Source organism: Cibotium barometz, chromosome 18 (assembly GCF_041138505.1).
Source record: "Cibotium barometz isolate CiBa-2024 chromosome 18, ASM4113850v1, whole genome shotgun sequence".
Classification (NCBI taxonomy): Eukaryota; Viridiplantae; Streptophyta; class Polypodiopsida; order Cyatheales; family Cibotiaceae; genus Cibotium; species Cibotium barometz.
In genome coordinates, this window is record NC_141063.1 from 12,894,987 (window position 1) to 12,967,075 (window position 72,089).

The window sequence follows — 72,089 nt, forward strand, 5'->3', positions numbered from 1 at the left end:
GCAAATGGAAAATGATGCACCCAAAAGTAAATGTCGTGACTCGACAAGGAATAGGATTATGTCAACAATCATCATCTCAAGATCCAAATGCACATAGCTCATAGCTAGCATCATGCAAAGTTAAATAAGAATTAATGCTAGCATGACTTGAAACATCAGAGGAACGACCCTCCATATCCATGTGTGTATATGCATGACCTGAACTCTACATCATATGCTCATGTGCAAATACCTCTATGTGTGCATGATCCTCCAAGATAAGAATATGATCAATAGGATCATCATAAACATCATCATCATTGAGGGTTGACAATGTATCCACACATGAGAGATAATTGGAATCTATTACCTGATTCACTCTTTCAGTCTGGCCATCTGTTTTGGGATGGTAGGTTGTACTCAGATCCAAGAAAGTTCCTACTGCTTCGAAGAATGCAGTCTAGAATTTTGATGTGAATTTGGGATCTTTGTCACTTACTATCCTCTTGGGGCGTAAGCCATGCAATTTGAAGATCTCTTTAAGGAAAACTTTGGCAACATCCACTACAGTGTATGTTTCTTTCACTGGAATCAGATGGGCAAAGTTTGGTTAGTCTGTTAACAACTACCACAAAAATGGCATTGTAACCTGATTGCTCTTCTGAAGGTAATCCAGTGACAAAGTCCATACTGATACATTCCTACTTCATCTATGGAATGTGTAGAGGCTGCAATTTTCCTGGCATCTTGACTCTCGCTGCCTTTACCAGGCACTGGCTATCCTGGATGGTGGGGTTTGGGTTAGCATCATCACAAAACTATGTTGGAAAAACTGGGGAAAACCCGATCTAAAAAGAGCAGATCTTATCGTTTTAAAATGGTAGACAAAACATCTTCAAGGCCCATTGGGCTTTTAGAGAATGTGAGACTCAAACTCTTTACGTTTTGCTACCATCATGCATTTGTAGTAATGGACTTTTTGTGCCAACCAGACTCATGACATAATATTGGGGAGACCCTTCATGAGGGAATCCAAATTGGTGCATGATTGGGCATTAGACCACGTGTGTGTTTGCAAGGGATTCGTAAATTCTAAAGATAGATCTAAGAACATGGAGAGCACACCCCATGGAAGGGAAACTGTTCGGTAATGATTCGGTCACAATAGAGCGAACCACATCCGTGTACAAATATGACAGCCCACGGTGGAAATTTCCAAAGAGAAAGAGTAAACGGAAATGTATGCATCACTTCCTCCTCTGGATTTCAGTGAAAACTCGATGCATGTGCTAGCATAGATGTGATGCAACCCCGAGGAACCCAATATGTGGAATCTGGAACTATTCCCACTACCTCTGTTTGTATGGTCAATTAGTAAACCATTGATGAGAGGAATCAGAAGAGGAGGTCTCTAGCATAGAAGGGACTAGATCACAATGTCATACTAGCGCCCAACACCTTAGAAGATGGCGAAAGCAGAAATGATATATCGCTCGACAAAATGCCCTACTACGAAGAAAACCCACAATGGGGGCTAAGATATCTCGAAGCTACTAAGGTTTGTAGTGAGGAATTGAGTAAGATATCCCTTGAAGGGAAACATAGGGAGGAAGTCATCCTTCGAGAACCGGAAATGCCTAAGCTTACGAAAGTTGGGCATCGAAAACAAAACAAAGCTTTGGTAGAAGTTGAGCAAGAGGCCAGGAAAGTTATGGCTAAAACAAAAAGTGAGAATGAGGATAAAGCAGACCTGCTTTGAGTATGAGACCATTTCAAAACCTACAAAATTGACAAACGAAAGGTGGTCCGACTAACGATAAAAAGAGTTAAGGAAGATGGGTTGTCCACATCATACAATGGCCCAACTGAAGTCAAGGAAGTTGATATTGCAGAACTAGGGGAGGAAACCAAACCTATTTATATCGCTAATAAGGACGACTCAGGTTGAAGAAAATGAGCTTGTCGCTCTCCTTAAAGAGTTTAAGGATTGTTTCGCCTGGAACTACAAAGAGATGAAGGGTGTACCACTTGAGGTGGTGCAACATACGATCCCAATTATGGATGGATCAAGACCAACCAAGAAAAAATCATACCATATAAATCCTAAATATGCGGCAATTGTAAAGGAGGAAATTGATAAACTCATTACTGCAGACTTCATCTATGAGATAGAACATACGGATTGGTTGTCACTAATCGTAATAGTGCCAAAGAAGAATGGGAAACTTAGGGTATCTGTCGATCTTAAAAAGGTCAACACAGCTACTAGGAAGGACCACTATCCATTGCCTTATACAAAACACGTTTGACAGAGTAGCTGGTGAAGAAGCTTACAGTTTCTTGGACAAATTTTCAGGCTGCAATCAGGTGTCCATAGCACTTCGAAGACCAGCATAAGACAATATTCAATACAATGTGGGGGACGTTTACTTACACAAAGTCATGCCTTTCGGTCTTACCAATGCCCCATCAACATTCCAACAATTAATGTGCACAGTCTTCAAAGACTACTTATAGAAGTGGTTGGAGTTATTCATTGACGATCTATGTGCACACTGTCGATGGACATACCATTTGGCTTGCTTAAGAGGAAGGTGTTTGAGCGATGTCAATTGTATCGTATATCCTTAAACCCTTTAAAATGCCAATTTTGGGTTAAACACGATGTGATATTGAGACACATTATCTCTAAGAACGGTATATCCATAGATGACAGCAAGGTTAGGTTGATCTTGTAACTACCACCACCCACTAATTACAAAGGTGTGCAAAGATTTATGGGCCACATTGGGTATTACCGCCACTTCATAATATCTATGCTAAAATTGGCATGCCATTATATAAACTACTCATTGTCTTTGAATGGACTGAAGAATGCTAGGAAGCATATGATCGATTGAAGCAAGTGGCGCTGGCTAGCACGCCAATTCTAATACCACCTAATTGGGACCTTATATTTCATGTGCATATCGATGCATTAAACTTTGCTATTGGATGCATATTGGCACAGCATGGTGAGTTCAAATTGGACTACCTAGTCTGCTTTGCCTGGTAACCAATTGAATGATGTAGAGGTGAATTATATTACCACAGAGCGAGAAGGGTTGGTCATGGTTTATGCAGTCAAGAAGTATCGACATTACCTATTGGCCAATTGAATGATGTAGAGGTGAATTATATTACCACAGAGCGAGAAGGGTTGGCCATGGTTTATGCAGTCAAGAAGTATCGACATTACCTATTGGCCAACAAATTTGTGTTCTTTGTGGACCATCAAGCCTTATTATACTTGGTGAACAAGCCTTGCACCATCATATGTCAAGAATTCCAAATGGGGAACCGACAAACGGGTGTTGATGAGATGACCTCCTTGATGCTCGTTTATTCAAACTGGACATCGTGCCAGAATGGAGCGAGGAAATATCCAATTATCTAGCTTATGGTTTTCTACAATAACGACCCTTGAACAAAGATATAATGCAGTGGCTTGTTAAGCTTGCTGTGCCTTATCAATTAGAGAACTATACAAGCTAGGTAAGGACAATGTTCTAAGGAGATGCGTGAGAGGGAAGATGAGTTCCTCACAATATTGGATGAAGCACATTCAGGGGTAGCTGGAGGACATTTTACTAGAGAGATTATGGCTTGCAAGGTGCTTCAAGCAGGACTATGGTGGCCTATGTTGTTCGGGGATGCCATAGAGCTTGTTAAAAAGTGCGAAGAATGTCAGTGATTTGCTATCCTGTAACAAAGGGACAAGATGCCACTTACCCTTGTTATTGTAAGACAACCTTTCGAGAAATGGGGAATTGATTTTGTTGGACCTATTAGTCTAGCCGCGCATCCATCACAAGATCAATATGTGATCGTGGCTACAGACTATTTTACAAAATGGGCAGAAGCCAGAGCCTCTAAGCGAGCTGATGCACGAACAATAGCTAAGTTCTTATATGAGCAAATCATTTCGAGATTCGGTTGCCCATTAGAGTTGATCGCGGTTCACATTTCATTAATAAGGTGATTGATCACTTATTTGCTGGATTCCTTGTAGTCCACCGGAAGTCATCACCTTATTATCCACAGGCTAATGGTCAAACGGAGAGTACAAACAAGATTTTTTGTACTATCTTAACAAAAACATTGGAAGCAAGTCAAACGGATTGGGAACATAAGCTAACATCAGCCTTATGGGCATATTGAACATTATATAAGGTCGCGACCGGATATACTCCCTTCTATCTAGCTTATGGTGTTGAAGCAGTAATGCCTATGGAGTATCTAGTTCCAAGCTTGGGAATTGCAGTGCAAGAAGGTTTGATGGAGAATGCATTAGCTGAAAGGCTAATAGATTTAGAGAAGCTTGATGAAGCCAGACTAATTGCTTCACATGGATTTATGGTCAAAAAACTATGAAGAAAACATTGGTTCGACAATAACTTAAAACAAAAGGAACTAGAAATGGGGGACCCTGTCCTCATGTATGGTGTAGGGAGCACCAGAAAAAAGAAACTCAAGTACATAGGGTTAGGACCTTTCCGAGTGTCCAAGATCACACCTCAGGGGTCAGTTAGAATTGAGACAATTGAGGGTGTACAAATATAGGGTTACGTCAATGGAAGCAAACTTAAAGAGATGCTCTTGCAAGAGCATCTTTTAAAACAACGGAAGGAGCTCGCAAAAGAAAAAATCCAGCAAGCTCAAGAAGAGGCTAAGGCAAGGCAAACAGATACTCCAAAAGAGAATGTTGCATGTGAACATGGCTTCATTAACTCTCCTTGATGAGGATAAACTAAAAATTGAGCCTGCACGGCTTAGGACTCTATATAGCTAAATGTCATGTAATGAGCATTGCATTGATAGATACGAGATCAAGTCATAACCTTATCTCATATGAGACATGGGTAGCTCTAGATAAACCACACCTTGAGGCCACCAATGCATAAGTACGAAGTGTGCACTTGACAACTACGAAAGCTGAGGGATTTCTAAGTGTGAATGTTTCCAACAGAAATAATTCCTTGGTTGGAAAGGTGTTTGTCATGCCCGCAGGATCGATGGAGGAGGAAATGATCCTGGGATGATCTTGGATTTACGCGCCAGTAACTGTAATATCCAATGGGAGAAGAGGACATCACAACTGAACAAGGGCAACAATGTCATTTTCGTACCCTTATGGAGCTCGATAAACACAAGGAAGTAGCCATGATTGAGGATATGGAAGCACGGTAACAGTAGCTGACGTACCAAAAAAGGCATCAACCTCGCAATCCATACGCAAAAAACAGCCAAAATTATAAAGTACTGAGAAGTGGGTGCCTAAGGGTCAACTTGGAAACCAGCTATACAAAGATGAGAAGGGCGTCAATAAGGAATCAAGGAAAAAGGTTCAAAGAGCAGACAAGGAACATATATGGTCTTCACATGTAAGCTGGCAGTATTCAAAACAAAAAAGCACTCCACAAAGCCCTCGTAAGTAATGGGTTTGAAAGGACTTACTAATGGCACAAGGTTATTACCAGGGCAATACAACAGTATGGATGCCCAAATTCCACCCAGTGGCCAAATTCCACTTAGTGGCCAAATTCCACCCAATGGCCACTGTTGCAAATACCTCTATAAATACAAAGAAAAGGGCAGTAAAGGCATTCAAAACCAACTCCCGACTAAAACAAATGCTAGGAATGCACAAAAATTGGTGTGGAGGAAGAAACCAATCTAACAGGATGGGCTAAATATAACAAAACCAATACCTGTAAACCACCACCACGATCGGGGAGCTGGTGGACAAGGTTATTGAAAAGAAGAAAAAGAAGGTGCAACAAATGGACATTGATATAAACCCCAATCCACACGACTCAGTAGAAACACTCTTCAGTTAGGTGGAGGGAAGGATCAAGCACTCTCACACGGAGTTAAAACGCCTGCAAAACAAACCTACCCATAAGTGCAAAAGTTACACCTTGGTTTCCATGGCAATGAAAAGATAAAGGTATCCATTAATAAAAAATGGATACAAGGTAAAAATGGGTATCATTCACTTCATCCAATCTTTGAATGCATGGTTGAGTGTCTGAGCATGAAGAGAAATGTAGGGTATCAATCTTGCACACACTTGGCACAAAACAGTTCACGCCGTGAATTGGTACAAAAAGGTTCACGTCATGAAACATTCTAAGCAATTCACGCCGTGAACTAGTCCTAAAGGGTTTACTCCATGAACTAGTCCTCAAGGGTACACACTGTGAAACAGTCACATTTTCTTGACCAATCATAGGAAGACACGTGGCATTTTCATTAAGGCAGCCGCCCAGTCCTACGGTTGCACCATAAAATCGAATTCCTTTTCTTTTTTGTCATTTGCATTCGTTGTCCTTCATCGTGTGCACAACCATTGAGCTCGGCTCTCATCGATTTTAGTTTTCCTTCATCATGTGCAAAATCGACATATACGGGTTTGAGGTGGGAGCTTGTACCTTGCTTTTGCGTTTTCTTTTTGTGTTTTTATTTCTTTTCTTCTTAAGCATAAATTGCATAAGTGGAAATGGTTGATTGTCCCCTTGTCGCGTCAATCACATTCATTATCATAAATTCACAGACCCCACATTCGGTGGATAAATCACATCATGCATTCATGAATCAACTTCAGTATTCATAAACAAGGTAGAAAACCTGCATCTTCGTGAAACAACTTCACTATTCATAAACAAGGTAGAAAACCTGCATCTTCATGAACAAGGTAGAAAACCTGCATCTTCACTATTCATAAACAAGGTAGAAAACCTGCATCTTCATGAAACCACAGCCTGCACTTTCACGGCTCCAAGCCATTTTATGAGATTACCTTTCACGGCTCCAAGCCATTCCATGAGATTACCTTTCACGGCTCCAAGCCATTTCACAGCCTGCACTTTCATGGCTCCAAGCCATTTTATGAGATTACCTTTCACGGCTCCAAGCCATTTCACAGCCTGCACTTTCACGGCTCCAAGCCATTTCATAGCCTGCACTTTCACGGCTCTAAGCCATTTCACTGCTTGCACTTTCATGGCTCCAAGACATTTCACGGGATTACCTTTCATGACTCCAAGCCATTTCATGGGATTACCTTTTACGGTTCCAAGCCATTTCATGGGATTACCTTTCACACAGGATTACCTTTCACACGGATTACCATTTCATGGGATTACCTTTTACGGCTCTAAGCCATTTCACGGGATTACCTTTCACACAGGATTACCTTTCACACGGATTTAGACCATTTCACGAGCTAACCTTTCACGGCCTACACTTTCACGAGCTAACCTTTCACGGCCTACACTTTCACGCTTTTAAACTATTTCACAGAATAACCCTTCACGGCCTAAACACTTGCACTTTCACGGTGTCTAACCAGCTCACGGCCAGCGAGTTTTGGACCCTGCCGTGTCATAACACTTGCACCCTCTCAATTACTCACACCACTAATACACTTCCCATCAAAATTAACCTTGACACTTTCAAAAAAAAAAAGAGAAAACAACAAAGCATGGCACATGCCCTCACCAGACCTTCTTCTCAATGTACAGATATATCGACCTCAGCTACATTTGACCGGGAAGCCGCAAAGACCTCGGCGGCGATGACACAAGCCAGTGCAACGAGATCCCCAGTGAGCGAAAAGAGAATACCCACATGGGGCCCGAAGGAAGTTGAGCTACCCGGGTCAGTATGCCCAGGCATTTGTTGCATGACGAATGAAGATCAATACAAGGATGCAAAAAAAAAGACACTTAGGGCTCTTGAAAAGAGTTCCAAGTTGTAGATGAATGTGGGAGAGGGCTTGACAATAATCTCACATGGGAACTTTTGGGAGTTCTAGAGTTTTTGTATAAAAGGTGGCCCATTTGAGAGCTAGGAGGACTCTTTGGTCATTTGGTTGAGAGGCTCATAGAGAGAGCTTGCTCCATAGCTCCTTCTCATGTGCTCTCCCAAGGCTCTCCATCTCCATTCATGCTTCAATCTTGTACTCTCTATTCTCTACATTTTCAATGATATGAGGTTATGGTCTACACACTTGCTAATCTAGATTTCTTAATGATGTTTTGATGCTAAAATCTGATTTGTGCATGAAATGATGTGTAGTTGAGGCTTGTGTGATAGCTCTTTGCATGTTAGATTCTTTGCATAAGTTGCATTTTTATGCTTAAGTGTAGCCTAATCTTGATGCTTTGATTATGTTGGATTGATTGCTTGAGTGTTGAAGAAGGATTGAGTAGGACTAGAAGTCATTAGTGTGTGGTTAATTAATCTTCTCCCATTCGGGATAGCCTCTATGCGCTAACCGGGTTGCATTCACGGATTGACAAAGTGTGTGGGTTGGAGTGTAGCCTCCGCTATGCTATGATGTCCCAAACAATGGCGCCGCTGCCGCCGCCGGGGAACGCACACCTAAGTTAGTGAAGGGTGTTAACCAGCTAAGTGCACCATTGATTGCAAAATCGTGGATTAGGGTAGATTAGAGTAGAGTTTGCAAGGGCATTGAGTGTGTGATCTCAAGGGCGCCTTGTGTGTTTTTGGTTTTTTGATTAGAAGCAAAAAAAAAAATTATAACCCCATTGCGGTAGAGTAATCCCGCCATTAAGTAGGTTTAAGTGGTTTCTGTTTTTGTATTTTTTGACGTCGAGCGAAGGAGGAAGGAGATGGTGAAGGCAAACGGCTGTTGGAGCTGAAGCAAAGAAAAAATTAAAAATATATATATATATATATTTACCTTGAAGCGTGGCTGTTTGTGCCAGCAGCTCGAAGGACTGGGGGGCAGCGTTGGCCGGCTGAAAGGAGAGCAGAGGCGGCTTTAAACAGCCGACAGAAGGTACAGTGGGCGGCGTCGACAGAGCGCTGTGCAGTAGCTGTAGAAGAGCCACAGTGGAAGACGTCGAGCTGTGTGAGGCGGAAGACGTCAAGCTGAGGGTAAGCGACCAAAAGGAGGCGAGAGCCTGGGGAAGAGAAGCAGCAGGCGAGTGAAGGCCGGTGACATGGAGAAGGCGTTGAAGGTAACGGCCGACTGCAGCGAGCAAAGGCCAGAGAAGCTGTGAGGCGGCTGGCTGTAGGCGGCAGCAGTGGAGAAGAAGGTGAAGAAGGTGCATTGAAGACGACTGTGCGCGCCAGCGAAAAATCCGACGAGGCGGCGAGCGGTGGAGGATAAGGTTAGTAATTATTTCTTATTTTTTTTATTTTGGTTATTTTTCATGTTTTTGTATTTTTTTTTAAATTAAAAAAAATAATAATAAATATAAAAAAACAACAAAACAATAAAATATATATATATATATATATATAATTATTTTTTATTTTTATTTTCATTTTTTTTAAAAAAAGAAAGAAAAAAAAGAGAGAAAAGCGAAAAAAGAAAGAGAAAAAAAAAAGAAGAGAGAAAAGAAAGGAATTCAAAAAAAATATTTAAAAAAAAGAAAAATAATTTTTATTTTTGTATTTTGAGTCCATTGTTCATTTTTTAAATTTCTGTAAAATTTTGCATAATTAAAGTAGCTTGCATTTTTTATTTTTATTTTTTTAGAATTTTTGTAATTGCGTGCATAATTAGTAGATTCATATTTTTGTAATTGGTACGAAATTTATATATTTAAAAAAAACAAACAAACAAAAGAAAAAAAACAACAAAAGGAGAAGAAAACAAGAGAAAACAAAAGAAAAGAAATAGAAATTAAAAAAAAACATAAAAAAAATAATTTTTTTAATAAATTAAGTGTTTTTTAGGAGTCTATATTTTTGTATATTTTGTAATTCTTCATTTTTTTAATTTTTTACATAATTAGTGTAACTTGCATTTTTTTAATTTTTGTAACTTTGTGCATAATTAGTATTTTTTTTAGCGTGATTTATAATTTTTGTAATTAAAAAAAATAAAAACATAAAATTATTTTAAAATAATAATAATAATAATAATAATAAAATAGGATTGATAGTTACACCACACATACTCATTTTAGTTACCTTTAGTGATTAGGTAGGTTAAAATATATATATATATATATATATATATATATATATATATATATATATATATATATACATATACATACATATATATATATATATATATATATATATTAAAAAAACAAAAACAAAAACAAAACAAAACAAAACAAAACAAAAACACATAAAAAACCAAAAAAAAATTTGACCTTATGCACTTGCGGTCGAGACGTCTTATAGATTCTGCCATAGGGCCTAGGGCACCTTCTAGAGTACCTACGCAGGAAAGTGAGACCCAATCGGTAGGAAATTTGGCAGATATTGCTGAAACCCTTTCTGAATCCCAATCCGATACCCTTTCCTCCAGAACAACTAGTTCATTGTCCATGGACAATCTTGGGCCGTCAAATAGTCAGTCCGTAGCCCCAAATAAGGCACCCACAAGATCCTTTAATCCATTTGAAGCCGACACCATGGGGTTAACACTCAATGTGAGACTCCAATATGTCTACACAAATACTCAAGGAGCTGAGATCTTTAGGGACCCACAACAACGGTATCTTGTTAAGATCGCAGACATTTTCTCAGAACTTGATAGAGCACCTCTAGTCAATGACCAGGGTAACATGTACATGGGTGGAGATGGTGTTCGCTACGAAGTCACCTACCATCCAGAAAATGTAGACAAATTAGGGGAGCTCTCTAAAACAACCGAGTTCTTAGACTTATCAAAACTTTCCAGAGCAAGGGAGTCTAGAGATGATTGGCTCATTGAGCCGGACATGCCTGGACCATCCAATGCCCAATCCTCAAAGCCATCCATAGATGATTTACTTCTTGTAGATCTAAATTTGGAAAGGGATAGGAAAGGCAAGAGTAAAATGGATCAGGGGGCTGAGAACCAATGGGAGTTTGTACGACAAATTCCAGTGACAAAGGTCTTACAGGATGATCCACTTCAAGAGGTCTATAAGGACTCGTTAGAGGGATATTATGCCACAACTAAATTGCAGGAGCTAGATCTTCCTCTAGCACTGGTGGTGGTAGTTGAGAAGCTTGCAGGACACATGAACAGAATAATCAATGAATACCGAACCTTAGATTGGAAAGAGATTCGGGAACTCACGTGGAAAGGACAACCATTATTCATGGAAGTGTTCTCAACAAATATAGCCAAACCAGGAGAGACAGCCTTTCTTGGAGAAACTATTGCTCCTCCCCTACGAGAGTTCACTAGAGAGGGACCTTCAACATCCAAGTGGACCACTGCTAGTAGCCCAACTCTAGCACCAAAATATCGTCCTACACCAAATGTGCGACCACCGGTCACACCACACCAACATCTTTCTCACTATGTCAATCGAAGGGTAGGGGAGCCAACTCGGCCTCCCATAAATGCACCTCCTGAAATGTGGGTGACAAGATCTTTGGAGGGGTTTGGTGAGGCTAGTAATAGGGTACCCACACCAATTTTAGATGCATGTGGACCATCTTTCCAAAGAGAGGAACAATTCCCACTGAGAGTGAGAGGCCGTAGGCCCTATGATGAGTATTCACGACAAGTAAGGCCATCAACTCTTCAGAAACTGGTAAAGAAGTATGAAGGGTCGGGAGATCCATACGACCATGTAGCAGCATTTAGGCAAGCAGTTCGAGCTGAGCAAGTGGCTGATAAGCATACTCAAATTGAAAGATTTGGACTCACTCTTGAGGGAAAGGCCCTTGCTTGGTTTCAAGCACTAGAGGCTTCAAACAAATCTTCTTTACGAGTTTTGGAAGAGAGATTCATTGCTGCTTTTTCCTTGATGGGAAAAAGCATGACACGGTAGCACACATCTACTCTTTCAAGCAAGGCGAGAATGAAAGTGTTAGAGATTGTGTAAATAGAATGAAGCAATACATTAATCGTTGCCCAGAAGATGAGAAGCCCGCCCAAAGTCGATTAATTTCTCTCTTCTTAAAAGGACTAAGAAATTCAACACTGCATACACATCTCTATGCGAAGAAGCATACAAATTTCAATGAGTGTTGCCATGATGCTATGGATTTCACCGATAACTTCAAATTCCAAGATGGTTCTGGCGGCCCAGAGGTGAAACCTAGAGATCAGTGGGGTGATGACCAAAGTTCAAGGTCTAGCGCGCTAGTAAATCCAGACCAGATAGCTAACCTAGTACTAAGGAGATTGGGACAGACCTATCGTCCACCCTTGCAGCCACAACAACGGCAGCAGAGAATGAGGAGTGTACTTTCTACAGGTCCTCATCTTTGTGGAGCATGTCGCGGTAACCATAAAACAGAGGAATGTTATACCTTTTCTCCTCTAGTCTCAAACCAACCCACAAAAAAGTGGTGCCAAGCCTGTGCTTGGAAATTTACCCATACCACACAGGAATGTACTCGCATTGCAAGAATGAGACAAGAACGTGAGCAGCCAAGGGGTGGAGTGGCTCCACAAATGTATCAACAGTATACTAATTTTGAACGAAAGCCACCGATGGCACAAGAGCAAGCACGACCTGTTCTTGGTGCTCAACCTCCTGCTCCTGGGACTGCTCCTGGGTTGTCGACTACGACAATTCAAATATGTGTAGAGACTTAGTAATCCCAGGCTATGTGGAGGAGGAATACGCATCATATTCATCCAAAGAAAATCTCTTTGAAAGTCCCGCATACCCAAGCCAAGCACTGGTGGAGGCTCAACCAGGGGAACAAAACTCTTTAATGTTGCTAGGCGGCTACCAACCTAGGACTCCAAGCCCCTCAGGTCAATGGTGGCAGCCAAGGAAAGTAGAGGCTAAACCAATGGGCCCCTGTTATGAGTGCGGAGAACCCCATTGGGCTCGTGATTGTCCACATCGCTCAAGGCAAGCATCTCGATCCAATACAACAGTACAACAGTTTCCACCAATTGAAAGATATTTAGGGTGTTGTGTAGAACACTTCCCAAAGGATTGTCTGCTGAAACCACATGAGGAAGGCACCTCTCAACCAAAGGTCTCACTCAACCTTGTAGGGGTAGTTCCATCTCCACCTTCATCTGAGAATGAGGATGTCGTGCCACTTAGAGTCATGACTCGATCACAGACACGAAATGCTGAAATACAGACTGATGAGACACCTCGAACTAGGGATGCAAAGACAAATCTAGTGGATAAGACCCTACAGTCCAATAGAAAAAAAACCACTAGGAGGAAGAAGAACCGAAACAAGCAAACTAAAAGTGCATCCACTGGTTCTCAAGATGCCTCTAAACAAAACATGAGGGATAAAACTTTTACATCCCAAGAAGTGCATGAGGAACATCAACCTCAACCTGGGCCTAGTGCTAAATAAGATAAGGCTAGTACGACTGAGGATAGTTCTGGGGGTTCTGTTTTTGTGGATAAAGTGAATGAGACTCTGGATGCCATCATTGATGCTCATAGAAGTCGCATTGCAGCTTTATCTGAGCTACCCAAGAAGCTTCAAGAATACCCAAACCCTCGTGAGTGAGGAGAAGATCAATCTAGCTGTACATAAGCAACTCATTAGGGAAGCTCAGTCAATACTTGAGGGACCACCACCACCTATTCCTCGGGGCCCGACCTCTCTTAAGCCAACATTAGAAACCATACCAGAAGTGTCATCAAGTCGGGAAATGAAAAGTGAGCTCATTTCACAAGCTCATAGCGAAAGGTCTGCACCAATTGACACCCAATTGACAGGAGGTAATCTGCCACCACCTAGCCTTGTCTTCCCATGCAATGATGAAGTTATTGATGCTAATGAGGACATGGCAAATGAGATGTGGGCCGCAGTTCATGAGAAAGTTAATGAGAACATGTCTTCTATTAGTTCGCCTCCATTCTCTGAGGTGGATTTTACCAGAGGCACGGAAAACAACTTTAGAAGCCCAAGCATCCAAGAGGAAGTTCAAATAATTGTTTCTCCTAGAAGTAAGCATACAATGAAAACCTTACCATCATATCTGGGAGAATATGAGAACTGTTCTCAAACCTTGAGGATACCCTCCATGCATAAAAGGTTGACAAAGGAGAAGGATATGAGTATCGTGCAAGCTATTTTGTCAGCACCAGTGGCTTGTACCTTACCTTTGCTTGATTTGATAAAAATTCGACCTGAGTTGTGGAATGATATTGCCACATGTTTGTCAGAGCAGGTATTGCTACAAAAGGGTCACCATGAGTGTACTATACACCCTGAGACAAAGCATGTTATGCCAGTTCCTATCAACAAAGTAGGAAAATTTTGTGAGGACGATCAGGGAAATGCTACCCTCCCATTAGAAGTGCGAAAAGTAGCTTCAACTGCAATACTTGATAGTGGTGCAGGGGTGGGCATTGTGACAAGGTCCATTTGGGAAAATTGGGGCAAACCAGCTATTAGGAGTACCAAGATGCGCTTGCAGCTAGCAGATGGAAGCTTAGAACATCCCCTTGGGCTGCTTGAGAACATATTGGTCACCACATGTGGGATTGAATATGAGCACACCTTTGCAGTAGTGGATTTTGGAAAACATCCAAACTATGAAGTGATATTGGGTAGACCATTCATGCGACAATTTCAAATGATTCAAGATTGGGGATACAATTATTTGTACCTCCGACATGATTTTGTCATCACAAGGGTCAACCTAAGGAATCACTCATATCGTGATGTAACAAGGTCTCGAATAGATGAGTTTGATTCTGCTTCATCTGAGGGCTCAAGAGTTACATTGTCAGACGGGCGAGAAGATCTGTGGATGTGTGGAGCCTCATGTAGGGATTTCAACACTGAGAGACTTAAGGGTAATCGAAGTGTATCAGACGAGGCATACATTCCACAACCCTTCCCTGAGCATTTAATTGATCCATTAGAATGGAGTCATGTCCTTGCAACATTATCGACATGTGCTTTACCGAAGCCAATTCAATTTTGTGACTCAGATGGATATGACATTATTCCTATACAAATGGTACAACCACGTGCCCTTCTAGATGATTTGTACTATAGGAATACATCCACAACAGCTATGCATGTCGAGGAAGTCTCAGTGGAGGATTTGACACTCGAATCTGCTAATGATGCTGATAAGGAAGATGGCTGGGACTCTGATTTTAATAATGATGTGACAATCCCTAAGGATGAGTTAGGAAAGGCACGCCTACTCTTGAGAGGAAGGGAGGTTCAAGTAGAGATCCCTCGAAGCCGACCTAAACGTAAATGCTGTAAGAGCCATAAAAGAATCCGTAGACAAGAGGAGCGGGAACAACGTGAGAGACTACAAAAAGAAAAGGAGGAGTCTAAGAGTGAAAACTCTCGACCACCACCTCACTTCTCAGGAAAGAACGGATATCTATACTATGTCCAAGCACAAGATAGTATCAAAGACCAAGTAAAACGATCAGATGGATTCCAAGCAGGGGAAAAGCTAACAACTGTTAGCAAAAATCGTAAAAAAACGAAGAAACAAAAACCAAAACTCAAGTCTAAAACCGATTCAAAAGAGAGTGTCGGAAGTGCAACGACAACGGTTGAACAAAAAAATCCGATGCAAGATGGCAAAGGAGAGCTCAAAATCGCATGGTCTTCAATGAGTGAAGACTCAAGTGGACAAGAACAAGGTCTCAATGTTCCTCCCAATTTCACAGAGTACACTCTTCAAGATCAGAAGATTGTTCTTCAACAGCCCATGCAATAAAAACCAAGCATGCCAGGGATTTCATACGATGGTCCAGAAGATGCAAAAAAGATTGATATTGCTAAGCCAGGAGAAGAGCCTCGCTATGTGTGGATTGCCACAGACTTGTCCTTAGATGAGGAGAAGTTATTAATACAAACAATAAAGGAGTATCGCGATGTTTTTGCTTGGAGTTATAAAGACCTCAAAGGAGTTGATCCAAGCATATGTCAGCATACAATTCCATTGCGAGAGGATGCAAAGTCCTCCAAGCAACGTCCTTATACTTACAATGAGAATTTTGCACGGAAGATAAAGGAAGAAATAGACAAGCTCTTAGAGGCAAAATTTATCTATGAGATTGAACACACTGAATGGGTCTCCCCTATTGTAGTGGTGCCCAAGAAAAATGGAAAACTTCGAGTATGTGTAAACCTCAAGAAGGTAAATGCAGCTACTGTGCGTGATCATTATCCACTTCCAATCACGGATCATGTTCTGGAACGAGTTGCAGGGAAAAAGGCATACAGTTTCTTGGATGGATTCTCCGGGTACAATCAAGTGTCAATTGATCCAAAGGATCAACACAAGACAGCCTTTGCTACTGAAGATGGCATCTTTGCCTATCGTGTTATGCCATTTGGTCTAACAAATGCACCAGCAACCTTTCAGCGGTTAATGAGTCATGTATTCAAGGAGTACCTTAGGCAATTTCTTGAGATCTTCATGGATGATTTATGTGTTCACTCACAAGAGCGTGATGATCATATAGAACACCTCAGACTTGTGTTTCAAAAGTGTCAACTTTATCGTATATGCTTGAATCCTCTAAGTTGAATAGGTGGTCTGGGCTTTGGTGGCCAACCTTACAAATGGATGCCAAAGAATATGTAAAACGTTGTGACGATTGTCAAAGGACCAAACCTCCCATCACAAAGGACAATATGCCATTGCGGCCTATGTTAAGCACACATGCTTTTGCAAAATAGGGTATTGATTTTGTCGGTCCCATTAAACCTCCAACTCGTCACACGCATGCAGAATATATTATAGTCGCAACCGACTATTTGACCAAATGGGTAGAGGCAAAGGCAACAGTCAAAAATGATGCCAGAACCACAGCCAAGTTCTTGTATGAGTACGTGTTTACACGCTATGGCTTACCTATTGAGATCGTTAGTGATCAAGGTGTACACTTTGTAAATGAAGTCATAGAATTTTTGCTTCAAGAATTTATGGTAATTCATAAGCGTTCTGCACCCTATCATCCCCAGACCAATGGACAAGCTGAGAGTACGATTCTCTGCACAGCACTCACAAAGATTGTTGAGGGACATAGGACTGATTGGGAGCAAAAGTTGCACTCAGTTCTCTGGGCATATAGGACAGCCTATAAAACATCTGTGGGCACAACCCCATTTGAACTTGCTTTTGGGATAGATGCAATTCTTCCCATTGAATTTCTTGTACCTACTCTACGAGTAGCTAAACAATTGGATTGGACTGGTCATGAGCTTTCACAACGTATTGACGAATTGGAAAAGCTTGATGAGACCCGCTTATTGGCGGTAATGGGGATGTATGCTGAGAAGAGGAGACAAAAGCAATGGTATGATAGAAATGTAACAACTGGCCGATTCAAAAAAGGAGACCGTGTGCTCTTGTACACACTTAAGAAGCATAAGAGAAAGCTCAAGAAACGTGGCCTAGGACCGTTTGTGATTAATGAGCTTACTCCAAGTGGTGCAGTGCGTTTACAGACACTAGAAGGTGAGCAAATGCCTAACTTCATTAATGGAAGTCGTCTCAAGAAATACAATGAACCATTAACTGAAGCCATGCTTCAACAAATGCATGCTGCACAAACACGGAAAGAAGCACTTGACCTACTTAAACGTCAGGCTCAAGAGGAGGCTAAAGCTAGAGTTGCAAAAGCCAAGGAGCGTCGCAAAGCTTCTGTGTTGGCCATACAGTTGGCTACTGATGAACCATATGTCGATCCATTCAATATTCAAGTGTGCCTCCATCTTCATGAGACTACCTACTTTGTCTCTGCCTTAATTGACTCTGGTGTGCAGATTATAATGTTCTCTCGTTTGACACATGGATAGCCTTGGGCCAACCAACACTTGTACACATTCCTGTTGACCTACGAAGCTTCTCAGCAGGGGAAGATAACCCTATAGAGGGAAAATGTGTCATTATGATGTCCATTCAGGATCACCAGATGTCAGTGCCCTTTTATGTGGCACGTAAGTCCAAGGCAGTAGTAAAGGTTGTTCTCGGTAGATCGTGGTTAAGTGCTACCAATTGCTCATTAGATTGGAAAAATAGACAATACAAGTTGCAAATTGATTCTGATTGCATCTTGGGATCTGCTACTCCACGAGCTTTATCGTTTCAAAGGGGTAATGTTTCTACCTTACACAACCCACTCTCAAAATCTGCTCTTGAAGCTCCAAAACAAATGATGTGGATAATTGATGAGTACTCAAGTGAGGGCCATGGCTGGCATGTTCCAACTACTCTAGTTGCTGCTCAAAGAAGGCCGGGCAAGAAGGAATTATCAATGTGGCTACCCAAAGATGCGTACAAACTTGTACCATCTAGTCCAGTTGCTAAGCCTCTTAAGAAGCACATCATTTCCAAGCCTAAACCTCGGGGATTGTTACTCGATGGGTCCCAAAACATGTTCTTAAAGCACAAGGCTATTATGAGGGTGCAACAGCAATTTGGCTTCCAAAATGCCATGCTTTGCTAGGGGTAAAAGAGTGTTTCAGAAAGATTCAAAAATCCACCCTTGATTTTCCATATCAGTGGGTGCAACAGAAATCAACACAAACTCTTCAAGAAAGGAAAGGTGGCTGTGATAGCACCTACAAATCTACTTGTGTTGATCTTCCTAAAACATGTATTGAAACACCGGTTGTCCCAATTTTTCCTTGTTACGCCATTCCACCATCAACTTGTGTACCTAAGACAAGTCCAAATGAGTCTCATTTGAGCATAGATTCTAGCATTTCAATGCCTAAATCCTCTTATCTTGCTCAAATTCCAAGACAATTGTTAAAATTCCCACTTCTTAAAAAGGATATACCTAAAACCAAAGATAAGGCATTAACACTACAATTGAAGCTCTTTGGTAAATCAATGTTTGAATAATGTAGTTCCTTATGCCTTTAGAAGATGTGTTCTTTTTGAGATAATCTTGTTTTTTATTGGAATTGTAATGATGGATATGAGTGTTCTAAATTTCATTGTTCTACGTCCAGATAACTCCTGATGGATATTTGGCGAGATACATGTCCACCATGCATTGACCCTGATAGTACTCGACCTGATCATCGCGGGGGTTATAGTGCTCCTCCGTTTCAAACACATTCTAGGTACTTCTATGCTCCCTTAGGTGAAAATTGCTGTGGGCATCACTTTGTCACGTTATTCTATCAACAGCATCACCCATTTCCACATTGTCAAGAGTGTGCACGGCTCGTATTAGGAGAAGCTTCACATATTTGTTGGATATGCCGCTCTTACTTTAGACGATATGGCACGGGCTTAATGAAGAAAATTGTGGGAATTACACCCCAACGCCATAATCTTCTTAATCTGAGAATACCAGAGAGAGGACCAAATCAACGTAGATTACCTGAGGAGGTTCAAGCACAACAATGGAGGGATACAAGCTTAAATGACTTGCAACCACCGATCTTACAAGCCCTCCTTCCCCAAGCCTCAACATGTCAATATTGGATCAATATAAGTACCTATATTGCGCAGTTCCAAAATCGAAATTGTCTCCTTAACCTTCCCATAGAACCAATGCCATATTTTAGTGAGGAAGCACTCCTTCCTCTACCACCGTCTCCAGAGGCCGGTTTTTGTGAGGGGTTGTCTCTGCATCCTGAGGAAATTGATACCATCTTTCCAGCAGACGAGGACACGGATCCACCACCAGCGCAAGGGTAAGCTCAGTGACTTTACAATAAGATCGACAAGCCAGGGCACTTTTCTCCCATTGGGTTTTTCCCCTCGGCTATATTCGGTGATTGGCACCAATGACAAATTTTATTCTTTTCTTTTCTTTTCTTGTTTGTTAATAAAAATTTTGCAGAGATCTCCGCTAAAAAAAAGAGCATCAACAAACACGCCCCAATAGTCCACCTACCGTGCACACAAATTAGGAAGGGGGGAGACATGCTACGCCTACAAAGATCAAGGAGGAGCAATCTGCACAAAATCAGCAATGCATCAATGCAAACGAACAACATCAATAGGGCACTACAACAGGTGTATTCAAATCTTAATCTTTATTTCTTTAAGTGCTTTTATCTTTTGAATATATGGTTTGCATGTTCGCACAATGTTGGCTGGTTTAAGTTTTTGATTAGTTGTTGAAATATGGTGAGTGAATTTTAGACTCTTAGAAGACTTAGTAAAAGATATTTCTATCTAAAGATAGTGTAGGATATATACCAATGGAATATGCCAAGTTCTTATGCTTTCAAGGTATATTAGTTATCCCTAGTGGTAGCTACCTCTTAGATATGAGCTAGGTGCTAGGATTAATAAAAAAATTTATGAAAATATACCATTAAAATATATATATATATATATATATATATATATATATATATACACAAAGTAAATTGAGACATGATGTGTCTACAGCCATGTGGAATGCTTGGTAGGACCTGGGGTTGTTGTCTTAGCACCTTGGGGCCGATGCCTTGGTTTCCATGGGGTGAACACTGATGTCTAAAAGCTTCAGAAAAAGACCTTTGAGGAATCTATCGCCTTGATAGATGTTGGTAGGACTCTGGGGTACACTATGGGCCCTCGAGACCGATGCCCTCATCTTCATGGGGTACTCCTTAGGTCATAAAAGAGAGAAAAAGGGTCTGTCGTTAGCGGTCTTTAGATTCTCTTGGCGGAGGTCTCTTGGCCATTGCTTGGGTCTCTTTGGGATGGAACCTTAATCTTTATCACCTTCTACACACACATCAAAAAAAAAAAGAAAAAAAGAAAAAAAAGAGAGTTCCAATCACCTTTGCTCATATTTAGGAGTAGGTTTGCCACTTAGGAATAACTTAAATACTTGTAGGACATTGAGACTGAGATCATAACCGGCGGTGTACAAAGCACACTTGCCTTTGCATAGCACTATCTACCACTTAAGTCTCACTTTGACTAGTCTTTACTCACCTATTTTAGTACTCATTAAAACTTTAATCAGCCTTGCACTTGTATGCTCCCGTGTGAAATTATCATTGCTGGTTTTTCTTTTCTTTTCTTTTCTTTTCTTTTTTTTCAATAAAAGACTTTACTTGTATCCATTGTTTTTTTGTTGCAGCTCTTGCTACTACCGCGCTCGAGGACGTGCGCAAAATAGGAAGGGGGGATACAAGGATGCAACAAAAAAGACACTTAGGGCTCTTGAAAAGAGTTCCAAGTTGTAGATGAATGTGGGAGAGGGCTTGACAATAATCCCACATGGGAACTTTTGGAAGTTCTAGAGTTTTTGTATAAAAGGTGGCCCATTTGAGAGCTAGGAGGACTCTTTGGTCATTTGGTTGAGAGGCTCATAGAGAGAGCTTGCTCCATAGCTCCTTCTCATGTGCTCTCCCAAGGCTCTCCATCTCCATTCATGCTTCAATCTTGTACTCTCTATTCTCTACATTTTCAATGATGTGAGGTTATGGTCTACACACTTGCTAATCTAGATTTCTTAATGATGTTTTGATGCTAAAATCTGATTTGTGCATGAAATGATGTGTAGTTGAGGCTTGTGTGATAGCTCTTTGCATGTTAGATTCTTTGCATAAGTTGCATTTTTATGCTTAAGTGTAGCCTAATCTTGATGCTTTGATTATGTTAGATTGATTGCTTGAGTGTTGAAGAAGGATTGAGTAGGACTAGAAGTCATTAGTGTGTGGTTAATTAATCTTCTCCCATTCGGGATAGCCTCTATGCGCTAACCGGGTTGCATTCACGGATTGACAAAGTGTGTGGGTTGGAGTGTAGCCTCCGCTATGCTATGATGTCCCAAACAGCATTCCATGGCGCGATCATCAGCAAAGAACTCCACACTGCACATGGAAAGGTAGCTCTACACAGTACCAAAGTTCTGAGTGCCTACAAATTTTGGAGGATGTTGAAGTCAAAGAAAAGCTGGAGAAAGCGGCCCCAGGGTGGATGGCATAGAGTCTCCCCCGAAATATTGATACAGAGCTGTGTGCAGAATACATCAAGACATATGCAAGGCCACGAAGAGGGGAACGGTAACCAAAGCGGATGGCACCACAGAGCAGGTTTTGATCACGACAGACTTGATACGTGAGGCTCTGCAATTACCACCACCAGTTAAAATACACACACATAATTACAAAAAGATGCCCCTAGATCAATGCTGAAGAAGAGTTCTTAGAACTCTAATGGAGCCGAATATGACAACATCAAGGATGAAGTAACAGAAAAGGTCTGTAGGGAAATGTTGCTCATTATGCAAGTAAAGCCAGTAGACAGATATAACAGGGTGCCGCTAAACAAGATAGCCAAGGTACATGAGGAAAAAGAGGATGAAAAAGAGGATGATTGGGCTTATTACATCCACAGAGAAATGGAAAATTATCTGAAGGCCCACCAGTCGAAGATCTGCAACCCTTACCTAATGACACAGGTGCTGAATCACGTACCTCAGAGGCCTCTTCCAGATTTGGAACCAGAAGAAAGGATGCAATTGGCACTACTTACATAACAACCACCACTTACTGCTGCTCTGCTGAAGAAATGTAGGAAGGACATGCCATACTGATGGAAACAAAAGATATCATGAAGGAGATCAAGAAAGGGAGAAAGAAGAAGAAGACTGAGAAAAAGATGAGAGGCATTATATCGGATGTCATTGAAGAGACACAAAGGATCGAGGCCGAGCTAGCCCAAGAAATAGCGTCATACCAAGAAGTATTGGGGCAGGGGGCAGCAAGAAGCAATTCTCAGCTTGACAACACCTCAAGAGAGGACGGAAGTACATCATTCAAAGTCCGGCACAACTAATATTCAAGAATCTTTCTCCCCTCAAGAATTCAACAATGTTAGATACACCTTCTTCTACTGGGCTGCAAAAAGAGTCTGAACCAGAAGCGTTGCCAGAAGAAGAGCCCCAAAGACACAAAGAAGCCACATCACTCCTAATACGACTCACAGAAGAGCCACTGGATACAGGAAAACGACCAAGGGCTGAAGATACACCAAGTCCCAGTAATAGGCAACGCCTGGAGGATGAGGATGAGATACCAGAGACATCTTTCTTCCATAATTTGGATTATGACAGATTCTTTCAAGAGACTGTGGAGGGACTAGAAGAACTCTTACACTTACCACACGCTGGACTGGAAAGGGCTGTAAGCAACAAGTGCTTCCCTTTGGGAATAAGAGCAACATGTATGGCGATGCCATCTCCTTATAACCCACATGCTTTATGACCGAAATGCAGCATTATTATGGAAGCAGGTTCAAGAGGCTACCAATCAAGTTCAGACATTGCAAGAGCCTCTAACAGCAGCAGCAGAAGCAACCCACAAGGATGTTATCCTAAAAAGCTTAAAGGTGGCCGAGCACGAAGCCGGATACCAAGCACTCAAAAACAACAATCTTGTTCTGAGTCAAATCATTGTGCAAAAAATCAAGGAGAATACAGATTTGAAAGCGCAGCTGCAACAAGCCAAGGAGCAGATTCAAAGGAAGTCACACATAATAAGGAACAAGATTCAAAAGGAAGTCACACATAATAAGGAACAAGCGGCTATCCAGTCTGCTCAATAGCTACAAGAGATAAAGCACACCTCCCAAGCCAAGGAAGAAAATCTACAAGGACAACTACATTCACTATCCTTAACTATGAAGAAAGCAGAACAAAGAGTGCTCCAACTACAACAAGAAAGGGAATAGAGCAACAAAGCAAAAGCAGAAAAAATTAGAGCACTCAATGAGACCATCAGCACCAATAAGTCCGAAATGCATAAAATGATGGCTACACACCAAGAAGAAAAAAATCAAAATTTTATATAATGGCCTAGCTATATTAGGTGTACTTGGTGGGAGGTGAAAGTTGGCCTTTCATGGGCCACCATAGCCAACACAACATCTTCTCTAAGGTGGAACAATAATTTTATCCTGTCCCCTTCACAAAGGCACCACCTCCTATGTCCGAAGGATACAACTTTATCCAAATCCTCTAATATTCCATGTTGCTGTGCAAAAGCATTAAACTATTGCCAAACCTAGCATGCCACAATTAGGTATCTTTCATTGCATCAGCACCATTTATCATCTGCAAATTCAACATTATGGCCCCTTGCTAGAGTGGGCACAAAAAGCATATTCTTTGGAATACCTAGAACAAAAAATACATTTTGAAGACAAAGATCCTTACCACTTGTATAGTGAGAACTATGTCACCAACGGGGTATGAGGCATTATTGGAACATGTAACAATGTGACCACTTTATGTAGACACCTGTATGTTTCACCAAACTTCACTGAGAAGTTATGTGCTTAAAAGCATTGCTATCAAGAAACCAACTGTCAGCAGCAGCAGAGACAATTGACATGCATCCTAAGGAGGATTAGAACTGCAAAAAGCCATAAGGGCGAAGTCTTGATGGACAATGATATTACTAGAGTCCTTTTTCTTGGTACCTTGATTGTCTGAGGTAGAACTGCTAGAATCCTTGTAGGATTCCTTTTTCTTCTTTTCCTTATTTTGAAGTTCAAAGTAATCTTCAACTACATGGCCGAGAGCTGCTTATAATACCGAAAAGTCACCTTCTTTAACTATTCAGAATCACCCTTAGCCTCAAAAGTTTTTTTTGAATTGGTCTTCTACTGAAGTTTCTTTCCCTTATCCGTTGAGCTTGATCACTGTTAGAACTCTCAGAGACATTCTTTCTGGATTGTTACTCCTGCAACTGTAAGCTAATAAGCTCTTAATAGGTAAGAGGGGCTGCATGGCCTCTAAAAGAAAGCCAAAGGGAAGTATTGAAACCCATATAGATTCAGGCAATGAGTTAAGGGTGATCTAAAAGAAAGCCAAAGGGAAGTATTGAAACCCATATAGATTCAGGCAATGAGTTAAGGGTGATCTAAAAGAAAGCCAAAGGGAAGTATTGAAACCCATATAGATTCAAGCAATGAGTTAAGGGTGATGTAATCATATCCTTTTTAGGAATGTCTTCATTAATATTGAGAAGTTTCTCTCTCAAGTCTTGTAAGTTTGTTAAATGTTTATTCATGGATCGCTTTTCTTGCATATTTTCATTATCAAGTTACCTTCTGAGAAAGGCAATACTTGCATTATTTTTAGCATGATACATAATTTCTAGAGTGATTTAAGCAAGCATGAATATTTTACAAGAGCGAATGTGCAGAACAATAGACCTTTTAATTGACAAGGCAATCAATGCCAAAGCTTGGACATCATGTGAATCGCATCTTCTTTGGTTAATGGTAATTTGAAGAGCTTGTTGTTGAGCCTTTTGCCTTGATTCCTTTGAGGAGTAGCAAGAGTAATGGTGCCAGGGCGGAGGTCGTCATCACTAACATAACCCCATAAGCCCTTTGCAAACAAGGAATTTATAACCATAAGGCTCCATAGGGAGTAATTCAACCCATCCAATTTATCCTCTTTGGAAAGAATACCAAACAAAAAATTTGCAAAGTTGTTGGCCATAACTTATTGCTGGTAAATTTAAGAAGGGAAGATGCAAAAAGAAAGCTTAAACTTGAATCAACAATCTGTGCTGATTGGATCGACCAATTAGAGAAACCGTGAACGATTAAAAAACCGTGATATTTCTTGAAAATGATCTGAGGAAAAAACGATCTAAGAAATGAGCGATCCTATCCACCATGTGTCACTGGTGAGGGAGTGGAAAAGTGGGATGGGATCATTTTGATGAAACGATCCAACGTGAGCAAAACAATCCAACTATGAGAAAATGAGTTGACTACAATTGTTGGTGAATCAATTGAATCCCTTGTACAAATCAACTGTATTGGAGCTATTTCTTGAAGTAGAAGAGACGACTTAAGATGATTGCCTCCTTCACTGTTTGGAGAAAGAGAGCTTCAATGGAAAACTTGCAGCACCACCGTGAAGAGCTTCAACTTGAACTAAAACCAATTGAAATAAGCTAAGGCGGCACGCTATAGTAAGCTTGCATAGAGTGTATAGAAAACCAAAAAGCAAGATATGGAAAAACTTTGGTTTGATACCACTACTAGCTTTGATGAAAGGAAAGCTATAAACACTCACTCACTCTATGTTCATAGATCAAAGAGAGAAAATAAGAGAGAGAGAGAGAGAGAGAGAGAGAGAGAGAGAGAGAGAGAGAGAGAGAGAGAGAGAGAGTAGAAGGCTAGTTTACTAGGATTTAGAGCTCAAGGTACAATTATGTACAAAATGAATAGCAACTCTAAATTGAGGATGAGGTTGCTTATATATACTAGTTAACTCTAAGGCACCCATTCATTAGCATAAGTGTAAGACCTTACAGGTGGTACTACCAAATATCTAACATGCTAAGTGTCTCGAATAGGTGTCACTTTGCCACACATCACTACTTACATAAAATCTATCTAACATGCTAAGTGTCCCTAATAGGTGTCACTTTGCCACACATGCTACTTAAATAATATCTATCTAACATGCTAAGTGTCCCTAATAGGTATCACTTTGCAACGCATCACTACTTACATAATATCTATCTAAGAGGTTATTCCCACACAAAAGGACTCATACACACTAGTAGTTGTTCACACACATTAAAATCACTTCATTTAAAGCTTAAGCTTATACATAATATAGTACTACACAACCACCTAGCACTTGTTTATTCCCATATTAATATTTAACACACTAGAGAGCTCCATAGCCATTGAGGTATGGAGGGAGAGCTTGATCCACCTTGATGGGAGAGAAAGGAAGATTCCTACCCAGTTTAATCTCACGAGAGATGGAAAGAAGAGAGGAAACTCATTTAAGAGAGAGCCATTTACCATTCCCAACCAACATCTAGCAATGCAAGGATAAAAGAGAACACATGCAAGAGAATAGAGACGAGAGGGAAGAAGTCTCACATGTTTTCTATTGTAAAAGGGAATGCTTGTATATTACTTTAATGTAAAAACTGCTTATATATAAGTGGTTCACACTTGGCCAGCCATGACTTAAAATAAAAATAGTCTGTAGCACATGCAAGAGAATAGAGACGAGAGGGAAGAAGTCTCACATGTTTTCTATTGTAAAAGGGAATGCTTGTATATTACTTTAATGTAAAAACTGCTTATATATAAGTGGTTCACACTTGGCCAGCCATGACTTAAAATAAAAATAGTCTGTAGCACTCTATTTCTAGCCTAAACAAGTATATGCACAAAGTCCATGCCTTTTCCTATTCGGTGTTAGCGCATATAGTAAGGCCACTTTATATACTTTAGTGCTATCTTACTTACAGAAGATAAGCTTTCAGTACAAAAAGAGGCACAACACCTTATAAAAGTAGGACATGCAAGGTCATGCTAACCAAAGTAGTTAACAACAAGCAAAACAAAAGGTTAAAAACTAAAACAAGTTAAAAATACCCATTTGCAAAAGTGTGTCACATGCCACCATGTAGTGTTCTAATTATAAACTTATACAAACGTTAAATGCTAATAAAAACATATTTACTCTAAATCTGAAATTTTCAAAAACAGAAATTTCAAAATAAGCCTCCACCCTTGCTTTGCCATGATGATTGACTTATCATTGTTAACACTAACCATACTTACACTAACAATAAATGTTAATCAAAACATGTCTTACACCAAATCTAAACTAGTAAAATTCCATTAAAAACCCTATCAAATATTTCACAATAGAAAAAAGAGTTAGACCTCTTGATAAAGCTTTCAATGTCCTTAGAAAAACACCCCTCACATAGTCCCACTTTAGGCTATCTCTCTCTGCAACCAAGATAGATCCCTTGTCGAGGAAATTGTGGCGTGATCTTCTACGAGAGGCTATGAGTTTGTTTGTTTATTCCTTAAGCTGATCAACAACTTGTTTGACGTTATCATCTCTACATAAATGAATAGGAAGTTAATCTATTACATATTAACCACCATGGACGACCAAGGCACAAGGAGAGGAGAGAAAAGAGAAATCTCGGATTTCTAAAAAATAAGAGGAAAAAATCCCTTCGATTGCTATTATATATCAGCATGTGCTATTGCCGTTTTTGACCCTTTATATTCCGGCTTCCATTCTTGCGTTTCGCTTCTTATATATCAACATGTGCTATTGCCGTTTTAGACCCTTTATATTCCGGCTTCCATTCTTGCGTTTCGCTTCTTAATGTCTTTTACATACCGCAGATGCGAGGGTTGAGTACTAGTACAAATTAAAGTAAGGCCGGATACACACATCCCCACAAGTCTTAGGCTGCCTAAACTGAACACACTTGGGCTCCCTCTTCAAACTTTTCCCATTCTTTAAAGGGCAGGTTTTACAAATCATCCGTTCTTAAGTGATGGAGACATTGGCTGAGCTATCGAGTGAGCTCCGTTCAGCGGGCTCTTCAAAATTTCTTACTTCTGTGGTTGAACCATGTATACACAAGTTTATTATTCCTCTACAAACAAGCCCACCACAGATTTCCCCAGTCTTCAATGGCCTAAGCTTCTTGGGTTCTTTGCAGGATTTGTAAAGAAAGGGGTTGGTGATCCGTCTGTTAGAGATGGTGGACACCAACACTGTGAGCCTTGCCTGTGACCTCCCTGATATTAGTCTGAGCATAATTACCTCTCGTGCCACCAATGGAGCACTTCAACATGAACTGCTTTACCCCATCGTTAGTAAGCCTTTGTCATTGTCAATCAATAACAAATCAAACAATCTATTCCCCGAAAGGCTCGATTCATGCCCAGTGCGCACTCAGCTTCAGGTTCTCTCTCTCTCTCCGACATTTTTGTACATGCACATGTATACATAATCTATGTACTTGCATATAGCTATTCTTACATGTTACACATACATTTCCAGTTTTTTGTGTGTTTTGTACATTGTGCACAGATATGTATGTATGCATGTTTGTACGGATCAAACAGCCCTTTATTGTAAAAGTGCCTGAAAACCTATTTTGAAGCTCTCTCTCTCTCTCTCTCTCTCTCTCACACACACACACACACACACACACACACTTATGTATATGCACATATATGCATCAACTATGTATGAACATATGTATAAGTTCTTGTACATGCCCATCTATTCTCAAACATTGTATATGCACATATATACATCAACTATGTATGAACATATGTGTAAGTTCTTGTACATGCCCATCTATTCTCAAACATTGTACACAGATATGTATACATTCATGCATGCATTTAGAGTGACAATTTGGTTCCAAAAGTTCTTTGGAGAATTTTGTTAACCTTCTTAACTTCGTTCCTTGTATTCAGCAGCCATGGCAAATTGGGAAAGACTTGGCGGATGTGAAAGGGGGAATCTTCCAGCTTGTAAACAGAAGTGGAGGACTGCAGTCATATGAAAGTGTCTGCACAGAGAGATTGCCAGAAGCAAATGAACTACCCAGTAAACTCTTCAAACCAATTGCATACACATGGACTGCCATGCTCTTTGCAAATGTCAGGACAGGACAAAACGAGCAGGCTATGAAACTCTACTATGAAATGCACAGAGACGGTGTCAAACCAGACAGTCATATTTTTGTTGCAGTTTTGAAAGCATGTTGTAACATGGCAGACATAGATCTTGGCCAGCGGATACATGCACATGCTATTGAGAGTGGCTTGGAGCTAGATTTATATGTTGGGAACACCCTTATTGACATGTATGCAAAATGTGGGAGCCTCGAGACTGCCCATGTGGTGTTTGGTAAGTTGCCACTGCAGGATGTGGTTACATGGAGTGCATTGATTGCAGCTAATCTTCACTATGAGCATGCTGATGAGGCTTTCATGCTTTTTCAGCATATGGGAAGGGAAAAGGTGAAGCCAAACACAGTTTTGTACATTTTGGCCATAAAAGCTTGTACCAGTCTGGCCATCCTAGAGGAGGGCAAGCGAATTCATGTCTCTGTCGTTGAAAATGGCTTGGAATCAGATCTCTCTCTTGGAAATAGCCTTATCAACATGTATGTCAAAAGTAGGAGTTTGGAGGATGCACTTGCAATTCTGGTTAGATTGCCAAGGCGAGACGTCGTCACATGGAATGCACTGATTGTGGGGTACACGCATGGTGGCCATGGTCACGAGGCTATACAGATTTTTCACATGATGCAGCAGGATGGCTTAGAGCCAGACAATGTATCTTATATTAGCATCTTGAAAGCATGTTCCAGCATAAGAGACTTAAAACAGGGAATGCAGTGTCACTTTCTTGTTGTCGAAGGTGGGCTTGAATCGGATTTTTTTGTCAATAGCACCCTAATTGACATGTACATAAAATGCGGGAGCTTGAAAGCTGCACACTTTGTATTCGATAAATTGCCAAAGCATGACAGTGTTGCGTGGGGCGGATTGATTGCAGGCTACACGCAGCATGGGGAGGCTGAAGAGGCTTTTCAACTTTTCCAACAAATGCAACGAGAAGGTGTGCATCCGAGTCCCTATACCACTATATGCCTTGTGAATGCCTGTTCCAACATAGGAGCCCTGGAGCGGGGTAAACTGCTACATTCATATGTGGTGGAACTTGAGTTTGAGTCAGACCTATATGTTGGTAACGTGCTTATTGACATGTATGCCAAATGTGAGAGTCTAGATGATGCTCACAGGGTGTTTGATGGAATGTTAAGGCGAGACGTTGTCACATGGAGTGAACTTATTGCAGGTTATACTCAGCATGGACATTGTAAAGTTGCTCTTCAACTTTTCATGCAAATGCAGCATGAGAATGTAGAGCCTAATCAAGTTACCTTCTGCTGCATTTTGAAAGCATGCTCTAGCATTTCTGCTCTTGAACAGGGGATGCTTATCCACTCCCAAATCATTAAAGGGGGGTCTGAGAAGGACATGTCTGTCTGCAACTCCCTTCTGGACATGTATGCAAAATGTGGTAGCTTGATGGATACTTGTAGGATATTTCACCGACTGCCAGACCCAGATGTGGTGTCGTGGAGTGTTCTGATTGGGTCCTATAACCAACTTGGTCTTGACAAGGAGGCTCTTCAAGTGTTTGAGGAGATGAAGCGGAAAGACATAGAGCCAGATGAAGCCACCTTTATCTGCATCCTGCAAGCATGTTCAAGGGGGGCATCCTCAGAGCAGGTTAAGCAGATCCATAATCTTATCATTGATAGTGGGTTGGAGTGTGATTCTGTTGTGGGCAATACAATTGTTGATATGTATGCCAAACGTGGGAACTTTGAAGATGCATGGCTGGTTTTCGAGAGATTACCGCAAAGAGATATAGTCACATGGAATGCATTCATCACGGGTTACACTCACCATGGGCGTTATCAGGAAGCTCTTATGCTTTTTGAGAAGTTGCAACAAGAAGGCTTGGAGCCAAACCAGGTCACACTTGTGTGCATTCTTAAAGCATGCTCTAGCATGGCCGCCTTTGAGAAGGGCAAGCAGATTCATGCACAATTTCTACAAAAAGGGTTTGAGCTTGATGCATTTTCCGGCAGTGCCCTTATTGACATGTACATGTCTTGTGGAAGTCTTGAGGATGCACGAGCAGTTCTGTATAGTTCACCTAAGCAACAGATAGCCCCATGGAATGCTTTACTTGCTGGGTATGCCCAGCTTAATGAATACTCGCTTGCCATGCAATGTTTTAAAGACTTACATCAGGCAGGTTTGAAGCCAAACAATATAACATATCTTTGTCTTCTTTCAGCTTGCAGTCATGCTGGCCTTGTTAAGCAAGGATGTCTTTATTTCAAATTCATGAGAGAGTGCAGTACTGCAGTTTCACTCGAGCATCATAACTCGATGGTTGGCCTTCTCAGCCATGCTGGATACTTGAAGGAGGCTGAAGAGTTACTTGAAAGTCTTCAATTCCCATCCAATGTTGTGGGGTGGACATCATTGCTTGCCTCATGTAGAAAGCATGGTAATGTAGAAATTGGCCAACGATGCTTTGAACGGGTGGTTGCATTGGATGAAACAGGCGGGGCCTATGCATTGATGTCGGGTGCTTATGGTAAATCTGGTTTATGGAAAGATGCAGAGAGAGTTGAGGAGCTCAGGAAGTGTGCTAGCATGTGGAAGAAGCCAGCAAGGGCCTTTATTGAAGTTGAGAACAAGGTACATGAATTTACCGTGGGAGATGATAAGCACACTCATATCAATGAAATCCATGCAAAGCTCAGGTTATTGAGTTTGCAAATGAGGAAGGACGGGTATGTGCCACACTTGGATCCCGCATGTTGGCACTCTGAGAAGTTGGCTATAGCTTTTGGGCTTATCAGCGTGCCACAGGGCACAACTATTCGAGTAGCAAAGAATCTTCGAGTCTGTGATGATTGTCACAATTCTGCCAAGTTGATATCCAAGATTGAAATGCGTGAGATTATTGTACAGGACTCCTACCAAGTACATCGGTTCAAGGATGGTTCCTGCTCTTGTAAAGAACTCTGTTAAAAACTGCTAGTAGTTCTCATTTGTGATGTAGCACTAGAGAGCTACCTGGGACATGCTGCCGTGGAAGCAAAGCATTATCATTCCACTCATGCATCATACAGACCAGGAAAGTACCGGATGCAGGTAACTCTGGCAACACATAAGGGAATGCTTTATTTATATATTCAAAGGGCATGACACAGGTCTCAAGGTGACCTATACTTGTTGATTCAACAAATGGTGATGAGTTCAGGGATGCTCTGGAAGTTCTTTGGCCATCTCAAGCTCCCTATACAACACAGTTGTACCATAAAAATTATTGTGTGGATAAGTAAGGAGCCCACAATGCTACTTTTGAAATCACATATGACACCTCTGTATATTGTGAGGAATAGAGGGAAATGTAACAAATGTCTATTTACCCTCAAGATTAAGAGACAATATTCATGACTTTCACCACTTTAACTGGTTGCTGGTCACAATTTGGAACTTAACCTACACCTGGCCATTTCATAATTTACCGACATTTTCGTGTATATATAGATATGCTCGTCATTGGGTATGGGTCCAATGACCTTTGGAGTTCAGGAGTAAGAGCCTACATTGATTAGTGATACCATTATATTTTTTGTGCTATCAAGCACAAATGTCTGGGATATTACCTTTAGGTACACCTTACCATGCCCCAACCCATATGCCTTAAGTTTTTTTGTTTCACTCGAACAGAGAAACGCTTTTGTCATTAGCTTCGTCGTCCATATGCCTTAAGAGCATCCACTACAACATGCATGTCTAGTAACCATTAGACCGACCTTATATAAACCTGACCCTCCTCGCATATGTACCTTCCCTTAACCAGGATTTTCATTTGGTTCTTTTAAAGTTCTATTTGCCTTGCAAGGTCAAAGATTAGAGTTCTACTAATTTTATATGTAGAGGGCACCACAAAGACAACTCATTTATGGTTTTGTCCTCTAGTTATAAAATTAGTACTACACATCTCTAATGGAGTAAGTGTAGCTTGTACACTGTCGCATGAACGTACATGGCATGGAGGACATTGAGATTAATGCAGGCACTAGAAAGTGGGTGGGTTTCTTTAGTGAAGTTTTTGAACTTATGGTGGAGATGGAGGGTAGCATAGTTTTTTGTTTTTGTTTTTCGAGCTATGTTCAAAAACGAGTGGACTCGTTCTAAGACTCGAATAGAGAAACACTTTTGTCATTAGCTTCGTTGTCCCCAGTCTCAGAGACGGTTTCGCTACTTCCTTAAGAGACGAGCAACATAGTCTAAAGACTGAGTGTTGGCTGCTTAAGGCTACCTAGTAAGTGGGATACTATGTGCTTTTGATGCAAAATAAGGCATCAAAAAATTTTAGTGGAGCTAATTAATTAATTAACTGGATTCTCTGTGTCCACCTTTACTTTGAGTGAGCAGGGCAAGCATACAAGCACCCTCTATGCTGTGCCATCTCACAAATTAAGATAGATGACATTCATACTTGCACTAGGGTAGAGGGCAATGTGAGCTTGGACCCTTACAATTTTGAAGGTTTTTGTCGCGAGACTGTATTTTTTGGAGCTAAAATATAAATGCCTTAATTTATTGTAGATTTTAAATTTACGGGTGAAAACAAAAATGCTACAAGTACATTACAATGAAAAAAATGCTACAAGTACATTACAATGAAAAAAACCATCTTTTAGAGTAATTTTCATGGTTCAAATTGAGAAAAACCTGTTGCAATTTTGCCTAGCCTTGATTCAATTTTTTAACTTTTTAGTTATAAAATTGCATTGCATTTTTGTAATAAAAGTGGCCCAGCTTGAACTTTTCAATGGTTAGAAAAGAAGTTTATTTATGACACTGGTATATTATATATAGTTTGCAGTATGTGAACACTCAATTAAAGCACGGTTCCAAAAAAGGTGTGATTAAGTAAGGGTATTTACAGACTACGGGCCTGCCCACGAAAATGGTTGAGAGCTGTAGGCGGGAGGCACCTTTTTGATAAACAATTGCTGGGCGACAATACTCTTTACAGACCACGGGCATGCCCGTGGAAAAGGCGTCATGTAGATGAGAGTTGTGGCAGGCTATTCTGCCCGGAATTGGAACGGTGGTTGTTGGGCTCTAGTCATCAAACACATCAACCACAGTCTGAAAGAAATGTCAGACGAACGAGTGATTGTGGTGATTTGATTGGTTGGGAAAAACTTTTTCGTGGGATTCCACCCAAGTGTGTAAACACCCTAAGAAAAAGAGTGAGAGAAGTCGAGAGATGCATGTATGCCGCACAGGGGGTGAGAAAGACAGAGCCATCTGAGAAAACTTGCAAACAAAGAAGTTGGAGAGGAGGAAGAAAAAATGAATCCCTTGGAAAGCCGATATTCACAACAAGTGATCTCCCCTCCTCCTCCTTGAGCGAGGCTTTCCATGTGTGAGCACCCTCCCGTGTGCACCCACAATCCTCCCCCTCTGCTGAGAGAGAGAGAGAGAGAGAGAGAGAGAGAGAGAGTAGCTGTAGGTGGCGGGGTGGCTTAAGGCGAGTGAAAGGGGGAAAAGGGAAATTGGAGCAACAGGGCACGGTAATGCTGTCAGGCAGGGGCAGAGCCTATGGCCGGTTAAGGCGGACCAAAGGGGGGTCTTGGCAGTGGCCTGCAGGAGGGCGAGGGTATGAAGGCATGCCTACCCTCCTGTTGGCTTGCGAGGCATGCAGTTTTCCTTTACTTTTAAATTTTCGATATATATATATTTGCAAGGGAAGGCTTTTGTTCTTGGGGGCCAAAAATTGTAAGGGGGGAGGGGAAATTTATAGGGGTGAAATGTAAAGGAAGGGCAGAGGGGAAAATTTTTATGGGATAAGGGGAAAAAAAATAAGTGGGATAAAAGATAGCAAAGGGTTTTCTTTTTGGGTTATAAAGAGAATGCAGGGGAGAGGGAGAGCTTGAGTTCCTTACAAGCAAATACACACATACACACAAGAGAGTGCAAGACACGAGAGAGATGGATGATTGAATTTTGGGTTATAAAGAGAATGCAGGGGAGAGGGAGAGCTTGAGTTCCTTACAAGCAAATACACACACACACAAGAGAGTGCAAGACACGAGAGAGATGGATGATTGAATTTTCTTCTATCTTTTTCTTTTCTCTACAACCATATAACTAAAAGATAAGAGTAAATATATAAAGGGAAAGTACTCTTCTATAATAACATTCAATGGTTGGTCCATAGTGTGAACCCGATTATATGAGTTGGTGTTATAATTATGCCATAACTCTAGTACTCCAAAGCGATTGTCACATAGCCTGTCATCCACTGAGGTGGTATATCAACTATAATCTTACTAACCATGCCAATGATATAAGTGCGAAAGCTATCACCCAAGTGGATTATCAATGTTCACCATAGTACTAGTTGAGCTTGATATCTCAACAAGTTATATGTGTGCATGCATGTGCATGTGTGTGGGTGCATGTGCGATGGTAGCGGGTGAGGAGTGTGCATGTGTGTGTTGTACAATTGGTAAGAGGTGCTATGTTATATATGTACAATGGGGGTTCAAGGTCTCTCGCTTACTGTGTGGGCTCATCAAGCAAAGGCAAAGAACCGTTTGCCCATCCACAATAACGAAAGCCTTGACATCACTATCGTTAACTTTGTTGGCACGCTTGATTAAGATTTTTCTTTCCAATTTCAACTGGCCAAATTGGTGGTATTATGACACACGTGGGTGGTGTGGGGTCATGGTAGCTTTTTTGAGCCTCAGGACTACTGGGTGTGGCGGTGGTGTCATTATAGCATGTGCACATCTCTCTTTGGGGCTTGACACCATGGGTGGCTCTTATGTTATGAGAACGGGGAGCACATGGGCAAGGTACTGCCTCTTTCTACTTAGTGTCCCACAGACTTCTTCAACTTCTTTGAAAGTGGTGTGGGCATATTAGTCTGCCATACATTTGCGAGTAATGAACTTTACAAGGCATGCAAAATCGTATGATGTGATTCTTGGTAGACCTTTTATGAGGAGTGCCAAGCTAGTACATGACTAAGCCACTGATCACATTTACCTATGGAAGGATTCACAAATCTTGAAAGTAGACGTACGGATTTGGAAGATGCATCCCATGGATGTAGGGTTGCTTAAGCTTTACGACTGGCACGGCTTTTAGTCTCTACTTCATCTTTGATTTTTGGCATTTGATGGTATGGCATGGATTTTGTTGAGTTCGAAACCCAAATGTAGGGGTTCCCTTCGTAGGAAGCCTTGCGCTTCTAGTAGATTGGTTGGGACCCAATAGAATGTTGGCTACTAAGCTTGAACTGGGGTTAGAGGTCGCTACCAAACTCTCTTAGCTTTGGAGATTAGGATACATACCGCGAAGTTTTTGCGGCTCTAAACAGAAGGGTTTCCATTGTAGAATCCTTGATCTTCTAACATCTTGACAAAAATTGGCTTGATTTGCTCAAGGAAAGATTTTAAAAGCCCAAAAAGATCTTGAAGATGAGCATTAGAACATGTTCTCATCACCACCTTCATGATTTGGGAGATAATGGCCTTTGAACATGGCCACTTTTTATACCCCCCCTGGTTTTTTTCCCAATGACCATGAAGAGCTCTCGTTTTCACTCTAATTTTTCTTCAAATTTTGAGTGTGAGTCCAAAACATGTAGTCACCTTAGCAACCTGAAAAAATGAAAAATTTTAACGTGAAATTCACCCGTGAATATCTAGGAGATAGTCATGGCCGTAAAAAACTTAGGTTTTTCATGCCAATTATTTTTTTCAAATTCTGGATTCAAAATCACTACTTATGAACTCTAACATTTAGTCCAAAATATGTAGTCACCTTACCAATCTCAAAGAGTGATTTTTTCTCAATGTGATTTTTTCAAGAAATTTATGGGTGAATATCTAGGAGATAAGTCACGACCATGAAAAAGTTTTTCATGCCAATTTTTTTCAATGTTTGGGTTTAAAATCACTTTAAGAGGACTTTAGCAAGCAGTCTCTATCATTTAGTCACTTTCCTAATCCTAATTTATGAAATGTTTTTGACGTGATTTTCTTAAAAAATTCACGATGTGAATATCTAAGAGATAGTCATGTCTATGAAAAACTATGTTTTTTCATGTCAATTGTTTTTCAAGATTAGAGGATAAGATTTTCTAGTCTTGGCAAGGCAATCCCTCCAATCACAGATACGTCAATTTTTTTTCAAGATTAGAGGACAAGACTTTTAGGACAAGATTTTCTAGTCTTGGCAAGGCAATCCCTCCAATCATTGATGAGTGATTTTTGTAACTTTTTTTTGAGGTGATTTTTTTGAGGGTGTTCATGCCAATGTCAGCATGAGTATCCTTTTTAAAAGGCATGCTTATCTCTGGGCATGAATATTTCTCGGTCGTGAATAACTTTCTTTAGAGAGAAACTCACTGTGAATTTTAGAGAAAGAAAATCACAAATTTTTAGGGGCTATGTGGCGCACACGGCCATGCCTAGACATGAATAGTTTTCATTTTAATTTTGGGTGGGTTTTTTCAAGGGTGCATTTCAAAAAGGTGGGTGAGAAAATTGAACACCCCAATTATACCCTCTTTAAAGCTTATGACGACACATTCCTCCTTTTTTTTAAGTCTTGACTCCTTACATATGCATTGAAGTCCTCTTACACCCTCTTATGCATGCCTTGAATGAAATCTAAAATGAGGGAAGATTCAAACTAAACAATCTCACTTTAACTAACTTTAATGAGTTATAAAAAATTATGCTTAAGAATTAATCAAGGATTAACTCCCTTGCTAATTTTTTCCCTATGTGACTAATCCTTGGGCTTAAATTAATCTTTAATTATGAATTGATTAACAAAACCAAGCACATCATTAGATTCCTATGTGATTACTAAACCATATGCATGGTTTAAGGTGTAATCTATTCACTAATTTAAGATTAATTATGGTTTAATTTATTTCTCTTTCCTCTTATGTGCAATGAGGAAAAGAGAGCAAAAATCTCCAAATTGATGGAGTAAGTGCAATTGGATGTTTTGATGCATCTAAACACACTCCAATAACACTCCAAAACAATAATTTTGACTATCCATATGATCAAATTGAACATGAAAAAGCCATTCTTCTATTTTTTAAGTTCTTAAAAATCATTATTTGTCCCCTTAATGAAAAAACCAATCCAGTAAGGGCAATAAATGAAAATCAAGAGATTTTTAGTGTTTTATAGTAAGATCTAGAAAATCCCGTGTTGATTCAATTTGTTCATGGGTGGGTACTTGTGATGCTTCTTCCCAGCAAGCTGTATCATCTTGAATCCATGCATTGTTCTCCTCGTGTTGTAGACCCTCATGTTCCACTATGTGCAATCCTCCTTAGTTCGGAACTATAGGCACATCCCCCATGTTATTCCTCTCCATAAGGCAATGATAAGTAAACTCTGCAAGCCTTTGTGCTTTTGCTTGAGACTCCCGCCCGAGTTCCCATAGTTGGTTGTTTTGCGAATGTAGATGGTGGAAATCTTGTAAAGGTAGGTCAAGATCTTCTACATGACTAAGTATTAGTACCTTTACTTTGGCTAAGTATTAGTACCTTTACTTTGGCCTTTAGAACCTTCTGATGGTGATAATTGTGGTTGATTATTCACTTGGATTGCATGGACATATGGGTATGTCAATTTGTCTTCTTCCTCTAGGTTAGGTGACTTGTCATTAAAGTGTTGCTTAAAATCAGCTTCCCATTGAATGATTTCAATGTCATCAATCGAGGGGTAATTGATGTGAGGCAAATCAATCGAGGGGTAATTGATGTGAGGCAATTCAATGGAGGGGTAATTGATGTGAGGCAAATCAATGGAGGGGTAATTGATGTGAGGCAAATCAAATTCCCATTGAATGATTTCAATGTCATCAATCGAGGGGTAATTGATGTGAGGCAAATCAATGGAGGGGTAATTGATGTGAGGCAAATCAAATTCTAAAGAATTTCCCTATTTTAGGATTTCCAAATGAAATGTAATGATTCCGAATAACTTCCATATTGCTTTGCCTAGCCCGTAAATACAAGGTGCTAGCAGTCCCTAGCTTTATAAGGTCCAAGAAGTTTCATCCAAGTAAGGCTTTGGTCTATGTAGTCTACAAATGTTTGGGCTTCAAAGGTTAAGTCCTCTAGTAGAGACCCACTTCCATAAGTTCCCCTTCCTCAGAAAAATCTTGAGAGTTGAGAAGCACCCTAACCCAAAAATTGATTACTATAGGATGTAATGGGGCATAGAAAAGATCACTAGGGCTTAGGGCTTTGTAGACTAATGTCTCCATGAAGAATGGCCATTACAAATGTAGGGGTTTTTTGTCGGGACAACTTTTGAAAAACCCATTGCACTACCTCACTTGTCATTCAAAGGAGCCTCAAAATCTATGTCTTTTACAGTCATAGACAGTAAAAGTGTAGAGGTGAAAAAATTTTGGGTTTTTGCTAGAGTTCGTGGGGAAACAACTAATGTAGCTAGAGCAGAGGCATGGTTAGAGATAGTGGCAAGCAATGTACCTGTCCCTTTTCTACTCGAGAAATCTCCTCCTCTTTGTGCTGATTCTGCTGTTGGGAGAGTAGATTCCAGTTCCTTGGCTTTGTCCATATCTTCAACATGATACTTTGAGAAATCTTCCTGTGCCTTTTGTTGCTACTGCTAGAAGAAGTTGTCCTTTTCTACCTTATGCTTGAGGTTGAGCCTAGCTTGTTCTTCATTCTATTTTTGAAGTTGTTGTACCAGGATTTCCTTAGCTTCTTGTAGTCTATGCTCCAAGTCACTACGTTGATGTATTAGTTATTTTACTCTGAGCTTGATTTCTATCTGTTGTTGTGTGACCAAGGCAAATTCTTTGCTTGAAATTTTTTTCTCTTTTAGCAGATCCTACTTTTGTTTGTGTATCTTGTCATAACGTTCCCTTTGCTTACTAGCATCTAAAACCCTTGTTAAAGACAACAGTTTTTCCTCTTCCAAATTGGCCACCAACTCAATGATTTTATTTGCCTGGTTGGATGATTCCTGGAGTTGGGCTTTGAGCTGTGTTATTTGAGTATGCTGTTTGTCAATGACTTGTTTCTTATTAAGCGCTTGTTGTTTGTAAAATTTCACAACGCTCTGGTTGAGTATCCTTGTCAACTCTAAAAGATGTAGCTGGATTCCTCCTCTACTTGTTTTGTGTCCAGGCCAAATAGAGTGATCACCTGTTGTGCTGTACTTGTTGCACTTTAGGTTTAGGACTTTGCAATTCTTTGCTTCTTTGGTAGGTTAGATTGTATTGACACTACCTCAGGAATTTGAGTGGTCATTCTAGAATCCATTTTTCTCTTATCTTTATGGTCAGTTGTTGGTGCTATTGTTGACGTGGACTATGCTTGTGGAGATATTGTAATAGGGATTTCCCTGCACATGGATAACGATGCACTGTGCACATGTTGGTTGGTTCTACCCTTAGAGCCTTGACCTCCCTAGTCTTGTCTTTGAGCCTCTTGTCCTATGAGAGTTGGAATGTTGACACCCACTTCTTTAAGGAACTTTCTTGCCCCATATCCTAGAACTTGATGTAGAAGAGGTTGTTAAGATTAATGTGCCTAATCCTCCTCATGGTCTTTCGCCAACCATAAAAACATCATGGGCATTTATCCTATCATGTCTGCCTCAATGTATTTCACTTGGTTTGCACAATAAGTAGTGAGGTTGTTAAGATTAATGTGCCTAATCCTCCTCACGGTCTTTCGCCACCATAAAAACATCATGGGCGTTTATCCTATCATGTCTGTCTCAATGTATTTCACTTAAGTGAGAAGACTTGCCTGAATGAACTTTTGAATATGACACCCCTGAGAAGGTAGGCCCAATGCTTTAGTGATTAACTTTCTGTGCAACTTAATCTCAACCTCATAGTCTCCTGTGGTTACTACACCCATCCCTCTGTCTGCATCATAAGAGTTTATGAATTTAGTTATGAGAGCAGGGTCATAGTAAGTATTCCAAGAAGCTGCCATCTTATCCAAGTTAGTTGCCTGTAATTTCTCCATTTACACCATCTTCCTTAAGAACTAAGTAGCATTCTGGTGCATGGCAGGTAAACAATCGGGTCTCCTTTTCTGTATTCTTTTGGAACTTTTGAACGCGTATGCGTTCTCCATTTGTACCCACATCACCTAGCCAACTAGATGAATGACCATGCTTAGTTACCCAACCTTCAGTATACCTGGTAACAACTTATCCGGTACCTTTGGTATTCCTTTTAACCCCTTGGGTTGTGCCTACTATTTTGACTCCTTATTAGACACAACATGTTTCCTTGTCATCTTTGCATTCGATTCAATTCTTGCTTGGGTGTTCTGGGACATTTTTGCTGCAAATAAAACCTCTTATATTAGTAAGAAAGTGTTGGGTTCATTTTCTCTACCTGCCGGTCTTGATCAATATGTAATGCAGTACCCAAGTTTCTCAGTGAATGACACTATACCCTTGCGGACAGGCTAGAACTTTTGACTGGAAAAATAATAATATCCCCCTTTTGGGATGAGTTCCAATGGCCCTTTTCCACTTTCTCATGTTTGAAAGTGGTGGTCAAAATCTTGTAGGCTGAAGACCCAGAAGATGTCCCTCCCCCTCCCTAGACCCAGTACACCCCTCTACGAGTGTGTACACCCAAATGAATGCAATCATTACAGCTATAGAGGGTGGGTGGAGAAAAACAGTCATGATTTTTTGAAGGATTGAAATTGTGAAATTAGGAGTGCAGGTAGTCCATGTATAGTGACTTCCATACCCATGCGGTCTCTAAGTCAGGAGTTTGTAACAAAATACAAGATTTTGCATATTGTGGAAAATTTTGGACAAATTTCAGACAAATTTCGGCAGAGTCTCCTTTGCATTTTGGAAAAATTTTCAACTTGTCAAAGAAACATAAATATGTAATAGATGACAGATAGGGAAGGAAAAACTTACCCATTTGAAAAATAAAAAGATCACATACATACTAGAGGGTGAAGTTATATGATGAGTGGAAGCTCAAATTTACCGATCGCTCACTCTGATTTGGTGTAGTTTTACTTGATGATTTAAAACCAACAATTTTTACCAGTTTGAAGCTTGTGGACGTAGGTAGACCATCAGTAATAGAAACGAAGATGATGAGTCTATAGTCGTAGTTATCTATTGATATGCCCTTGTCTTGGCCAAGCTGTAACTGTTGACTATTGAGCCTTAGTCTGACCAAGAACGCTATGGTATGCATTGGTTTGCCCACGAAACTTTGAATGTAAGTTAGTAGGAGGCTGAGTATACCCAAAAGAGGCATGGAACTGGAGGGTAGGTTGCGGATAAGATCATCAATTATATTTAGGTCATCACCCCCTTGATCCACTACTAGTTTACCCTTGTCTTTTTGATTTTTTTGGGCACTGGTTTTCCTCTTTATTCCATGTATTTGCAAAGAGCTTACCTATTGGCTCCCATTGTTGAATAGTGGTTTTACTATTAATGGCTCTGGAACTTGCTTCCATAGTTGCTTCCTCATCAAAAGAGTAGTTGTTTGAAAACCTTGCCCATTCAATGGGTGCACGCGTATGGTATAGTTTGGCATTGGGCACCTCATTCGACAAATAGACAGTCTAATTGCCTGAGGGTAGGTGAGCCACGAATGTATGAGCTTTCCATTGAATGTCCAAGACATATCTGGCTATCCAATTTTTGCATAGTATAACTTCCTCTTTCATTTCCCCTGCATTTATAACATGAAAAATACCTTCCTTGATATAATAAGACACATTTAACAAGCTGAGGCACTTGGAGACAACCATTGAACGAACTCAATGCTAGGCCTAAATCTTGAAGTGTTGATTTACCCATTCTAGCCCAGGTTTTCATAAGTCATGAGGCTTAGATCAGCTCCCGTGGTGTCAAGAAAACATAATGAAGGATACAATGTGTTCATGGCACAGAATCCTAGGTACACCCATATTGGTGGAATATAATCATCATTTTCCTAGTTGTGGCTAGCAACATTGTAGTTTTGAATAGATAGCCTATTAGATTGTTGTTTTCTTTTCTCGGGTGGCACGAGCCTTAGCTTCCAGCTGAGCGAGCTTTTGTTTCTCTTTCTCCTCATGTTTCTTAGTTTAGCTTCATGGATGACTGTAAGCATGGTTTTCGTAAGTGATCCATAAAACCTATGCAACTTGCTCCCATTTACATAGGAGTCAAAAGGTACGCCATGTAAGGTTTCTAATCTGGCCAAGCTAAAATTTGTGAGTTCAGAAATTCTAAATGGACCCATGCCCAACATCTTGAGTTTCCGTTTGTTTCATTTAACCACATACGTCAATACTACTAAGTCACATTCCTTGAAGTCTTTTTTACTCAAGTGTTTGTTAAACCATTTCTTTCTTTGAAGCTTTTTAACATATAATCCATAGGTTGCATGAAGTCTAGTCTCGTCAAGGCATTCTAATTGGAACAACCTCTTGGATATCTCATTTCCCTTGAGTTTTTCTAAAATTGCCACTCTTAAAGAGGGCACAATATATTACATAGCCATAACCGCCTCCTCTAACCCATACACCATATGAAAGGGATTCATTCTAGTAGCAGTCTTATAGGTTGTTCTATAGGCCCAAAGAGCAGCAGGAAGCTCTTTTTTTTTTCAAAAAAAAGTCTTTTATATTAAGAAGTTAGGGGAGATTACATGGAGTAGAGAGATTTAACCAGAAGCTTATCTTTAGCTACAAGAGTCTCTTTAATCAGCATGAGATCCTGAATTACTCTAATATTCATGTCATCCTTCTTTGTTTGAACCTTCTTGTGCAACTGTAGTATCTTGGTGTCAAGCTCCTTTAATCTCCTCTACATGTACCTCTCTCCTGCATGAATTAGATTATCTTTTAGCCAAATGTGCTGAGAAGGGGAGCTGTTAAATATGAAATCCAATCTATTTAACCAGAGCAGCCAAAGCATTTCACATCTCAAGACAAACCAAAGTTCCATTGAGCAACCTATACTTTCACCCAAAATCATATTTTTCCACCCTAGGGTTAAACCATTCTAGATTTTTTCCATTCCATTCCATTGACATAATGCAGTTAGTTAGAGAGAAAAAACACTGCTGGAGCCTGGGGACAATGTATGAAGATATGCAGATCATCCTCTAGCCCTTGACATCTGAGACATTTTCCATCTCCAATATGACATATATAAGCTTTCTACAGTGTGTCCACAAGGCTCTGTGCATTAACAGCCAGGCCATACAGGCTTTCTTAGGTTCAACATACCTATTCCATAATTTGCCAAAAAGGAAATACCAATGAGTTCTATCCCACAAGAGATTCCATCTTCTGTTTAAGGGTGCAGTGTACATGCGAAGAGATTTTCCTAGCCGGAATGGAAAGGAGGTTTGATTGATTATTCCACTAAAAGGCTTTGGGAAGAGGAAGGTCCCTACTATATAGCAACAGTAGTCAGACTGTGAGATCAAAGGCCAATTCTGTCCCTAATGAGCTCTAATTCTACATTTGACACAAACAATCTAATTAGGTCAGCTTTGGAAGTCCACCTATTGTTGCTGTTTTACTGTCCCACACATCTCACCAACTGAGAGCTGCATCAGCCTTGGCCTCATCCACAGAGGGGAAGGGGAGAAATGGCCACAAGATAGAGTCTCTTCCATGTATTCCCCAGGTGTGTCTTGGTTTTTCTGAGATGGTAAGGTCACCTTTAATAGAGTTCCATGCATTCCATAAAGAGATAACTAAGGGGCTACCCACTAGTTTAATAGGGTATTTGCTAGCCACCATTATTGTGAGAGGTAGAAGGTTCTTCCACTTGGGGTGTCTTTTAAGCTTGAACTGGTTGAGCTTCCTACTACTGATCAACTAGGTCCAATCTTCTAAGGGATTGAGGAAGAAAATTGAAAGATCCCTGTCCCCACCGCGCAACTAATTATGGGGTGCTAGCATCAGAAGTAACACTTCTTATGCGGGGCAAGGTCCCTCACTCGGGGCCTCGCCCACGTATATCCGGACAAGAGACTAATCCCTCGTTTCTTCCAAAACCGAACCCGAAAAAACTTCCCTCGCTCGAAAAGCATAGGCGATTCCTCCAGGATATTTTTACTCTAACATAGTCAAGAGCCTTAACTAACTGAACTGATCTGAATTGATCTAACCAAACCCGTAAGTCCCATAGTCAGATCAAGGAAAAGATTGCACTTGGATCATAGAGACCAAATCTTTTTTCCTCATTGAGAGACACAACCGTTGATTCTTTTCCATAGAACAATTTTTATCTGCGATTTACTTCATCTATTATACTATAACAGAATTGAGTCTCATTTTAGGGATCCATCACTCCAGCCTAATCCCATCCAGTCCCATGGGTTACCCAACCGCCCAACCACTGTAGTGATGGGTTCCATTTAAGAATTTGGTTAGGTTTTGTCCCAGGTACCAGAGAAAAGAGTTCCTAGGCCCCCTAGCCGGATATTCATGCAAACTTAAAACTAGTCACACCACTTCACACCCGATATAAAATTGCCTTTTTCACAGATTCAGCTGTCTTTAAAACAATCTTTTAATGAAACCATAGTATCACTAATCATAATCCTCCAAAATATCTGGTTGAATTCTCATTTTCAATCATTCCTTCATCGGTGTACCTATGGCATCATTGGTAACTACATCGCTCACCACCTGTCCACTCAAGGGCCTTTTCGATAGTTCCTAGCTCATAGTACCCGGTAATATATTCACTTATAAAAATCAAAATAGAAACTCCATTAAAGATCAGCAAGATCAACCAACAGATCCATATAAAAGAGCCATGGACTCATCCGTTGAGGACCAGCAAGGTCAATCAACCAGATCCATGCTCGGTTTTAGAAAACAACTCTTTTTCCTTGTTCCATATCTTCCACGACGCATGTGTGGGTATCTTCGGGGACCCAGAGCCCGAGCACCGTATGGTCAGCACTCTCTAGGATCCTTCACAGGTCAACTAGGGCTTCACTCATATGCTGCTTCTTTGGTCCCTTATCCACTGTACTAGAAGTGTAACGTACCCATCTTCACTAATAAAGAAATGTCCATGTAATTATGAGTTTTTATGGTATAAATATCAATGATTTTATTATTTGAGTCATTTCTACTTAGAATCTTCAAATTCTGAGCCCAAATTTGGAATCTGCGTGCGATTTTACCCTACTATAGGATTTTACAGCATCCAAAACGGACACCGGATCAAGCCTATACGCTAATTTTAATCATTTTAGTTAAAAAACGGCGACCTTTAGACCTTAATAAATGCACGACCGCACGTCCGATTGACGAACGGTCTGAACCCCTGCGACCAGGAGAACCTCCCGGACAAAAAAAAATTTCGCCCCCCGGGGCAGTCCGGCACGCAAATCGAGGCGGGCGCCCCAAATTTGAGTACCCCGCCCCAAAATTTGGTCCGTACACACTTACTAGGGCGCCCGTACAATGGCCGCCCAAGAACCAAAGGACGACCGCCCACTGTATGGTCCACGCGCACTCTTAGGTGGACACCCAGACCGGATAAGGTACATGCGTACCACTCCTTTCACAGACAACCGACACCGTACCTTTCCCGTAGACCCATGCAGGCCACTGATCCATAGCCTTTGAAGGTACACCGTCCTTTCGTCCCTGCTTTGCGCAGCGCCCGTACGCTCACCCCTCAGCTATATAAACCCCCGGGGTGCTCCTCAGTCTCGCGGCACGCATTTCTGTGTAGCGTATGCCCTGTTGTGCTGCCGTCCGTACCGCCGTAGCGTACTTGCTGCAAGTACAGCCGCCCTTGCAGCCACCCCTCTCACACCCCCTCATTTGGCTCTTTTCAGATAAGCCAATTTTCCTCCATCTCCCTCTTGCTAGAGGCCAGTGTCCTTACCTCTTCTCCCCCCCCCCCCCCCCCCCCCCCCCCCCCCCGTGTGAATAGACTTACAGAGAGGCTTGCAGCCACCCCTCCCAGCCCTCTCCACGTTTTTGCCTTTGGCCTTAAGGACGTCTCGCAATCCCCCCTCCCATTTGCGTAGACTTTAGTAAGGGATTTTTGGCTCAAGCAAGGGTTCGTGCGCCATATTCTTTTGCTCATACGGTGAGCAAACGAGCTCGGAATTCAGATCCGACTGAAGCGTTTCGATCGCAACAGCGAGCTCTACAAGGCGACGTCTAAGATGGCCTCATCCTGGAGACGGCAAAATATTGCCTCAAGAGGCGCACGTAACAACGAGATGGAGGGAGATGCGCCCAATGCGGCTCCGGTCCTCCCTTTTCAAGTCCCTCAAGGAAACGGTGGCCAAGTTAGCTTGGTTGATTTTCAAAAGAAGAGAATTTTCCTTAAATTAGTATTAATGAATGGTGTTTTTTTTTCTTTTAAAACGAGGACATAAAAGTTATATGAAATTACGAATTATGTGATGTTGTTTTCGATAAATTGCATTGAAATTGCTATCTTCATGAATTGTGAATGCTATACTTAGAAAATTGCATTGAAGTTGTTATCTTTGGAATTCAAGATTTCTTTTGGCTTCAACGCTAACTCCGTTCTGTGCTTGTGTAGCCGAGCAGCGTCATTAGCAAAGCCCGGGAACGACCCAAGGTATCCCTCATACCTTTGGGAGAATAAGGATCGCCGATTGAGGCGAGAGATTATGAGGCTGCCTAGTTCTGAGGGCCCAGGCTAGTGCGGTAAATAAGCCCACCCTAGTGTGCAGACATCCCTCTGAGGGGCAGGAGGATCGAGCGATGGAGCCTGAGAGGGCGACAGGCCGGCTTGAGTCCTCGCCAGCGATGAGGTGTATGGTCCCGTAGGGTTTTGCCCAGCATGTAGAGGCTGGAAGGCCGAATTCTAGATCATCGGCAGAATAAGAATAAGAGAGCCGGATTGGCTTGTATGGAAATGGATTCATGTATAAACTTTTTATATAATTGCATCTTGTCTTTGGTATGATTGTATTGTGTAAGAAGGCTGTTATAATGAACCTTGTGAAGAAGGGCCCTAATTAAGGAATATGTTTATTTATGTCAAACAGTGTGGTAGTATTAATTAGAAAACAAATTGATGCGTGAGTAGGGTGGAAAGTGGGAGGATGGAATGCCCTGACGGCACCATCCTACGGATGGGTGGACCCGATTAGTCGGGTAGCTTTCCAATAGATTAAGTGAAAGCCCTACGTTAGATAGTTAGGTTCTTGGGCAACTCTATTTTAGAAAACTAGGTCAGCGGCTGTGCCTTGCATAAGATGAGGAAAAAAGCGTTGTCTCTAGACATCAAGTCTAGTAGTTGCCCAATTTTTGATCAATTGCCCTATGGGTGATTTGATGTTTAGGAAATCACGCTCCTCCTGTGGGATAGAGCTAGGTCATACCTATGAATCGTATCCTTGAATCTCTACAGGGTCAAGGTGTCGATGAATAGGAAATTTTTCCCAAGATAAGACTTAGCGGACTATCTTAAGTGTTTCTCCCATTTTTAAAAGGGAGGAACCTTACAATTGGTATCAGAGCAAGTTTGGCTCCTAGGAATTGCAGTTTAAGGACTGTTTTGTAATAAATGTTTTACCTAACATAATGCTAATTAGTAAAGACATCCTACTAAAACAAATAAATTAAATCGATGTTTGAATGATTGTAGGAAGAGGAAGATGCCTACTCCAAATTTCTAGTTTTCCAATGCATCTTGGAGACTGCTAGTCACTCCTCGAATTCCGCGACACCATGGTGCAGATATTAGAGAAGATATCCCTCCCTCATTTCTCTCGTATTCAGAGAGGATGGGGTAGAGATTTCTGGAGTCGTGGGCCGAGATACTTCATCATCCGAGCAGATCAGATTGGGAACCTTACCACCGACCTTAAGCGGATTCGTTGGATTGAGAAGCTGAAGATGATCCGCTTATTTTGGTTCGTCGGTACCCCTAGGGCCGATACCTCGGTGACTATGGATGGGGTTTACATACCTCAGGATCGTTGGGTGTATGACAAAGTGATGCAGGTCTTACCTGCTGATAGAGTAGCAGTGTTGGGACCTACCCCAATCCAGAGTTTACCACCCTTACCATCAGTTTTTAGAGTCTTAGAAACTTGGATTGTCATATCCTAGTGTATTCTCACGAATATTGACGATTATTTCTCTGCTGCCGGTATTGGAGTAGCAAATCAGTCTATGCTCGCACGGTTTCGCCTCACTGGAGATGCTAAACTCTGGTGGAAACAGTGGTGCCGTGACAAGGAAGTCACCAAGCATTCTCAAACGTGGAAAGACATCAAGCAGGCAGTGAAGGAAAGATATCTTCCTCCATCCCATGAATCCATAAAGATGAATGAGTTCTTTAGTCTTAGACAGTGCAGCTTAACTCTTGAGGACTACTATTCCAAATTCATTACCCTTCGGAAGTATGCCCCAGCTATGACTACTTCCCAGCAAGTGGCTCGTTTCTGCCAAGGGCTAAATGAACCCCTAGATTCCCGCCTTGAAGCAATGAGGCCAAGCACATTACAGGATGCTCTCATACGAGCTAAGCCCCTTGTGAAAGAAATGAAGGCTAACAAACCGAAGAATCAAAAGAGATCTTACCCTGAGGCAAACCTTAGAGATCAACCCTACAAGAAACCTCAACAGAATTTTCCCTACTACAACAGAGGGCGACAAGGCAACTCTTTTGCCCCCCGCTCCTATGCTGTTTCTTCCAGAGAAGGCCCTCTGTGTTTTGAGTGCAATGAGCCGGGACACTTTAGAGCCAAGTGTCCCAAGATGGCAACATCATTTCCCCAAGGTAACAGAGGAAATCAAGGCCGTGGAACCCCTACCCACCAAGGTGCAAGAGGCAGTGGTCGTGGCAGAGGCCGCGGAGGAACAGTTGCTAGAACTGCCTGTGTTATAAGTGAAGAACCAACCTTGGAAGAGGCTGAAGAAGAGCGCGCCACCGTCCATGCGGCGGTAGAACACCAAGGTCCGAATAAACAATTTGGTGTAATCCAAGCCCCCGCCACACATCACGGTAAGCCATTTCAGCTTTTGATTGATTGTGGCAGTACCCATTCATTCCTTTCTCCTAGGTGCTTGCAAAAATTAAACTTGAGTAAAAAATCAGCTAGAAAAATGATTGTAGAGTTAGCCAGTGGGAAAGAAGTAGTATCTCGCCACTCTATAGGAAACCTTGATTTTGAGCTGGGTAATGAGCAAACTCACGGTCACTTTAGAGTCTTGCCACTAGAAATTTATGATGGAATCCTTGGGATGGATTGGTTAATTGCAAACAAAGCTAGCATTCATTGTAACCAGGGGAGTATCACTTTTGAAAATGAGCATGGCCAAGTAATATCTGTTCAGGGAATCACAGGAAAACCTAAGTCTAGGATAGTCAAGGCAAAACATCTTCTCAAGGGGACACGTAAGGGTCAGCAAGTTTTCTTAGTCAAACTCAACAAAGTCATTGAACCTAGTATGGAGACAGAACCCTCTTGGCTCCAAGAATTCTCTGACATCTTCCCTGACGAGCTTACAGGGTTACCGCCTCCTCGAGAAGTCGACCATGAAATCGAGGTGATCCCTGGAGCTCAACCCGTCTCAAAAACTCCCTATAAAATGTCCCTTCTTGAAGCCATTGAACTTAAGGAGCAACTTTCCCAACTCATGGGGAGCACCTGTTCTTTTCCAAAAAAAGAAGGACGGGACTCTCCGCCTCTGCATAGATTATCGAGGGCTAAATCAAGTCACTGTCAAGAATAAGTATCCTATCCCTCGCATCGATGAACTTCTTGACAGGCTTCATGGGGCCAAAGTCTTCTCAAAAATAGATTTGAGGTCTGGTTACTATCAGATCAAAGTCAAGGAAGCAGATATACCCAAAACAGCCTTTAATACCCGTTATGGCCACTATGAGTTTACTGTAATGTCATTCGGGTTAACCAATGCTCCTGCAACCTTCAACCGCCTAATGCAAGATATATTCCGCCCGTACTTGGATGAGTTTGTGCTTGTTTTCTTTGATGACATCCTAATCTACTCCAAATCAATGGAAGAGCATGAGGAGCATGTGCGTAGAGTTCTGCAATTGCTGCGCAGACACAAACTCTATGCCAAGAAGAGCAAATGTACCTTCTTTACTCATCAAATTGAGTATCTTGGATTCATCGTCTCCAAAGACGGCATCTCAGTAGACCCCGCCAAGGTCAAGGATATTCTAGAATGGCCACCCCCTAAATCAGTTCGTGAAGTTTGTGGGTTCTTGGGAATCACGGGTTGGTATAGGATTTTTATCAAAGATTATGCCTTGGTAGCTGCACCCTTGACAGATCTTCTTAAAAAGGATTGCAAAATAGTGTGGCTGCCAATCCATCAAAACAGCTTTGATCAGCTGAAAGTCATTATTACTTCTGCCCCAGTCTTAAAGCTTCCTGATTTCTCCAAGGAATTTGAAGTGGTTACCGATGCTAGTAGTCTAGCACTTGGTGGTGTCTTAGGCCAAGAAGGAAGACCAGTCGCTTATACTTCCCGCAAGCTGAAGCAAACTATGCCACCCATGATTTGGAACTCTTAGCAGTTGTTCATTGCCTCAAATTATGGAGACATTATCTCTTGGGAGGCAAATTCCAGCTTGTAACTGACCACAAAAGTCTAAAGTGGATCTTCACCCAGCCTATAACCTCAACATGCGGCAAAGGAGATGGATTGAAATTCTACAAGAATATGATTTCGACATCAAATTCCGCCTTGGGAAAGATAATGTGGTAGCTGATGCACTTAGCCGCAAATCTTTCTTGAATGCAATTTCAATGCCAAATAATCCCATATTGGTCAAGGTGGTAGAAGTCTCATCTCATGACCCAGATTATCAGAGGATGATAAAGTTAGTAGAAGAAGGGGGACATTCGGAGAAAGAGAAGAATCTAATCAAGGGATACTCCACTCATGAAGGAAGCCTCTACTTCAATCACAGGCTATGTATCCCTAAGGATCCTGCTTTAAAGAAACCAATCCTCCATGAAGCTCATGATAGCCCTGCTGCAGGACACCCAGGTTATGCAAAAACATTAAATGCGGTAAGAAGGAGCTTTCATTGGGCAGGCTTGAAAAATGATGTGCTTCGGTACTTGAAACAGTGTCTCTCATGCCAAAGGATCAAGGCTGAAAGGGTCAAGATGCCTGGAAAGCTTCAACCCTTGGATATTCCCCAAATGAAGTGGGAGTGCATTAGTATGGATTTTATCACAAGTCTCCCCACTGTTCAAGGAGGATATGACTCCATTCTAGTAGTAGTGGACTTACTTACCAAAGTAGCTCACCTTATACCAGCAAAAAAGACCTTCAAAGCTTCTGATGTTGCTCGAATATTCATCAAGGAAGTCCTCAAACTTCATGGTCTCCCAAAAAGGATAGTAAGTGATCGGGATTCTGATTCTGGCAGTCTCTATTTCAAGCTCTGGGGACTCAACTTTGCTTTAGCACAGCTTATCATCCAGAGACCGATGGCCAGACTGAGAGAGTCAATCAAGTAATTGAAGACATTCTCAGAGCATACTGTGGACGGGAACCCAGAAGGTGGATTCAATACCTTCCTCTGGTAGAATTTGCCTACAATGCGTCTTATCATCAAAGCATAGGAATGTCACCATTCAAAGCACTCTATGGGCAAGAATGCTTGTCTCCTCTAAATTTCTCTGATCCGACCATAAGAGTTGAGGCATCCAGGAAAATGCTCGAAGAGATGGAGGAACAAACCAAGGCTATCCAAAAGGATATTAAAGCTGCCCAAGATCGACAAAAGCATTATGCTGACAACAAGAGGTCTGAAAGGATCTTCAAGGAAGGAGACAAAGTTCTTCTACGAGTGCGACCCAAACGAAGTTCTCTATCACTTGGGAAATATAAGAAGCTCAGCCCTAGGTATTGTGGTCCTTATACAGTTATCAAGTGTCTAGGTAAAAGTGCCTATAAACTCCAACTCCCAGCCCATATCAAAGTCCATAATGTATTTCATGTAAGTTTGTTAAAGCCATATGTCCCCAGTCTCGATCATATTCTTGATGATGAACAAGTTGTAATCCCTACTCAAGGAGTCCTTGAATTACAGCCCAGTAGCATCATAGATTCTAGGGAAAGGCAACTCCGAAATAGAACTCTTGTAGAACATCTAGTTCAGTGGAAAGATTACCCTGAAGAGGATGCAACTTGGGAAGATGAAGCTACACTCTTAAAGGATTATCCCCAATTCATGACGAGATGAGGACATCTCGATTTCTTTAAGGGGGGAAGGATGTAACGTACCCATCTTCACTAATAAAGAAATGTCCATGTAATTATGAGTTTTTATGCTAAAAATATCAATGATTTTATTATTTGAGTCATTTCTACTTAGAATCTTCAAATTCTGAGCCCAAATTTGGAATATGCGCGTGATTTTACCCTAATATATGATTTTACAGCATCCAAAACGGACACCGGATCTAGCCTATACGCTAATTTTAATCATTTTAGTTAAAAAACGGCGACCTTTAGACCTTAATAAATGCACGACCGCACGTCCGATTGACGAACAGTCTGAACCCCTGCGACCAAGAGAACCTCCCGGACAAAAAAAATTTTCGCCCCCCGGGGCAGTTCGGCACGCAAATCGAGACGGTCGGGTGCCCCAAATTTGGGTACCCCGCCCCAAAATTTGGTCCGTACACACTTACTAGGGTGCCCGTACAATGGCCGCCCAAAAACCAAAGGACGGCCGCCCACTGTATGGTCCACGCGCACCCTTAGGTGGACACCCAACCGGATAAGGTACATGCGTACCACTCCTTTCACAGACAACCGACACCGTACCTTTCCCGTAGACCCATGCAGGCCACTGATCCATAGCCTTTGAAGGTACACCGTCCTTTCGTCCCTGCTTTGCGCAGCGCCCGTACCCTCACCCCTCAGCTATATAAACCCCCGGGGTGCTCCTCAGTCGGCACGCATTTCTGTGTAGCGTATGCCCTGTTGTGCTGCCGTCCGTACCGCCGTAGCGTACTTGCTGCAAGTACAGCCGCCCTTGCAGCCACCCCTCTCACACCCCCTCATTTGGCTCTTTTCAGATAAGCCGATTTTCCTCCATCTCCCTCTTGCTAGAGGCCAGTGTCCTTAACTCTTCTCCCCCCCCCCCCCCCCCCCCGTGTGAATAGACTTACAGAGAGGCTTGCAGCCACCCCTCCCAGCCCTCTCCACGTTTTTGCCTTTGGCCTTAAGGACATCTCACAATTCCCCCCCCCCATTTGCATAGACTTTAGTAAGGGATTTTTGGCTCAAGCAAGGGTTCGTGCGCCATATTCTTTTGCTCATACGGTGAGCAAACGAGCTCGGAATTCAGATCCGACTGAAGCGTTTCGATTGTAGCAGCGAGCTCTACAAGGCGACGCCTAAGATGGCCTCATCCCGGAGACGGCAAAATATTGCCTCAAGAGGCGCACGTAACAACGAGATGGAGGGAGATGCGCCCAATGCGGCTCCGGTCCTCCCTTTTCAAGTCCCTCAAGGAAACGGTGGCCAGGTTAGCTTGGTTAATTTTCAAAAGAAGAGAATTTTCCTTAAATTAGTATTAATGAATGCTGTTTTTTTTTCTTTTAAAACGAGGACATAAAAGTTATATGAAATTACGAATTATGTGATGTTGTTTTCGATAAATTGCGTTGAAATTGCTATCTTCATGAATTGTGAATGCTATACTTAGAAAATTGCATTGAAGTTGTTATCTTTGGAATTCAAGATTTCTTTTGGCTTCAACGCTAACTCCGTTCCGTGCTTGTGTAGCCGGGCGGCGTCATTAGCAAAGCCCGGGAATGACCCAAGGTATCCCTCATACCTTTGGGAGAATAAGGATCGCCGATTGAGGCGAGAGATTATGAGGCTGCCTAGTTCTGAGGGCCCAGGCTAGTTCTGAGGGCCCAGGCTAGTGCGGTAAATAAGCCCACCCTAGTGCGCAGACATCCCTCTGAGGGGCGGGAGGATCGAGCGATGGAGCCTGAGAGGGCGACAGGCCGGCTTGAGTCCTCGCCAGCGATGAGGTGTATGGTCCCGTAGGGTTTTGCCCAGCATGTAGAGGCTGGAAGGCCGAATTCTAGATCATCGGCAGAATAAGAATAAGAGAGCCGGATTGGCTTGTATGGAAATGGATTCATGTATAAACTTTTTATATAATTGCATCTTGTCTTTGGTATGATTGTATTGTGTAAGAAGGCTGTTATAACGAACCTTGTGAAGAAGGTCCCTAATTAAGGAATATGTTTATTTATGTCAAACAGTGTGGTAGTATTAATTAGAAAACAAATTGATGCGTGAGGAGGGTGGAAAGTGGGAGGATGGAATGCCCTGACGGCACCATCCTACGGATGGGTGGACCCGATTAGTCGGGTAGCTTTCCAATAGATTAAGTGAAAGCCCTACGTTAGATAGTTAGGTTCTTGGGCAACTCTATTCTAGAAAACTAGGTCAGTGGCTGTGCCTTGCATAAGATGAGGAAAAAAGCGTTGTCTCTAGACATCAAGTCTAGTAGTTGCCCAATTTTTGATCAATTGCCCTATGGGTGATTTGATGTTTAGGAAATCACGCTCCCCCTGCGGGATAGAGCTAGGTCATACCTATGAATCGTATCCTTGAATCTCTACAGGGTCAAGGTGTCGATGAATAGGAAATTTTTCCCAAGATAAGACTTAGCGGACTATCTTAAGTGTTTCTCCCATTTTTAAAAGGGAGGAACCTTACAAGAAGCTCACCATTTAAATCGAACCGAGGCTGGTCAAGACCTTGACCGATCTTGCTACGTGAGACATCCTCCGTTGACTCTCCGTCTCAGCAATTGTTACAACTTTATCAGTTAGGTCTCCACGACCTCATTCACAAGACGGTCAAAATGCTTCCCCAGCATTCTTGACATAAAACAGTCATTTAAAAATAGGTCATAAATACAGTTTCTATAACGAACTCTCATTTAAAAACAGGTCATAAATACAGTTTCTATAACGAACTCACATCGTTCCACATCGTTCCACATCAATCCTCATTTAATTCATTCTCATCACATCATTTTTAATCTCATCACATCTTTCCTCATTTATGCGCATCAGATCTCATCCACACGCATCTACCCATATCCACATCTCATCACATCATATTCATTCACATTCACATCTCATCACATCATATTCATTCACATCTACCCATATCCACATCTCATCACATCATATTCATTCACATCACATATCATCTATTCACATCTATCCCAATTTACATCACATCTTTTTCTCACATACACATCCATATCCATTCTTCACATACATATTCACATCCATTCTACACATACACATCCATATCCATTCTTCACATACACATCCATATCCATTCTTCACATACATATTCACATCCATTCTTCACATACACATTCACATCCATTCTTCACATTCACATCCACATCCATTCTTCACGTACACATCCACATCCATTCTTCACGTACACATCCATATCCATTCTTCACGTACATATTCACATCCATTCTTCACATGCACTCCATATCCATTCTTCACATACATATTCACATCCATTCTTCACATCTATCTGATTCACATGTCATCACATCTCATTCATTCACATCCCAATTCTCATCACATCCCATCCATCCATTCATTCACATCTATCTGATTCACATTGCATCTATTCACATCAGTTCTCATCACATCTATTCACATCACATCCCATTTCTATGCAAGTTTTCAGTTTGATTTTCTTTTGAATACAAGGAGTATTTCTTGAATCAGTATCCCCAAAACTTCTTGATTGGAATTCTGAATTTCATACCAGAATTCCTCAAATTCTATAACCTTGATCCAAAGATCAATTTGAAGGGTCTCAAACTTAGTTTCAGATTTGGCGGGAGTTTTGAGGGTATTTTTCTAAACTGGTCACACCTTCTTTCCTCGAAACTGACGAAAGAGTTTGGTATTGGTCATAGTCTGATTCAAGATTCGAGTCGGATAAGATTTTTTTCGAACTATCTTTCTCGAAAAGGTTTGGTAATTCAGTTACTATTTTACTGAATTTCTTTCTTTGAATATTCTCTTAACTGATTTCTAAATTAGTTACGAATTCCAATGAGGAATAAATTAATCATTTATCTAAATATTTTAATCTCGATAGATTTCTTGAATTTTCTTTTTACAATCCGTGTGAATATAAAATGATAGAAATTTCTCTCTTAAAGTATTTAATTATTCATTTATCAAATACTCGTAAAATTTAAACATAGAATTTAAGAGAATTCTAATTTTGATATAAAAATTCTATGCATCTATTTATGCATAAAAATCAACTTCAATGGGAATAACACTTTTATTTAAAAAAATCATTTTATGCATAAAATCAAATTTAATAGGAGTAACACTTTTATTAAAAAATTCCTTTTATGCATCTATTTATGCATAAAATCAAATTTAATAGGAACAATACTTTTAAAATAAAAAGAATTTTTTTATGCATCTATTTATGCATAAAAATTAATTTTTATAAGAATAACGCTTTTATAATAAAAAATTTCTTTATGCATCTTTCTATGCATATAATAAGAATCAAATTTAATAAGAATAACACTTTTGTAATAAAAAAATTTCCTGCGTCTAGGTAGGGAGAAGTTGTATACCTGTACCTTAATTTAACCAAGATAACAATCCATTTACTCAACTAAACCATAGGACTAGAATCCATGTTACCTTCTTAAGAAAACAATCCTTTTCACAAATATTTTAGCATTTCAACTTAAGATTGCGATAAGACATTCTTTATTTTAAGGTATATGTTGTTAAAAGAATACAAACTTTAACTAGTAAATCAATCAAATAGATCACTATTAACAATTAATAGAGAATCCGGGGTCATACCTCAACCCCTAAGAATGATATACAATTGAAAAATAAAAAATATATATACCATATAGAAATTTGTTGTTTATCGTTGTCTTTGCTCTCGTTAATAAGAGCTTCAGAACTTGATATATGAGAATAGAGAGTCTTCTAATACCTTCTCTTACGATTGAAATCATTTGATCATCCCCAAGATTTATCTCCTCTTACCGTACTACTCTGACTTTTCTCTCTTTCGAAGGTCTATGGCAAAGTAGCCTTCTCTTGCAAGGCTATGGCATGCTATTCTTTCTTTAAAAGAAAAGCTATGGAGTAGTAGTCTCTTCCTTATAAAGGTCATAGCAATCTAGCTTTCTTTTTCTAGAGATTAGATAAGAATGAAGGGATATATGCATCTTAAGGTCTAGAATCACCTTGTGGATACATTCTTATAGTTTCTCTATGTAGAGCCCTTGACAAAACTAGCGAATTGTTTTGGCCATAACTCTTTGATAAAAACTCAGAATATGGTCATATAGCAAATCAAAAGAACCAAAATACATCTGATCTACAAGCCAACGCAGGTAGAATAGGCAAGAACGTCTGTATAGAGCCATAAATGGGCCATCTTTAGAAACGCATTACTTTTCCACATTTTTAGTATGCATGGACTCTAAATATATAAAAATACTCTAAATACGACCTCGTATCACCTAAATTCAAATTTCTATTTTTGGAGATACTTATCTCTTAATAGAACTATTCTTGTCTTCTTATTTCTTTTAGGATTTTTGGAGCTAATATTTTTATTCTAACACTTTCCTAATGTTTCTAGCCTTATTGTCTCACTCTAAATACACTCTCTTTCCTTTTTTGAAATCTATATTAAAAGAGACACATACATGGCTTGGGAGGGACCTTACACACATACATGGCTTGGGAGGGACCTTACACTTATCCAAGAGGCTCCATTATATAAGAAGTAGAGGTCTAGCCTTTCTCAACCTCTTCTAACACAAAATTCAAAATATGTAGCTCACTCCGATGTATTCCAAATCCCATCCCCCCCCCCCCGATTTGGTGCATCTATTTCCAGCCAACCTATAAGTAGTCCCAGAGATCCCTTAGTCTTCTTAGTCTTATGTTGTTTAGTCTTCTAGATGTCTTAACATTAAGGTGAGCCAGAGGAGGGTTAAGTCAGTGAGTCCACCAAATGGCTAGGCTGAAGTAAGAGTTCCCAGAAGCCCTAGTGCACCCATTACATTTCATCAAACCCATCACCTCTTTCCAATTCATGCATAAAAATTTACAGAAAGGGGAGTTCACAATTTTCAGAGGAGCACTTATCCTTCCAATCCAACCCGTTCCACATGCCTTTTAAGTTAAACTTGACATTCCTCCACCACCTCTCTAAGCCTTTTGGTCTAGATTCCTTCTTGTTGAAGGCATTTAGATGGGTTGGTTACCACCACCCTAGCCTTAGCATAAGTAGGCAAGTGAAGAATCCCTAATCCTCCCACCTTTTGGTCTAGATTCCTTCTTGTTGAAGGCATTTAGATGGGTTGGTTACCACCACCCTAGCCTTAGCATAAGTAGGCAAGTGAAGAATCCCTAATCCTCCCACCTTTTTGGGTAGGCTAACTTTATGCCAGGCCACAGCCGCGCAGATGCCTTCCTACCATCATTGCGGTTTCTCCAAATAAAATCTCTGATTGGGGTTATAATTTTTTTCCAATGGTACTTTCTAAATTCTACCACAAGATAGATGAACATAATGTAAGCTTTAAGAACTGTGTTAACAATGGCCATCCTATCATGAAATGGAACTCTGATCCCTTCCCATCTTTTTTAGCTTGCCAAAGAACCTTTCAATAGCCCAATTGGCTAGCTCCTCGGGTTAGTCACTCCCACCCCAAAAGGCACCCCCAAGTGGAATGATTTGTTCCTTCCGGGGGTTTCCATTTTTCGAGTAGAAATCCCCGAGCAGCAAGCGGCATGTCAGAGAATATGGTTAAAAACACTGTTCTTGGACCTAAATTTAGTACATCACATCACCAATATTATTCCAAGGAATATGTATATTTAGTATTTAATTATTCAATGTGAGGGAGACTCTCATCGCAATATGTTTAAAACACATGTACCAAACCCAACAATATTACAAGATAACAAAAATATCAAAGAACCAGCAGTTAAAAATGTCAGGGAATCTTTCATTGTTATATGTTTAAAACACATTTACCAAACTGAGCTATATTATAAAATGACAAAACGGTCAAAAATTACACCATGTAGACACTAACTCAGTTGCACCATTTACATAGTGACAATTTGAGGTGCACCATATAGCCACAAAATGGCAGCGCAAAACTGTAGCAGCAAAAGACCCATGCAAACATGTCATGACCACAAAGAGTACACAAAACCACAATGTAATGAGAAGTGCCTTGGCACAAAATGTTTTTTATCTATAGAAGACTGCAGTAGTAGTAGTAGGTACGTATGTCCACATCATGGGATTCTTGAAAGTGCATTGTAAAGCTCTTGTTTTGTCATTGATGCTTGGTGGACCTCTTTGTGATTTTTTGCATCTAGACCCAAGTACTGCAATAGTATGTAGTAAATGTGCTTGCAAGGAATGTAACGATCCAATCTTCCAGACCTAAATAGGAAGTCTTCGCAAGTGCAAGATGGAAAAACAGATATGGTCACTGTATATTGAAGCCCCCTCATGCGAGACCCAGTTGTACCAACAATAAACTCCACGTGCTCCTTAGGCTCCACCTCATTCACATGAAGCACCTCACATTCCATAGCCCTTGCTAAATCCATCCTTGCCTGCATATCTTTAGTTATTTTTTCTCTAAAGACAACTCTCTGGCCCTCTTGAAATTTAGGTCTCGTTTGATTCTCCAAACATTTTTTATGGCCCTGCCCAAATTTCCTTGACCCTTTTTGAAGTGGTTCTTCCAGAACAAATCCTCCTTCTATAAGAATATGCAACTCTTCCAAGCTGATATTAGTTCCTTCAGCAACCTTCCACTTTGCTGGCGTTGGTTCTTGCAATGCCTCAATTGCTGTTGTTGGATTCCAAGAGTGGTCCATGCTATCCCCACAGAACCAGATCATTTGTGACTTTACGCCTATCGGTGTTCTAATCCTCCCAAAAAATGAAGGTGCAGGGACTCCCAAAGCTCCTTTTCTTCCCTTTGAGTCAATTAACTTGTTACACTTCCCCCCCCCTTCGATGTAGATTGGCAGTGGACTTGACTCCCTGCCTGCGTACGTCAAATCGCCCACTTTGTCTGATGTATTTGCACCTCTAACAAACCCTATTCACAACCATCAAGATTGTTATTGTCAATCACAATTGGACGTGAATGTCTTCTTCTTGGCACTGGTGTGCTAACTGTTTGATACTCAAGTCTGTGGGAGTCATCTTTATGGATTGCAGAGGACATGGATTTTGGTCTTTTCTTCCGTATTGTTCTAATATCTCCAAGGTCAATCCCACCTTCGTGTGCAACTCCAAGTTTTGTAGCCACATCATTTGTAAGGTCAGTGAAATTTCTTTTCGAATATGATTTTTTACTCCACATAGATTCTCTTCTTCTCAATTTTTGCACTGTCGAACCTTCACCAATATGTTTGCCTCTCATGTAGGATCCTTGTTTACTACTTTGCAAGATTGCTACAGTCATGTCAGTGATGCATGCATCATACAATGACACATACTTGACACCTGTAACATACCCATCTTCACTAATAAAGAAATGTCCATGTAATAGATAAATTTATGAGTTTTTATGGTATAAAAATAAATGATTTTATTATTTGAGTCATTTCTACTTAGAATCTTCAAATTCTGAGCCCAAATTTGGAATTTGCGTGCGATTTTACCCTAATATAGGATTTTACAGCATCCAAAATGGACACCGGATCAAGCCTATACGCAAATTTCAGTCATTTTAGTTAAAAAAACGGTGACCTTTAAACCTTAATAAATGCACGACCGGGCATCCGATTGACAAACGGTCTAAACCCCAACGACCAGGAGAACCTCCTAAACAAAAAAAATTTCGCCCTCGGGGCGGTCCGACACGTAAATCAAGGCGGGCATCCCAAATTTGGGTACCCCATCCCAAAATTTGGGCCGTACACACTTACTAGGGTGCTCGTACGATGGTCGCCCAAGAACCAAAGGACGGCTGCCCACTGTATGGTCCACACGTACCCCTACGTGGACACCCATGCTGCCCCAGACCAGATAAGGTACATGCGTACCACTCCTTTCCCTGACAACTGACACCGTACCCTTCCCCTAGACGCATGTAGGCCACTGATCCATAGCCTTTGAAGGTACATCATCCTTTCCTCCTTGCTTTGCGCAGCGCCCGTACCCTCTCCCCTCAGCTATATAAACCCCCGGGGTGCTCCACAGGCAACATGCATTTCTGTGTAGCGTATGCCCTGTTGTACCGCCATCTACCCCTATGCAGCGTACTTGCTGTAGTACAGCCGCCCCTTGCAGCCGCCTCTCTCACACCCCCTCATTTGCCTCTTTTCAGATAGGCCAATTTTCCTCCATTCCCCTCTTGCTAAGAGGCAGTGTCCTTAACTCTTCTCCCCTCCCGTGTGAAGGCAGTGTCCTTAACTCTTCTCCCCTCCCGTGTGAAGAGACTTACAGCAGCCCCTCACAGCCCTCTCCATGTTTTTTCTCTAAGGTCATCTCACAATCCCCCCCCCATTTGCGTAGACTTTAATAAGGGTTTTTTCCTTAAGAAAGGGTTCGTGCGCTATAATCTTTTGCTCATACGGTGAGCAAACAATCTCAGAATTGCGATCCAACTGAAGCATTTCGATCGTGGCAGCGAGCTCTACAAGGCGACGCCCAATATGGCCTCTTCTCAGAGACATCAAAATATTGCCTCAAGAGGAGCACACAACAACGAGATTAGGGAAGGTGCTCCCATTCGGCTCGAGCCCTCCCTTTTCAAGCTCCTCAAGGAAATGGTGGCTAGGTTAGCTTGGTTATTTTTTTTAAGAAGAGTTTTTTCTTAAAATTAGTGTTAATAAATGTGTATCTTTTCCTTTTAAAATAACAACATAAAATTATATGAAGTTATGGATTATGTGATGCTGCATTCAATAAATTGCGTTGAAATTGTTATCTTTACAAATTGTGTAATGCTATATTCAATAAATTGTTATCTTTAAGAGTGCAAGTTTTTTCTGGCTTCAACGCTAACTCCGTTCCATGCTTGTGTAGCCGAGTAGCATCGTTAAGCAAAGCCCGGGAATGGCCCAAGGTATCCCTCATACCATTGGGAGAATAAGGATCGCCGATTGAGGCGAGAGATTATGATGCTACCTAGTTCTGAGGGCCCAAGCTAGTGCGGTAAATAAGCCCACCCTAGTGTGCAGACATCCCTCTGAGGGCGGGAGGATCGAGCGAAGGAGCCTGAGAGGGCGACAGGCCAGCTTGAGTCCTCATCGCCCCAGCAGAGCTGACGATGAGGTGTATGGTCCTGTAGGGTTTTGCCCAGCATGTAGAGGCTGGAAGGTCGAATTCTAGATCATCGGCAGTATAAGAATAAGAGAGCCAGTTTGGCTTGTATGGAATTGATTCATGTATAAACTTTTTAATATATCTTGTCTTTGGCATGATTGTATTGTGTAAAAAGGCTGTTTTAACAAACCTTGTGAAAAAGGGTCTTAATTAAGGAACATGTTTATTTATGTCAAATAGTGTGGTAGGATTAATTAGAAAACAAATTGATGCATGAGTAGGGTGGAAAGTGGGAGGATGGAATGTCCTGACGGCACTATCCTATGGATGGGTGGACCCGATTAGTCGGGTAGCTTTCCAACAGATTAAGTGAAAGCCCTACGCTAGATAAATAGTTTCTTGGGCAACTCTATTCTAGAAGACTAGGCCAGCGGCTATGCCTTGCATAAGATGAGGAAAAAAGCGTTGTCTCTAGAAATCAAGTCTAGTAGTTGCCCAATTTATGATCAATTGCCCTATGGGTGATTTGATGCTTAGAAGATCACGCTCCCCCTGCGAGATAGAACTAGGTCTTACCTACGAATCGTATCCTTGAATCTCTACATGGTCAAGGTGTCGATGAATAGGAAATTTTCTCCAAGTTAAGACTTAGTGGACTATCTTAAGTGTTTCCCCCATTTTAGAAGGGAGGAACCTTACAATTGGTATCAGAGCCGATCTTAACTCCTAGGAATTGCCATTTAAAGATTGTTTTGCAATGAATGTTTTACCTAACCTAATGCTAATTAGTAAAAACATCCTACTTAAACAAATAAGTTGATGAATTGATGTTTGAATGATTGTAGGAAGAGGAAGATGCCTACTCCAAGTTTCTAGTTTTCCAATGCATCTTCGAGACTGCTAGCCACTCCTCGAATTTCGAGTTCCGCGACACCATGGTGCAGATACTAGAGAAGATGTCCCTCCCTCATTTCTCTCGTATTGAAAGAGAATGGGGTAGAGATTTCTGTAGTCATGGACCGAGATATTTCTTCATCCGAGCAGATCGAATTGGGAACCTCACCACCAACCTTAAGCGAATTCGTTGGATTGAAAAGTTGAAGATGATCCGTTTATTTTGGTTCGTCGGTACCCCCAGGGGCCGACACCTCCATGACTATAGATGGGATTCGCATACCTCAGGATCGCTGGGTGTATGACAAGTGATGCAGATCTTACCTGCTCTGATAGAGTAGCTGTGTTGGGATCTACTCCAATCCAGAGTCTACCACCCTTACCACCATCAGTTTTTAGAGTCTTAGAAACTACAACGGAACCCCCATATTTCACCTATGTGGACCTCTCTACCCTTATGTCATAGTCAAGCCTAGGCATTTCCCTTGATAGCAAATAAGACTAATTGTATTAGTCTCAGATCTTTGTAATAAAACTCGTCCTTGTAAATATTTGGAAATAAAATGATTTCAATGTTTTACTCTCCAAAAATAAGCGTTGTGCAAATATGAGTCTTGTAATCTTGAAAATTATTTTTACAATGATGGCCAGGACGATCACCCTCCACTTCCCAATGCGCTTTACACTGATACCCAGGAGAAGAAGCTCTTGCTCAAGCAAATGCAACCTCCCTCTTTTAAAGGAGAAGGTTCAAAGTTTGATAAGGATGATGAAGTCTGGATTGAGGCGATGGACGATTATTTCTCTGCTCTGCCGGTACTGGAGTAGCAAATCAGTCTATGCTTGCACGGTTTCACCTCATTGGAGATGCTAAACTCTGGTGGAAACAGTGGTGCCGTGACAAGGAAGTCACCGAGCATTCTCAAACGTGGGAAGACATCAAGTAGGCAGTGAAGGAAAGATATCTTCCCCCATCCCATGAATCCATAAAGATGAATGAGTTTTTTAGTCTTAGGCAGTGCAGCTTAACTCTTGAGGACTACTATTCCAAATTTATCACTCTTCGGAAGTATGCCCCAGCTATGACTACTTCCCAGCAAGTGGCTTGTTTCTGCCAAGGGCTAAATGAACCCTTAGATTCCCGCCTTGAAGCAATGAGGCCAAGCACATTACAGGATGCTCTCATACGAGCAAAGCCCCTTGTGAAAGAAATGAAGACTGACAAACCTAAGCATCAAAAGAGATCTCACCCTCAGGCAAATCTTAAAGATCAACCCTACAAGAAACCCCAACAGAATTTTCCCTACTATAACAGAGGGCGACAAGGCAACTCTTTTGTCCCCCGCTCGTATGCTGCTTCTTCCGAAGCAGGCCCTCTGTGTTTTGAGTGCAATGAACCGGGACACTTTAGAGCCAACTGTCCCAAGATGGCAACATCATTTCCCCAAGGTAGTAGAGGAAATCAAGGCCGTGGAACCCCTATCCACCAAGGTACAAGAGGCGGTGGCCGTGGGGCAGAGGCCGCGGAGGAGCAGTTGCTAGGACTGCCTGTGTTATAAGTGAAGAATCGACCTTGGAAACGGCTGAAGAAGAGCGCACCACCGTCCATGCAGCAGTAGAACACCAAGGTCTGAATAAACAATTTGGTGTAATCCAAACCCCCGCCACTCATCACGGTAAGCCATTTCAGCTTTTGATTGATTGTGGCAGTACCCATTCATTCCTTTCTCCTAGGCGTTTGCAAAAATTAAACTTGGGTCAAAAAACAGCTAGAAGAATGATTGTAGAGTTAGCCAGTGGGAAAGAAGTAGTATCTCGCCACTCTATAGGAAACCTTGATTTTGAGCTAGGTAATGAGCAAACTCATGGCCACTTTAGAGTCTTGCCATTAGGAATTTATGATGGAATCCTTGGGATGGATTGGTTAATTGCAAACAAAGCTAGCATTCATTGTAACCAGGGGAGTATCAGTTTTGAAAATGAGCATGGCCAAGTAATATCTGTTCAGGGGATCACAGGAAAACCTAAATCTAGGGTAGTCAAGGCAAAACATCTTCTCAAGGGAACACGTAAGGGTCAGCAAGTTTTCTTAGTCAAGCTCAACAAAGCCATTGAACCTAGTATGGAGACAGAACCCTCTTGGCTCCAAGAATTCTCTGACATCTTCCCTGAGGAGCTTACAGGGCTACCGCCTCCTCGAGAAGTTGATCGTGAAATCGAGGTGATCCCTGGAGCTCAGCCCGTCTCAAAACCTCCCTATAAAATGTCCCTTCCTGAAGCCATTGAACTTAAGGAGCAACTTTCCCAACTCATTGAGCAAGGATTCGTATGCCCCAATAGCTCTCCTTGGGGAGCACCTATTCTTTTCCAAAAAAAGAAGGACGGAACTCTCCGCCTCTGCATAGATTATCGAGGGCTAAATCAAGTCACTATCAAGAATAAGTATCCTATCCCTCGCATCGACAAACTTCTTGACAAGCTTCATGGGGCCAAAGTCTTCTCAAAAATAGATTTGAGGTCTGGTTACTATCAGATCAAAGTCAAGGAAGCAGATATACCCAAGACAGCCTTCAATACCCGTTATGGCCACTATGATTTTATTGTAATGTCATTCGGGTTAACCAATGCTCTTGCAACCTTCAACCGCCTAATGCAAGATATCTTCCGTCCTTACTTGGATGAATTTGTGCTTGTTTTCTTTGATGACATCTTAATCTACTCCAAATCAATGGAAGAGCACGAGGAGCATGTGCGTAGAGTTCTGCAATTGCTGCGCAGACACAGACTCTATGCCAAGAAGAGCAAATGTACCTTCTTTACTCATCAAATTGAGTATCTTGGATTCATCGTCTCCAAAGATGGCATTTCAGTAGACCCCACCAAGGTCAAGGATATTTTGGAATGGCCACCCCCTAAATCAGTTTGTGAAGTTCGTGGGTTTTTGGGAATCACGGGATGGTATAGGATTTTTATCAAAGATTATGCCTTGGTAGCTGCACCTTTGACAGATCTTCTTAAGAAGGATTACAAAATAGTATGGCTGCCAATCCATCAAAACAGTTTTGATCAGCTCAAGGTCATTATTACTTCTATCCCAGTCCTGAAACTTCCTGATTTTGCCAAGGAATTTGAAGTGATTACTGATGCTAGCACTTGGTGGTGTCTTAGGCCAAGAAGGAAGACCAGTCGCTTATACTTCCCGCAAGCTGAAGCAATATGAAGCAAATTATGCTACCCATGATTTGGAGCTCTTAGCAGTTGTTCATTGCCTCAAATTATGGAGACATTATCTCTTGGGGGAAAATTCCAGCTTGTAACTGACCATAAAAGTCTAAAGTGAATCTTTTCCCAGCCTAACCTCAACATGCGGTAAAGGAGATGGATTGAAATTCTACAAGAATATGACTTCGACATCAAATTTTACCCTGGGAAAGATAATGTGGTAGCAGATGCACTTAGCCGCAAATCTTTCTTGAGTGCAATTTCAATGCCAAATAATCCCATACTGGTCAAGGTGAAAGAAGTCTCATCTCATGACCCAGATTATCAGAGGATGATGAAGTTAGTAGACGAAGGAGGAAATTCAGAGAAAGAGAGGAATCTAATCAAGGGATACTCCACTCATGAAAGAAGCCTCTACTTCAATCACAGGCTATGTATCCCTAAGGATCCTGCTTTAAAGAAACTAATTCTCCATGAAGCTCATGATAGCCCTGCTGTGCTGCAGGACACCCAGGCTATGCAAAAACATTAAATGCCGTAAGACGGAGCTTTCATTGGGCAGGATTGAAAAATGATGTCCTTCGGTACTTGAAGCAATGTCTCTCATGCCAAAGGATCAAAGCTGAAAGAGTCAAGATGCCTGGAAAACTTCAACCCTTGGATATTCCCCAAATGAAGTGGGAGTGCATTAGTATGGATTTTGTCACAAGTCTCCCCACTATTCAAGGAGGATATGACTCCATTCTGGTAGTAGTGGACTTACTTACCAAAGTAGCTCACCTTAGACCTGCGAAGAAGACCTTCAAAGCTTCTGATGTTGCTCGAGTATTCATCAAGGAAGTCCTCAAACTTCATGGTCTCCCAAAAAGGATAGTAAGTGACCGAGATTCTGACTTCATTGCAAAGTTCTGGCAGTCCTTATTCCAAGCCCTAGGAACTCAACTTTACTTTAGCACGGCTTATCATCCAGAGACTGATGGCCAGACTGAGAGAGTCAATCAAGTAATTGAAGACATTCTCAGAGCATACTGTGGACGGGAACCAAGAAGGTGGATTCAATACCTTCCTCTGGTAGAATTTACCTACAATGCGTCTTATCATCAAAGCATAGGAATGTCACCATTCAAAGCACTCTATGGGCAAGAATGCTTGCCTCCTCTAAATTTCTCTGATCCAACCATAAGAGTTGAGGCATCCAGGAAAATGCTCGAAGAAATGGAGAAACAAACCAAGGCAATCCAAAAGGATATTAAAGCTGCCCAAGATCGACAAAAGCATTATGCTGACACCAAGAGGTCTGAAAGGATCTTCAAGGAAGGAGACAGAGTTCTTCTACGAGTGCGACCCAAACGAAGTTCTCTATCACTTGGGAAATATAAGAATCTCAGCCCTAGGTATTGTGGTCCCTATACAGTTATCAAGTGTCTAGGTAAAAGTGCCTATAAACTCCAACTCCCAGCCCATATCAAAATCCACAACGTATTTTCATGTATTAAAACCATATGTACCCAGTCTCGATCATATTCTTGATGATGATCAAGTTGTAATCCCTACTCAAGGAGTCCTTGAATTACAGCCCAGTAGCATCATAGATTCTAGGAAACGGCAACTCCGAAATAGAACTCTTGTAGAACATCTAATACAGTGGAAAGATTACCCTGAAGAGGATGCAACTTGGGAAGATGAAGCTACACTCTTAAGGGATTATCCCCAATTCATGACGAGATGAGGACATCTCGATTTCTTTAAGGGGGGGAGGATGTAACATACCCATCTTCACTAATAAAGAAATGTCCATGTAATAGATAAATTTATGAGTTTTTATGGTATAAAAATCAACAATTTTATTATTTGAGTCATTTCTACTTAGAATCTTCAAATTCTAAGCCCAAATTTGGAATCTGCGCGTGATTTTACCCTAATATAGGATTTTATAGCATCCAAGCCTATGCGCAAATTTTAGTCATTTTAGTTAAAAAACGGCGACCTTTAAACCTTAATAAATGCACAACCGGACATCTGATTGATGAACGGTCTGAATCCCAACGACCAGGAGAACCTCCCGGACAAAAAAAAAAATTTTTGCCCCTCGGGGCGGTCAGCACGCAAATCGAGGCGGGCGCCCCAAATTTGGATATCCCGCCCCAAGATTTAGGCCGTACATACTTACTAGGGTGCTCGTACGATGGCCGCCGAAGAACCAAAGGATGGTCGCCCACTGTATGGTCCACACGTACCCCTACGTGGACACCAATGCTGTCCCCCAGACCAGATAAGGTACATGCGTACCACTCCTTTCCCTGACAACTGACACCGTACCCTTTCCCTAGACGCATGCAGGCCACTGATCCATAGCCTTTGAAGGTACACCGTCCTTTCGTCCTTGCTTTGCGCAGCGTCCGTACCCTCTTCCCTCAGCTATATAAACCCCCGGGGTGCTCCACAGGCAACACGCATTTCTGTGTAGCGTATGCCCTGTTGTACCGCCATCTATACCGTCGTCTGTCCCTGTACAGTGTACTTGCTATAGTACAGTCGCCCCTTGCAGCAGCTGCCTCTGTCACACCCCCTCATTTGCCTCTTTTCAGATAGGTCAATTTTCCTCCATTCCCCTCTTGCTAGGAGGCCGTGTCCTTAACTCTTCTCCCCCCCCCATGTGGAGAGACTTACAGCAACCCCTCACAGCCCTCTCCACGTTTTTGCTCTAAGGACATCTCACAATCCCCTCCCATTTGCGTAGACTTTAATAAGGATTTTTTGCCTTCAGAAAGGGTTCGTGCGCTATAATCTTTTGCTCATACGGTGAGCAAACAATCTCAGAATTGAGATCTGACTGAAGCGTTTCAATCGCGACAGCGAGCTCTACAAGGCGATGCCTAATATGGCCTCTTCTTAGAGACGTCAAAATATTACCTCAAGAGGAGCACGCAACAACGAGATTAGGGAAGATGCTCCCAGCCCTCCCTTTTCAAGCTCCTCAAGGAAATGGTGGCCACGTTAGCTTGGTTATTTTTTTTAAGAAGAGTTTTTTCTTAAAATTAGTATTAATAAATGTGTATCTTTTTCTTTTAAAATAACGACATAAAATTATATGAAGTTACGGATTATGTCATGCTGCATTCAATAAATTGCGTTGAAATTGTTATCTTTACAAATTGTGTAATGCTATATTCAATAAATTGTTATCTTTAAGAGTGCAAGTTTTTCTGGCTTCAACGCTAACTCCGTTCTGTGCTTGTGTAGCCGAGCAGCGTCGTTAGCAAAGCCCAGGAATGGCCCAAGGTATCCCTCATACCGTTGGGAGAATAAGGATCGCCGATTGAGGCGAGAGATTATGATGCTGCTTAGTTCTAAGGCCTAGGCTAGTGCGGTAAATAAGCCCACCCTAGTGTGCAGACATCCCTCTGAGGGCGGGAGGATCGAGCGATGGAGCCTGAGAGGGCGACAGGCCGGCTTGAGTCCTCGCCAGCAGCCGACGATGAGGTGTATGGTTCCGTAGGGTTTTGCCCAGCATGTAGAGGCTGGAAGGCTGAATTCTAGATCATCGATAGTATAAGAATAAGAGAGCCAGTTTGGCTTGTATGGAATTGATTCATGTATAAACTTTTTAATATATCTTGTCTTTGGCATGATTGTATTGTGTAAAAAGGCTGTTTTAACAAACCTTGTGAAAAAGGGTCTTAATTAAGGAACATGTTTATTTATGTCAAACAGTGTGGTAGGATTAATTAGAAAACAAATTGATGCGTGAGTAGGGTGGAAAGTGGGAGGATGGAATGCCCCGATGGCACTATCCTATGGACGGGTGGACCCGATTAGTCGGGTAGCTTTCCAACAGATTAAGTGAAAGCCATACGCTAGATAAATAGGTTCTTGGGCAACTCTATTCTAGAAGACTAGGCCAGCCGACTGTGCCTTGCATAAGATGAGGAAAAAAGCGTTGTCTCTAGAAATCAAGTCTAGTAGTTGCTATGGGTGATTTGATGTTTAGAAGATCACGCTCCCCCTGCGAGATAGAACTAGGTCTTACCTACAAATTGTATCCTTGAATCTCTACATGGTCAAGGTGTCGATGAATAGAAAATTTTCTCCAAGTTAAGACTTAGTGGACTATCTTAAGTGTTTTTCCCATTTTAGAAGGGAGGAACCTTACAACACCATTGTTTGTGCTCAACCAACTACCATGGATTGATTCAGACAGGTTAGTCCTAGGAACAAGGTAACATTCTTCAGCCTCCATCTCCTACACAAGAATAAGAAATCAACTTTGGTAATAAGGAGGAAGCACTG

The 72,089-nt window shown here is 41.3% G+C and overlaps 1 protein-coding gene across 3 annotated transcripts; it reads left to right on the plus strand.

Moving 5' to 3' along the window:
• Positions 1–28,021: 28,021 nt before the first annotated feature.
• On the plus strand, positions 28,022–32,717 carry LOC147628955 (pentatricopeptide repeat-containing protein At3g03580-like). 3 transcript variants are annotated; one of them, XM_086812130.1, is made up of 3 exons: positions 28,101–28,602; positions 29,126–30,077; positions 30,216–32,717. In XM_086812130.1, exons 1-3 carry the CDS (start codon positions 28,396–28,398, stop codon positions 32,276–32,278), a joined length of 3,222 nt encoding a protein of 1,073 aa, XP_086668256.1. In that variant the 5' UTR covers positions 28,101–28,395; the 3' UTR covers positions 32,279–32,717. The 3 variants fall into 3 exon arrangements, with proteins under 3 accessions (XP_086668255.1, XP_086668256.1, XP_086668254.1); XM_086812129.1 differs by having other exon boundaries at positions 28,022–28,602; positions 29,129–32,717; XM_086812128.1 differs by having other exon boundaries at positions 28,102–28,602; positions 29,126–32,717.
• The last annotated feature ends 39,372 nt before the right edge of the window (positions 32,718–72,089 follow it).

Coding starts and splice junctions, on each gene's coding strand:
- LOC147628955 (XM_086812128.1), top strand. CDS start 28,396: ATGGTGGACACCAACACTGTGAGCCTTGCCTGTGACCTCCCTGATATT. Junction 28,603..29,125: donor CAGTGCGCACTCAGCTTCAG/GTTCTCTCTCTC, acceptor CCTTGTATTCAG/CAGCCATGGCAAATTGGGAA.